At 49.3% G+C, this 72,089-nt stretch overlaps 1 pseudogene; it reads right to left on the minus strand.

Annotated features, from left to right (window-relative positions):
* Positions 1-3,607: 3,607 nt before the first annotated feature.
* Positions 3,608-46,288, minus strand: LOC147116819 (zona pellucida sperm-binding protein 4-like; annotated as a pseudogene).
* Between the last annotated feature and the right edge of the window lie 25,801 nt (positions 46,289-72,089).

A 72,089-nucleotide genomic window follows, 5' to 3' on the forward strand; every position in this document is an offset into this window, starting at 1 on the left:
GACCTTTCCCGAGTCCAGGGAGTTCTGGAAAATAATCACCAATGCATCCACAATCCCTACCGCCACTTCTCTCAAAACCCTAGGATGTAAGCCATCAGGTCCGGGGGATTTATCCGCCTTAAGTCCCATTATTTTACTGAGATCATCTCCTTAGTGATTTTAATCGTCTTTAGCTCCTCTCTCCCCCCTCATTGCCCCCTGTTTGTCCAGTGTTGGGATATTTAGTGCCCTCTACCATAAAGACTGATACAAAATATTTGTTCAGCATCTTTGCCATCTCCATGTTCCCCACCAGTAGTGTCGCGGTCCCATCCTCTAAGGGACCAACGTTCACTTTAGCCACCCTTTTTCTTTTCCTAAATATAGCCGTAGAATCTCTTGCTATGTTTTTATATTTTTTGCTAGTTTACTTTCATAATCTATCTTCCCTTTCTTAATTAATCTTTTAGTTATTGTTTGCTGGCTTTTAAATGCTTCCCAATCTTCTATCCTCCCACTAGATTTGGCTACTTTATATGCCCTTGTTTTCAGTTGGATACTATCCTTTATTACTTTACCAAGCCACAGATGGCTGTCTTTTCTTTTACTCCCTTTTTCCTCAGTGGAATATATTTATCTTGAAAGATGTGAAATATCTCCTTGAATGCAGACCACTGCTCTTGTACCGTCTTACACTTTAATCTGTTTTCCCTGTTTTCCCAGTCCACTTTAGTCAATTCTACTCATACCTTCATAGTCTCCTTTATTTAAGCTCAGTATGCTGGTTTGAGATCCAACTCACCCTCAAACAGAATTTGGAATTCAACCATATTATGGTCACGCATTCCAAGGGGATCCTTTACTAGGACATTTTTTATTAATCCGGTCTCATTACACAGGACCAGATCTAAGATTGCCTGCCCCCTGGTTGGTTCAGTTACATACTGCTCAAGGAACCCATCCCTAATACACTCTATGAACTCTTCCTCAAGGCTGCCATGCCCAATTTGATTAGTCCAGTCAATATGAAAGTTAAAATCCCCCATGATTATAGCTGTTCCCTTATTACAAGCCCCAACTATTTCCGGATTTATAATCCGACCCAGAGAGTTACAACTGTTAGGAGGCCTATAGACTACGCCCACTAGTGACTTTCCCCCCCCCCTTCTTAATCCTCATCTCCACCCAAACTATTTCACTACCCTGATCCTTTGACCCAATATCATTTCTGACTATTGCAGTGATTCCATCCTTGATTAACATAGCAACCCCACCTCCCTTTCCTTCCTGTCTGTCCTTCCTAATAGTTAAATACCCTTGTATGTTTAGTTCCCAGTCATGATTATCTTGCAGCCATGTTTCCGTAATGGCCACCAGATCATACCCATGTGTAGTTATTTGTACCGTCAACTCGTCAATTTTGTTACGAATGCTGCGTGCATTCAGATAAAGAACTTTCAAATATTTTTGGGCAATTTATTCCTGCTTTTACTACTTTACCTTTATTATACATTCTGTCCCTTCCTGACACGCTCTGGTTTTTAATTCCCCCACTGCTACCTTACTCTATTGCCTTCTCTGCTGTCATTTTTAGCTCTTAAAACCTCCCCCCCCCCCACTAATTAGTTTAAAGCCCTCTCTACAGCCCTAGTTATTCGATTCGCCAGCACTCGTCCCAGCACTGGCCAAGTGAAGTGCATCCCAACAGAACAGCTCTCTCTTGTCCCAGTACTGATGCCAGTGTCCAAGGAAGCAAAACCCATTTCTCCCACACCAGGCTTTGAGCCACATATTTAACTAATTTTATTTACCCTAGCCAAATTTGCACGTGGCTCAGGTAGTAATCCAGAGATTATTACCCTTGTGGTTCTGCTTTTTAATTTGACCCCTAGCTGCTCAAACTCACTCAGCAGAACCTCGGTCTTCTGACAAGGGCATTGGTCACCTGCTAGATGCAGCAATGTACCGCGAACTGGGAGATATTGGCAATGTCCCCAATAGCAGATTGGAAGGAGCCAGTGGCATAGAAGTTGAGCCACCATCACCTTCACTGCCACCGACAGACATCCTGCTCCTCATCTGTGGCTGCAGATCTCTGCGAAGCAGGTGGCAGATCTCAGTGACCACCTCCCTTCTGCATCACAGCCTCCAAACACTACTCCTCAGACATGTTCAGATATGAGAACTGCTGGCGGTATAGCCTGGGTGGGTAAGGCCTCCTGTGCCAACACCTGTTGGCCCTGCTGTCTGGCCACGATTGGCACTCACGGCATCCAAGTCGTTTGAATGCAATGCAGAAAGCCAACGTTTCCACCCATTGCAGCCCCTATTAGATGTGGTGACTCTAGGCTGTGGCACTGAAAGTTAAATCCAAGTACAAAGCTCTGGCCTAAAGCCAGAAGTACCTGTGCGAGCACTGAGTCAAAGCAGAAAGCTCTCCCCTTGTCTCTCCCAGAAGGATTGGCACAAAATGGCTGCCACTTATAATGCAGGAGGAGTCCCCTTTAAATAGCACCCCCCCGCAGCAACTGGGAACCGTTCCCCCTACCAGTCGCTGGGGCGCCAGGCGCACAGAGGGGGTGCCACTGAAGTTCCAGATCAGGGAACACCAAGGGCGTTGCACCATGAAATGACTTCAGGATCTGTGCGCGCTTCTGAGTGGGCACTGCAGTTTTGCGCTGCCGCTAAATCTTGACTGAAGTTCACGAGAGGCGCAGATCGCGCCATGCCTGGGTGCTAGCTGCTTTGCGCCCCACTTCTCCGGCGCTAACAACTGAATTTCTAGCCCAATGTTTCCACTGCCGCTTTAGTGAGGCCCAACCCAACCATTTATTGTAGTTTATCTGTAGAGAATGCCAGTCACATGTACCCACATCACCCCTGAAACAACGGGAGCCTGGAGACCTGTATCTCTGCCAGGCTCCAGTCACAGATCCAGTAATCTCCAAGCATCTGGACTTCAAGACTAAGTGTGATGGAATACTCTCCACTTGCCTGGATGAGTACAGATCCAACACCACTTGAAGCGCTACTCCATCCAGGACAAAGCAGCCCACTTGATTGGCACCCCATCCACCATCTTACACAATCACTGCCCCACCGGTGCACTGTGGACCATCTACAAGATGCACTGCAGCAACTCGCCAAGGCTGCTCCAGCAGCACCTCCCAAACCGGTGACCTCTTCCACCTAGAATGACAAGGGCAGCAAGTGCATGGGAACACCACCACCTACAAATCACAACATCCTGACTTGGTAATACAGTATCGCTATTCCTTCATCACTGGGTCAAAATCCTGAAACTCCCTCCCTAACAGCACTGGGAGTGTATCTTCACCACAGACTGTAGCAGTTCAAGAAGGCACCTCACCACCACCACAAGGGCAATAAACGCTGCCCTTGCAGTGACACCCACATCCCAGGAACGAATAGAAAACTGCTCTGGAACTCAAATTTGGCTGATTTCTTTTTGGGAGGCACAATTGTTAAGGCAGCTGAGAGAAGCGGCCCAATAGATTCCCAAAACAGGCTACCAATTAACACAAGGACAGTAAAATCCAGCCAGAACTTTGAATATAACGAGATCAGGTTTCATGTATAACAGGGGTTTATTATCCAACAGACACATCTACAGTTCCACGGAGCTGCACTCGGAGCCCACCCTGCGGCGATGGTCCATTTTCCACATGGCAACAGTCCCGACCAACAGGGCCACGGAGAGCAGAGCTACCCCAACCGCGACTCCAGGAAGAACACGGGAGGGGGAATCAGCAGCAGCATCTGTGGGGAGAAGGGAGGGTTAGATGGGCACTAGTTACTCCATCACTAGAGTGTAGCAGGGGCCTCCTTTACCTTTCTCTTCCTGGTGGATCCCAGCAGCCAATCTCTCATCTTCCAGGAAAATGATGGCTCCATCAGCAGTCACCAAGGACCCAGCCCGGTCATCGGCGCTTCTTCGCCTCTCTGGGGGAGACAAGAGGCAGAGACAAGAGTTCAAGGCGGGCGATTCAATGTGCAGCTGTCTGAAGCCCCAAATCAGATGGTCAATCCGATGGCCCAATGCAAAAACCCTCGGGCAGTGAGTACCGGAGTGAGATTGTACTAGTTAAATACGGTTCCCTCACTGTCAGACTAAGATTCACTCCCTATTCTCAGAAAGACCCGCTTCAACCCATCAAAGTTTGCAGTCGTTGACGGGTCCAATGGCCAGTCTGGTCTCCTGGGGGCGGGGGAGGGAAAGTGACCCGTTTTAAGCACTAGTTTGACCAGCGGTTACACTGGACATACACACATTGCCCAAGTCTCCCCCAGATATCGGTTCGGTTCCACCCTGGAACTCCCGGTGACAGCAGGATGCTAGATCAATGTTTAAGGCCAGAGGTGGATTCCATTCAGAACCAGTGCAAGATGTGCTCAGAGCCGCTGAGCCAGATTGCCATCCTGCTGTAGACTAACTGGGATAGAGTTGAGCGGGCAGATTGAGGACACTGCTCCTGTGCCCAGTGTCCAGATGCCCCACACCCACCCCTCCCCATCAGGGTTCAGTTTCTAGTCAGATCCCAGCTACTTACTGGGGCTGCAGGGAGCCGTGCAGTTCTCTCGGGTGGAAGGGAAGCAAACCTCAGCACTGCAGTGGAAGTGAACCTGGAAAGAGACAGTGCGGTGTGGTCAGTGCCACAGCTCCCAGTCAGGAGATTCATGCTTCTACAGTCAAAGGGTCAACAGGGGCCTCCTCACTGTGAGCAAGACCCAGGGAACAAGTTCAACCAAGAGAGCAAGACTGAAGGAAACTCACCTCCCCGCTCAGAGCCCGGCCCGAAACTCGGTCCCAGAAAGCGAAAGTGCTGACTACAAACCGATTCTGGTGAGTTGGGAACGGCGAATGGGAAGCGGCGTCTACCGGGAGGAGGCGGGTTTTGTAATTGTCTCCAGTAAAGGGGCACCTGGAACAGAGAAAGAGCGGGTTATATGGAGAGGGCACCTGGAACTCCCAACTACAGAGTTACAGCAGCACATCAAAGCAAAGTCCCGAGATTAGACGAGATAAAGAAACCAGGCCATTCAAGTCATCAATCGTCAACCTGGAGCTCAGATTGGTTTGATTATTGGCCGTTCCTTCACCCAGTCCATGTCGCCCCCCTCCCCGATCACCAGCCTGCCCCAAGGTCCCTCACTCGCTGCCTTACCTGCCCACCAGGAGGTCCCATCGGAGCCCCGAATGCGGCTCGGGGGTGGGGGTCGCCCAGCAGTCATTGAGCACCAGCACAAGGGACGGATCGTTCCGGTTCAGGACTCGAACCTCCACAAACACGGGGTCCCGGAGCACACTCAGGATCGGGTAGTCACTGGCCACGTACCAGCTCCAGTAGCCACCATCTGGAAAGAGAAGACGTTGAAGGACGGCCACTATTTGGAGAGAGAGCCTGAAGTTGGACACTAACCATCAGCAGCACTCGCTACCTCTCGCTATTCTCAGCTCCAGAACCAGGATCCCGGCCTCAGTGGCAGGCAGTGGCGGAGAAAGGCTGTAAACTCTGGGCTTCACCTGCAATTCAGACTCCTGGCTCCCCTTGTAACTGCACTGGACATGGAGCCTGCAAGAGAACGGACACGGCTGGAGAATTCAGCTCCTCACCTTCTCTACCCGCTCCATGTGCTCCCAGTCTCACCTGAAGGGGCTGTCCCGGGTCACCGATCCCAAAGCTCCATCCAAGATCTCAAACTGACCCAACACATCCGTTTCATAGACGGCGTTCACCCCGTCCAGCTACAAGAGACAGAAGACCATCATTACAGAGAAATTGAGCAAGTCTGCCATTGCCTTATCACATGTAGTGTCTTTAAGGGCCCCCATTGCCCTTTAGACCCCCTCTTTCCCACCCGACTGACAGCCATTGATGGGGCTCCCAGCCCACAATACCTACCCGCTGAGTAGTGCCACACTCAGTGACTGCGAACTGAAAGAGCACAGTGTCTGCAGAGGCCACGGTCGGACTGCACTCCGCTCCGTGTCCATCCTTCAGATGGACCGTTGTCAGGTTTACAGGAGGCAGCGTCAAATCCTTGGAGATGGCGATCAGGACCCGCCCATCCTTGGTGCACACTGCAGGAGAGAGTCAATGAAAGGCGGTTAGTTGCTGCACGGGGAATGGCAAGGGAACCGTTACCGGGAGGGGGAGAAACTCCGCCCAGCGCAGCACCAGCTTCTAGTTTCCTTCTCTCCCCGTCCACACCGCAATTCTCCATCGAATGGAGACGGGTCACCAACTCCATCCCTACTGGACTGGTTACACAAGACCGGCATCAAATCCACAGCCTGTCCGGTCAGTGCCAGCCAGGGACTGATCTTCACTCTGCCCTCCTATCCTGGGGCGCAATTCAACCATCAGAAGTCCCAAGTCGCATAGCGAAGGAAGGAGATCCTGGGTCAGGATCTCAATGATCAGACTTTCAAACTGTAGAACTGAACACACTTCCTAAACCCGCCAGCTCCCGGACTGGAGAGGTTGGAGACTCCAGCTGATGTTTCAGGACAGGAGGAGAGAGAGGATACTGTCCAGGGAATCCCCAGTGCAGTTGGATTGCGACTGGTCCTGGGAAGCCCTGGCCCAGAATATAGGCGAGCCGAGAATACACCCACCTGGCAGATTGTGGAGTGAATAGAAACACGACGGCACATCCCGGCTCCCGGCATCAAAGCAGCAGCCTCTCCGCACACACTCACTGCCTTCAATTCCCCCAAACCCGCAGTCTTGGCGGAATTTGGGAGACAGCCAACATTGATCGGCGGGGAGAAGGAGAGAGGGCGGCTGAGATGAACAGATTGTAAGAAAGAACAAGCCCAGAACCCGCAGCCCCTCCATTCTAACAAGCAAGGCTCCCAGGTAAGTGAGGCTGTAGAGCCGACTCCCCCTTTTTATCCCCTGTTTAACCGGCAGTAAATGAATGGTCTCATTGGCCCACGGGCTCCCCATGTGAACCCGCATTCCCACGGGGCACACGGAGATATTGGGGCCTTGTTTAAACTTATTTTTTTCTTTTTTTGTGTCGAACATATTTATTTAAATATGGTAGTACTAATCTTTTATTTAAATCTGGTAATACTTATTACAATACATCAACTTCATAATAAATCCATTACATTCAGTAACCACAATAAGGCTAATTTTAACAAAAAATCAACTTTAAGATTAACAATACAAATAAAATAATACATTTTTTCAATATGGTAGTACTAATCTTTTATTTAAATCTGGTAATACTTATTACAATACATCAACTTCATAATAAATCCATTACATTCATTAACCACAATAAGGCTAATTTTAACAAAAAATCAACTTTAAGATTAACAATACAAATAAAATAATACATTTTTTCAATATGGTAGTACTAATCTTTTACTTAAATCTGGTAATACTTATTACAATACATCAACTTCATAATAAATCCATTACATTCAGTAACCACAATAAGGCTAATTTTAACAAAAAAGCAACTTTAAGATTAACAATACAAATAAAATAATAAATTTTTTCAATATGGTAGTACTAATCTTTTATTTAAATCTGGTAATACTTATTACAATACATCAACTTCATAATAAATCCATTACATTCATTAACCACAGTAAGGCTAATTTTAACAAAAAATCAACTTTAAGATTAACAATACAAATAAAATAATACATTTTTTCAATATGGTAGTACTAATCTTTTATTTAAATCTGGTAATACTTATTACAATACATCAACTTCATAATAAATCCATTACATTCATTAACCACAATAAGGCTAATTTTAACAAAAAATCAACTTTAAGATTAACAATACAAATAAAATAATACATTTTTTCAATATGGTAGTACTTGTCACAACTCATCAATTACATAGTAAATCCATTACATTCATTAGCCGCAATAAAACAAAGCCTTAAAAACAGCTTTAGGACTAACAGTACAAATGCAGTGGTAAATTTTACAGACAAATCAACAATATTAACAGTACAGGTACCCATAGTGAAAAACAATTTTACGCCAGTCCTATTGGCAATGTAGTAACTCTTCATTTTTGCTTGGTATTACCTGCTGTCCTGTTTTAAAATTTTAATATTCATGTACAACATTACTTATGCAACTCATCAGTTACATAGTAAATCCATTACATTCATTGACCACAATAAAAAGGATAAAGCCTCGAAAACAGCTTAATGGTCAACAATATTGATACGCTTATCAATTACTCCATAAAAGACGATGAATCAGGAAGGTGATGAAAAGGCTTTTATTAACTAGAGAACAGAGCATGCCTCTCGTGGGTGGCTGGTTCCAAGAAGGAAGTGAGTCGGCGAAACCCCCACCTTTATACCTGGTCATGTGGGCGGAGTCAGCTGAGGCATGCCTTGGTACACAGTGCCACCCAGAGGTAACAATATACAATAACAGTGGTTTACCACAAATATAAATACAATAATACATTTTTACAGGTAAATCAATAATGTTTACAGTACAAACTGCCACTGTTTAATAAACCAAGAAAAGAAAGAACCCGCATTCGCCAGTCCTACTGGCATCGCTGAATCATTCAGTCATTCATTCCTCTGTTCGTTCGCTCAAGTGTAAATTCCATCGTGAATGTCTGCGTGCGTGCGTGTCATTTGTCTCCCTGCGTGCATGCGTGCGTTCGTTCATCTGTCCAGACAGGCCTCACGCTCACCCAATAGGATGCCGACCTCCATCCTGGGGAGCGAATTTGAAGGGGCTGCTCCTCGATTATTGGCTGCACTTCAGTCCCACGCTCCTGATCTTCGGTCACCCGGTGCGGAATGGAGCGGGCAGGTCGGCGGACCTCCTCGTGGGACTGCTCCTGGGCGCCAAAGTGGCCATTAACTGGTCCAGGCAGCGGGCGGTCCAGGGGGTCGTTCGGCCCGACTGCCTGCCTCCCTTCCGCGGCCATGTTCACCCCTGGCTGGCCCTGGAGATGGAGCACGCGGTGTCCGCCGGCACGCGCGAGGCCTTCCGAGACCGGTGGGCACCGCAGGGACTGGAGTGCTGCATCACCATAAGGAACAGTACTTTAATTTAATTTGTTCAATTTCCTTTTAACCTTTTTCAAAGTTACAGCACATGGTCATAGAACCATCGAATCATAGAATGGTTACAGCGGGGAAGGAGGCCACTCGGCCCGTCGAGCCCGTGCCGGCTCTCTGCAAGAGCACTTCAGCCAGTCCCACTCCCCCGCCCTTTCCCCGTAGCCCTGCACATTTCTTCCCTTCAGATACTTATCCAACTCCCTTTTGAAAGCTGTGATTGCATCTGCCTCCACCACCCTTTCAGGGAGAACATTCCAAATCCTAACCACTCGCTGTATAAAAAAGTCTTTCTTACGTGGCCTTTGGTTCTTTTGCCAATCACCTTAAATCTGTGTCCTCCGGTTCTCCACCCTTCTGCCAATGGGAACAGTTTCTCTCTATCTACTCTGTCCACACCCCTCATGGATTTGAACACCTCTATCAAATCTCCTCTCAATTCTCTCTGCTCCAAGGAGAACAACGCCAGCTTCTTCAGTCTTTCAACGTAACTGTACTCCAGACTGGGGAATGAGGTTGGTCAGGTGGAGCAAGTTTCAATAGGTGAACATTTAGGGAACAGTGATCATAATATCAGAAGGTTTTGGTTAGCTATGAAAAAGGACAGGGAGCAATCTAGAGTAAAAATGTTTAACAGGGGGAAATGCAATTTCAGTGGGATGAGAATGGATCTGGCCCTCGTCAACTGGAATCAAAGATTGGCAGGCAAAACTGTAATAAACAAAAGGCTGCCTTTAAAGAGGAAATAGTTCAGGTGCAGTTGAGGAACTTTCCAACGAGGGGGAAAGGCAGGGCAACTAAAGTCAGGGCTCGCTGGATGATGAAAGAGATAGAGAATATGATGAAGCAGAAAAAAGAGTGTGTATGACAGATGTCAAGTTGCAAATGCATCTGAGAATCTGGCTATATATTGAAAGGTCAGAGGAGAAGTGAAAAATCAAATAAGACGGGAAAAGAGAGGGTATGAGAATAGAATGGCAGCCAACATAAAAGGTAATCCAAAAGTCTTCTATAGGCATATAAGTAGTAAAAGGGTAGTAAGAGGAGTGATGGGGCCGATTAGGGACCAAAAAGGAGACCTATTCATGGAGACAGAAGGTATGGCTGAGGTACTAAATGAATACTTTGCATCTGTCTTCACCAAGGAAGAGGATGCTGCCACAGGCATAGTAAAGGAGGAGGTAGTGGAGATAGTTGATAGGATAAAAATTAATAAAAAAGTGGTATTAGAAAGGCTGGCTGTATTTAAAGTAGATAAATCACCAGGAGTGGATGGGATGCATCCTAGGATGCTGCGGGAATTTAGGGAGGAAATCGCGGTGGTACTGGCCATAATCGTCAAATCCTCCTTAGATACGGTGGTGGTGCCAAAGGACTGGAGAACTGCAAATTTTATTCCCTTGTTCAAAAACGTGTGTAAAGATAAACCCAGCAACTACAGGCCATTCAGTTTGATCTCGGTAGTGGGGAAGCTTTTAGAAACGGTAATCAGGGACAAAATTAACAGTCACTTGGACAAGTGTGGTTTAATTAAGGAAAGCCAGCACGGATTTGTTAAAGGCAAATCGTGTTTAACTAACTTCACGAGTTCTTTGATGAGGCAACAGCGAGGATTGATGAGGGTAATACAGTTGACGTAGTGAACATGGATTTCAAAAAGGCGTTCGACAAAGTGCCACATAATAGGCTTGCCAGCAAAGTTGAAGCCCATGGTATAAAAGGGACAGTGGACATGGATACAGAATTGGCTGAGTGACAGGAAACAGAGGGTAGTGGTGAACGGTTATTTTTTGGACTGGAGGAAGGTATACAGTGGTGATCCTAAGGGGTCGGTTCTAGGACCACTGCTTTTCTTGATACATATTAATGACTTGGACGTGGGTGTACAGAGCACAATTTCAAAATATGCAGATGAGACTAAACTTGGAAGTATAGTGAACAGTGAGGAGGAGAGTGATAGAAGTCAGGAAGACATAGACAGGCAGGTGAAATGGGCGGACACGTGGCAGATTAAATTTAACGCAGAAAAGTGTGAAGTGATACATTTTGTTAGAAAGAATGAGGAGAGGACATATAAACTAACTGGTACAATCCTGAAGGGGGTGCAGGAACAGAGAGACCTGGGGGTATGTGTGCACAAATCGTTGAAGGTGGAAGGACAGGTTGAGAAAGCAGTTAAAAAGGCTTACGGGATTCTGGGCTTCATAAATAGAGGTGTAGAGTACAAAAGTGTGGAAATTGTAGTTGACTTTAAATTGGCAATTGCCAGTAATAAGAAGAGTCAGCTCCACAAGTGTCCCTCTTAAGGAGGCAGCACCAATAGAATTTAGACACCAAGGCCTAGAAATTCAGTATAGCCACGTTTGGGGCGCTACGGCATGGCGTTCGCTAACTTTTGCGCCCGGCGCAACTTAGCACCACCTTCGCCGATATTCAGTTGCATCGCCCCAAGAGGTTGCTGCTGCGCTAAAGCAGGCGATGCACGACTATCATTAGGCGCTAAGCCGGCGATCCAGGGCGCAAACACCGAGGGTGGGCGCAGCGCAGGTGTGGCGAGTTGCTCATCGAGGGCAGACAGTCAGGCGCCGGTCAGCACTTAAAGGGGGAGGGTGGAATTGCTTGGCTGCCACGCCCTGCACACTGCAGCCCTAAGGCAAGGCCTGAACACTGCTTCTGGAACAGCTCCATGCCCAGGAGAATGGAGAAGGCCAGGGAGAGAGTGCAGCGCTTCGGCGAGGGTGACCTGAGGCTGCTGGTTGGTGCAGTGGACCGCAGGTGCCATATCCTCTTCCCTGAGGGTGGCAGGAGGCCGCTGCCCTCCGAATATTGGAAAGCATGGAGGGATGTGGCAAACAAGGTCATGTCCAACAGCGTGGTTGGCAGGACACCAACCCAGTGTCGGAAAAAATTCAACGTCCTCACGCGGGTTGTCAGGGTGAGTACCCTTTCCAGTATTCTCCTCATCCCTGCATGTGCACCTCACTTTATGGCCAAACGAGTCTGAAAGCTCTAATGGCCAGCCCTCATCCAGCAGCTATGGGACTGTCATGAAAAGCACTTGCACATTCAGGACTTTAGACACTGTCAGGGCTATTCGACCATGGGAGGCAGTGCGGGAAATATCAGGGCTTGACACTGCACTTAGAGGCGGTCCTTTCTCTTGCAGTCCAAGCTGGCGCATAACAGAAGACAGCAGCGACAGACCGGGGGAGGCCGTCCTGACCTGAAACAGCTGAGCGACCTCGAGCAGAGAGTGGAGCAGATCATGGCAGGCCGGCTGAGTGGCCCCGTCGCCACTGGAGATGCTGACCCTGTTCTGGGCACCAATGGTAAGGTCATCACCTTTTTGACCTCTCCCTTTCCACTTGCGCCTCACACCAGCATCCTTTGCCACTATCGAACCAATGCAGTGCACAGCAGCTCTCATGCCTCCCTCGCTGCCGCCCTGTCCTCACTCTAAAGCAACTCTTGTGCCTCCCTGCTTTCAGATGGTGACTCGCCAGGTGAGCAGGCGGCCCCTCAAGCTGACACTGTGTCCGAGTCAGACATAGAGGAGGAGGAAGAGGTGATTGGGCAAAAGATCCATCTGTGTGGAGTTTGCACATTCTCCCCGTGTTTGCGTGGGTTTCCTCCGGGTGCTCCGGTTTCCTCCCACAGTCCAAAGATGTGCGGGTTAGGTTGATTGGCTATGATAAATTGACCCTTATTGTTAGGGGGATTAAATACGTGGGGTTACAAGGATAGGGTGGGATATGTGTTGGTGTAGGGGTTACGGGGATCGGGTGGGATATGTGTTGGTGTAGGGGTTACGGGGATCGGGTGGGATATGTGTCGGTGCAGGCTCGATGGGCCGAAATGGCCTCTATCTGCACTGTGGTGTTTCTGTGATTCTGTGATTCTGTGAAAAGCATGGCAGATGCAGTATAATGTGGATAAATGCGAGGTTATCCACTTTGGTGGCAAAAACAGGAAGGCAGATTATTATCTGAACGGCAATAGATTGGGAGAAGGGGAAGTGCAACGAGACCTGGGTGCCCCTGTGCACCAGTCGCTGGAGGTAAGCATGCAGGTGCAGCAGGCGGTTAAGAAGGCAAATGGTATGTTGGCCTTCATAGCGAGAGGGTTCGAGTACAGGAACAAGGATGTCTTGCTGCAGTTGTACAGGGCCTTGGTGAGACCACACCTTGAGTATTGTGTGCAGTTTTGGTCGCCTTATCTGAGGGAGGATGTTCTTGCCATGGAGGGAGTGCAGTGAATATTCACCAGACTGATACCTGGGATGGCAGGAATGACATATGAGGAGAGATTGGGTCGATTGGGCTTATACTCGCTGGAGTTTAGAAGAATGAGAGGGGATCTCATTGAAACTTATAGAATTATGACAGGACTAGACAGACTAGATGCAGGAAGGATGTTCCCGATGGCCAGGGAGTCCAGAACCAGGGGTCTCAGTCTAAGGATAAGGGGTAAGCCATTTAGGACAGAGATGAGGAGGAATTTCGTCACCCAGAGAGTGGTGAACCTGTGGAATTCTCTACCAGAGAAGGCAGTGGAGGCCAATTCATTAAATATATTCAAGAAGGATTTAGATATATTTCTTAAGGCTAAAGGGATCAAGGGATATGGGGAGAAGGAAGGGACAGGGTACTGAATTTGGATGATTAGCCATGATCTCATTGAATGGCGGAGAAGGCTCGAGGGGCCGAATGGCCTACTCCTGCTCCTATCTTCTATGTTTCTATGACTGTCTGCGAGGGGCGCTGCTGTAGATGAGGCTGCAGTACCGGCGACTGTCGGCGAGGGGGCGCTGCTGAAGATCAGGCTGCAGTACCGGTGACTGTCTGCGAGGGGGGCGCTGCTGTAGATGAGGCTGCGGTACCGGCGACTATCTTTTTTTTTATTCATTGATGGGATGTGGGCGTTGTTGTGTCGGTACCTTTCTACCTAGACACAATTTAGGACTCAGAGATTCAAACATGAAGTGCTTTATTGGAAGGAAAGGAAGTTCTGGAAAGTTCCAAACAAAGAGAGCTAAACTTAACAGAGAACACCCAACCATTTATCTCCTGTGACAGCGGCACCACAGGTGGGAGGAGAACACAAAATACATAACATTTCCTCCCCTCTTAAATGGAAGGTCCACATTATTCCTCAACAGGTAAGTTACTTTCATTGCACTCAACGAACCTAGGGTAGAGGTAGACTGCCTCAACCACTGACTTTACCCTGGGGTTTATTCTGCCCCAGTCTTGTGGGTAAGTCACTAAGCCTACAGATCCAAGCGTCTTGGAGGCCGCCGCTCTCTGACAGGATACCGACGGTCATCGCTGGCTTCCACAGCAGTAGGCATTGACACAGGCCTGGATGGAGAAGGTGCCTGTGTCAGTCGAAAGTCAGGAGTTTGCACAGGTGGAACAGTCTCTTTGACTTCCTGTGTTGGAGAAGAGCACTGTGGCAAAGGATGCTGGTTTGCGGTATCATCTGGAAACAGTTCAGGCCAAACAGCCGTTGGAGCCTCTGTGGCTGTCTCTGCTCCTACCAACAGTTGATCTGTGTGTCTTCTCCAGACGACATCCTCAGCAGTCTCAACCGTGTAAGACACAGGGCCCGTCTGCACGATCACTGTAGCAGGAACCCATTTCGGTCCAGTGTTGTAGTTTCGAGCTAGGACGTGCTCTCCCGGATGAAACCGTCTCTCCTTGGCTCTTTTCTCTCTCTTTTCAACTTGAGCTTGTTGTTGACGATGGACAACCTGCTCTGCCCTTGGAGGTTTGAGTAAGTCAAAACTTGTCCGCAACTGCCTCTTCATCATGAGCGAAGCGGGGGAAGTTTTGGTTGTGGCATGCGGCTCGTTCCTGTAGGACAACAGGAAGCTGTTCAGACGTTGGTGGATTGTGTCCTGACCTTGCGATGCCTTCAAGGCGTGCTTCAAAGTTTGCATGAACCTTTCTGCCTGGCCGTTAGTAGAGGGATGATAGGGCGCAGACCCGATGTGTTGGACACCATTCACATGCAGGAAGGTTGCAAACTCCTGTGATACAAATTGTGGACCGTTGTCACTTACGAGTTGTTCCAGTGAGCCATAACGGCTGAACATCTCACCAAGTTTCTCAATTGTTTTCTCTGCCATGGTAGACCTCATTACAGCGACCTCCGGCCACTTGCTACGAGCATCTACAACCACCATAAACATCTTCTCTTCGAAAGGACCGGCGAAGTCCACATGTACTCGCTGCCACACTTCTGCAGGCCAATCCCAGGGGTGTAGGGTTGCCAGCTGTGGAACATTCTGGACCCTTTGACATGGGGAACATGTTTTGGCTTTCTCCTCAATATTCCCATTGAGACCTGGCCACCAGAAGTAGCTTCTTGCCATTTCCTTCATCCGAACCATCCCACTGTGGCCTGTATGAAGTTGTTGCAGTATAGATTCCCTCAGAGGTGGCGGAATGATGACACGGCGTCCCCAAAGAAGACAACCTGCCTGGATGGAGAGCTCATTTCTTTTTGAAACGTAAGGTTTCAAACTAGGAGAATCTCCTATAGCTCTCCCTCGAATGACATCGTCCATTACCTCAGACAGGACTGGATCGTTGCGGGTGTACCTTCGCACCTGAACTGCAGTGACAGGTGCTCCCTCCACTTGTCTAAAGTAGAAGATGTCTATCTGACGAGGCTCTGGGGGAGTAACAGGCAAGGGTAGCCTCGAGAGACCGCCTGCGTTGCCGTGCAAGTCTGATTTGCGATATTTGATGTCGTATGTGTGTCCTGACAACAGTAAAGCCCACCTTTGCATCCTGCTTGCAGCGAGAGATGGAATTCCGGTGTGGGGCCCGAAGATTGAAGTCAATGGACGGTGGTCTGTCAGGAGTGTGAACCTTCTCCCAAACAGGTACTGATGAAATTTTCGAATTCCAAAAACGATTCCCAAGGCCTCGCGCTCGATCTGCGCATAGTTACTCTCGGCCTTGTTCAAGGTGCTTGATGCAGAGGCGATAGATTTTTCTTCACCCAAAGGCATGATGTGGGATTTGACTGCTCCCACACCATCTGGTGATGCATCACATGCTAGCTGCATGGGTAGCTTTGGGTCGAAGTGTGTCAGGACCTCCGATTTCAGCAATGCTTTCTTTGCTTGGGCGAAAGCTTCGTTGCACAGTTCAGTCCATTTCCATGTTTTGCCTTGACATAGCAACTGATGTAACGGCTTCAGCAATGTTGCTAAGTCTGGAATAAACTTCCCATAGTAGTTAAGTAGCCCCAGAAATGAACGTAACTGGCTCGCATTCTGGGGTGCTGGGGCCTCCACGATCGCCTTGACCTTTGACGGCGCCTTATGCAGGCCAGTAGCGTCAATCACATGCCCCAGGTACTCAACTGAAGACTGAAAGAATTCACATTTGTCTTTACGAACTCTGAGTCCGTACTCTTTCAGTCGTTGTAGTGTCGCATCCAAGTTTAGAAGATGATCCTCCTCATTTGTCCCAGTGACAAGGATGTCGTCCAGGTAGCACTGGACTCCTGGCAGTCCACTCAAAATCTGATCCATTGCCCTTTGGAATAGAGCAGGGGCCGACGTAATTCCAAACGGAAGACGGCAGTACCTGTATAGCCCTTTGTGTGTCACAATTGTCAGCAGCTCCTATGATTTGTCATCGACATGCATTTGTAGATAAGCCTGGCATAAGTCTATTTTGCTGAACTTTGGCCCTCCGGCCAGGCCCGTAAAAAGATCATCAATGAGGGGAAGAGGGTACTGTTCCGCAAACAGCACCGGGTTAATAGTCACTTTAAAATCCCCGCAGATTCGAACAGATCCATCCTTTTTCAGGACAGGAACAATGGGTGTGGCCCATTTGCTCATGCTCACAGGCTCCAGGTCTCCATTCTCGACTAAGGCCTCCAAGTTAGCCTCAACTTTTGGCCTAATTGCATAGGGTACAGGTCGGGCTTTGTGAAACTTCGGCTTGCTGTCAGGTTTAAAGTCCAGCCTCGCGCTGATCTTTTTCATGCTCCCAAGTTCCCCATTGAAGAGTTCTGCATGTTTGTTTAACACTGCAGTCAGACCTGACTCCCCTTTTGACATCATGCGGACTGCAGGCCAGTCCAGCGTGATTTTCTCTAGCCACGCACATCCCAGTAGCGATGGGTAATTTCCCTTTACCACATGTAGTGGCAGTTTTGCAGTCTGTCCGTTCAATTTAACTGTCACCTCAATGACGCCTCTCATGGCCACAGGTTCGCCGGTATACGTCTTTAGCACAATGTTTGTCGGCTGAAGGGTAAGATGCTTTAGCACTTTGTTGTAGACAGTTTCTGAAACAAGGGACACAGCCGCGCCTGTGTCCACCTCCATCCGCACTGATTGTCCCTCCACCAGTGGTGACACTGATATACCTATCAATTCCTCCAATAAAAGGCGAAGAGTTACGAAGGTGACTAAAGGTTTTTATTGACTAAATAACAGAGCCCACTCTCGTGGGTGATCCGATCCAAGCAGGAGGAATACCAGCCAGTCGCTCACCTTTATACCTGGCCTGGTGGGTGGAGCCAAGGCGGAGTCGGCAGTGGTCATCCCAGGTATAGCAGTGTGGCAAGAGGCGACCTCGTACCGTGATACAATAGTGGTCAGTGATACAGTTATAACGAACAGTGGTGAACAGTGCTAACTACTAACAGTGATACGATAGTGAACGTGGTTTACCACATTCACCCCTTGTTTAGAATTAAGTCCGGCGGGGTGAAGTGTACTACCAATTCTGGTAGGTCAGTCTGTCCGGAGGCTTCGTGAGCCTCTCCGATCGCTGCAGCGGTGGTGTTGCCTTATCCGGTGTTGATGCTGGTGTTTGCATGGTCGGCGAGGGCTCGTGGGGTTCCGGCATGCCGTCTACCTGGACTGAGGTTGGGGGGGGTGGTGGCGGTGTTTCCGGATCGGCTGAGGGTGCGAGGTCTCGTAGGGAGACAGTGTCCTCCCGCCCGTCTGGGTACGCCACGTAGGCATACTGGGGGTTGGCGTGCAGGAGGTTCACCCTCTCGACCAGGGGGTTCGTTTTATGGGTCCTCACGTGTTTCCGCAGCCAGACCGGCCCCGGGGCGGTCAGCCAGGTTGGTAGAGTGGTTCCCGTAGTCGACTTCCTGGGGAAAACGAACATTCGTTCATGGGGGGTGGTGTTAGTGGCCGTGCAAAGTAATGACCGGATGGAGTGCAGCGCTGTCGGGAGGACTTCTTGCCAGCGGGAGGTTGGGAGGCCCTTAGACTTTAAGGCTAAGAGGACGGCCTTCCATACCGTCGCGTTCTCTCTTTCCACCTGACCGTTACCTCTGGGGTTGTAGCTGGTGGTCCTGCTTGCTGCAATACCTCTCTCTAGGAGGAATTGCCGGAGTTCCTCGCTCATGAAGGAGGAGCCCCGGTCGCTGTGTATATAGTTCGGGTACCCGAACAAGGCGAAGAGGGCATTCAGGCACTTAATGACCGTGCTACTGGTCATGTCGGGGCAGGGGAAGGCAAAGGGGAAACGGGAGTACTCATCAACGATGTTGAGGAAGTACACATTACGGTCAGAGGACGGGAGGGGCCCCTTAAAGTCGATGCTCAGGCGCTCGAAGGGGCGGGTGGCCTTGATCAGGCTTGCTCGGTCCGGCCTATAGAAGTGCGGTTTGCACTCCGCACAGGTCTGGCAGTTCCTGGTCATGGTCCTGACCTCCTCGATGGAGTAGGTCAGGTTGCGGGCCTTAATGAAATGGTAGAGTCTGGTGACTCCGGGGTGGCAGAGCTGGTCGTGGAGGGTCTGAAGCCTATCGATATGCGCGCTGGCGCATGTCATTCGTGAAAGGGCATCAGGGGATTCGTTCAGCTTGCCTGGCCGGTACAAGATCTCATAATCGTAGGTGGAGAGCTCGATTCTCCATCTCAAAATCTTGTCATTCTTGATTTTGCCCTTCAGCTTGTTATTAAACATGAAAGCCACCGAACGCTGGTCGGTGAGGAGGGTAAATCGTTTGCCTGCCAGGTAGTGCCTCCAGCGCCGTACTGCCTCCACGATCGCCTGGGCCTCTTTCTCGACCGACGAATGTCGGATCTCGGGGCCCTGTAGGGTCCTTGAGAAGAAGGCCACTGGCCTCCCCTCCTGGTTTAGGGTGGCGGCTAAGGCGAATTCGGATGCGTCGCTCTCCACCTGAAAGGGGATGGATTCGTCCACTGCATGCATCGTGGCCTTGGCTATGTCTCCCTTAATGAGGGAGAAGGCCGCGCACGCCTCCTCCATGAGGGGGAAGGAAGTGGCTTTCAGGAGGGGTCTGGCTTTGTCCGCGTAATTGGGTACCCATTGGGCATAGTAGGCGAAAAGCCCCAGGGTTCTCCTAAGTGCTTTAGGGCAGTGGGGGAGGGGTAGCTCCATGAGGGGGCGCATTCTTTCTGGGTCGGGGCCGATGATTCCGTTCTCCACTACGCAGCCGAGGATGGCAAGGCGCGTGGTGTTAAACACGCATTTCTCCTTATTGTAGGTGAGGTTCAGCCGTTGGGCCGTACGGAGGAATTTCTCCAGATTCGCATCATGTTCCTGCCGGTCACGGCCGCAGATAGTGACGTTATCTAGGTAGGGGAATGTAGCCTGCAGTTCGTTCTGGTCAACCATCTGGTCCATCTCCCTTTGGAAGACCGAGACCCCATTAGTGACACCGAAGGGGACCCTAAGGAAGTGGTATAGGCGCCCATTCGCCTCGAAGGCGGTATACTGGCGGTCCTCAGGGTGGATAGGGAGTTGGTGGTAGGCCGACTTCAAGTCGATGGTCGAGAATACTTTATACTGTGCAATCTGATTGACCATGTCAGATATGCGGGGGAGGGGGTATGCGTCCAGCTGGGTATATCTGTTTATGGTCTGGCTGTAGTCGATGACCAGGCGGTTTTTATCGCCGGTCTTTACGACTACGACCTGGGCACGCCAGGGGCTGCTGCTCCCCTCGATAATGCCCTCTTTCAGGAGGCGCCGCACCTCAGAGCTAATGAAGGCTCTGTCCCCGGCGCTATACCGCCTGCTCTTGGTAGCGACGGGTTTGCAGTCAGGGGTAAGGTTAGCAAACAGAGAGGGTGGCGGGACCTTGAGGGTGGAGAGGCTGCAGGTGTTACGCGGTGGGCGGTTTAACGTTTGCTGGTTGTTGACTGTGAGTGGGGGGAGGGGTCCACCGTATGCTAGGGTTACGCTTTGGAGGTGGGATTGGAAGTCCAGCCCTAGTAGGACGGCAGCGCAGAGATGGGGGAGGACGAGGAGTTGAAAGTTTTTATACTCCGTGCCCTTAACCGACAGGGTCACGACACAGTAGCCGCTGATGTCCGTGGCGTGGGACCTCGATGCCATCGAGATTCGGCTGCACGTTGGTAGGACAGAGAGGGAGTAGTGGCTCACCGTGTCTGGGTGGATGAAGCTCTCCGTGCTTCCGCTGTCGAACAGGCAGGTTGTGGCGTGGCCGTTCACTTTGATGTCCATCATTGACTTGGACAGATGGTGCGGGCGGGCTTGGTCCAGGGTGACGGAAGCTAGTGCGTAGCTGAGCGAGTCGTTGTCATCTGCGGGCGAGGTGGTCGGGCGTGGTGAGTAAAATGGCGTCTCCCACGAGGTAGGGCCCCATGAGGCACTATTGGGGTCGGTTGCCTTAATCAAAGATGGCCGCCCCCATGACTCATGTGTGGGGATGCTGGCCTCAGTTGCCCTAAACAAAGATGGCCGCCCCATGACTCATGTGTGGGGATGCTGGCCTCAGTTGCCCTAAACGAAGATGGCCGCCCCCATAGTTCGCATGCGGCACTGCTGGCCTCTGAGGATCCGCTCCTGCAGGCCTTGGAGAAGTGGCCTTTCTTCAGGCAGGTTTTGCATATGGAGTTCTTGGCTGGGCAGCGCGACCTCGGGTGCTTCTCCTGGCCACAAAAAAAACAGCCGGCGGCCCGATCGCGGATGCCCGATGTCGGGGCCGGTGCCGGGGGTGGCGGGGCCGGTCGGGTCCGGGACGCCGACGCAGAGGTAGGTCCCGGGGGCGGCGCTGGGAAGGGTGCTGTGGTAGGGGTCGGGCCCGAGTCCCAGGGTCGCGAGCAGTACCTGGTGAATGCTTCCTGATCTTGGTGGGCCACTTCCAGGGAGATAGCGAGGGCTTCAGCTTTTTCCATGCTGAGGTCTTTAGCTTCCAGCAGTCTTTGCCGTGAGTACTCGGACCGTAGGCCTTTCAGGAATGCGTCGCGGATATTATCTTCAGTATTTTCGGCTGCCGACACCGATTTAAAGTCACAGTTCCTGGCGAGTGCATATAGCGCCTGTGAGAATTCGGCTACTGATTCTCCTGGCTGTTGCGGCCGTGATCTTAGGAGGTGCCTAGCGTACATGTAGTTTACCGGGGTCCGGTACTTCTGTTTCAGCAGGTTGATGGCGGTCTCGTAGGTAGTCATGTCCTCGATGAGAGTGTATACTCTCGGGCTCAGTTGTGCCTGCAGGACACTTAGTTTGGATGCCTGAGGGACGCTGGATTCTCTCAGGTATGATTCGAAGCAGACCAGCCAGTGTTTAAAGTCTGCGGCTGAGTTTGCTGCTCGTGGGTTCAGGTCCAGGTACGGCGGTCTGAGGGCTCGCAGCCAAGCTGGCTGGTGTGGCTGTGCTCCTGGGAGCTGCGCTGGTGGCTCCTCCGCCGGTTGTGACTCGTTGTCGGACATCATTAAATTTAGTCAATAAAATTGATATACCTATCAATTCCTCCAATAAAAGGCGAAGAGTTACGAAGGTGACTAAAGGTTTTTATTGACTAAATAACAGAGCCCACTCTCGTGGGTGATCCGATCGAAGCAGGAGGAATACCAGCCAGTCGCTCACCTTTATACCTGGCCTGGTGGGTGGAGCCAAGGCGGAGTCGGCAGTGGTCATCCCAGGTATAGCAGTGTGGCAAGAGGCGACCTCGTACCGTGATACAATAGTGGTCAGTGATACAGTTATAACGAACAGTGGTGAACAGTGCTAACTATTAACAGTGATACGATAGTGAACGTGGTTTACCACAGACACCCAGTAGCCATTTGAATCACCTGCAACCATCAGTATGTGCACCTCTTCCTCCTCAGAGGTGTCGCTCCCCTCTGTTTTGCTTGTTCCATCATACTGCACTGAATGAACACTCTTTTTCCTCTCTTGTACAAATACAGACATTTTGCTTCCATGCTTCCCAGCTCTGTCTGTTCTTTTTTTACCTCTACAGGCGCGTTCAATATGACCCTTTTTGCCACAATTTTGGCATTCCAGGTCCGTACACCAGCAGTCATTAGCGTGATGGCCCATTTTCCCACAACGGCAACATGTGCCGTTCCGCGCACCTTTAGGCTCAGACGACACCTTGTGAACTCTCCCTGTTGAACTCGACTGGTGAGCCTCCTTTTCTGCCATCTCCATGGAGACACTAACTTCAATGGCCTTTTCAAGAGTAAGGTTGTCCTCAGTAAGAAGGCGCTTCTGTGTGGCTGCATTTTGCAGACCACACACGAGTCTGTCTCTAATGGTGTCCTTCAGCACCTCCTTGAACTCGCAGTGTTCTGATAACCTTTTTAAAGCAGCAATAAATATCGTCACTGATTCCCCCTCCTCTTGATTCCGTTTGTGAAATCTAAATCTCTCAGCAATAACCAGAGGTTTTGGTGAAAAATGTGCTCCAAGAATTTCCACTAGTTGCTTATATGTTTTAGTTCCTGGCTTATCTGGCTGCACGAGGCTGCGAAGTAAATTGAATGTCTTCGGCCCGATTACTCTCAAAAAGGTAGGCACGACCTTTTCATTTGCCACCGCATTCGCCAATACAAAATAGTCAAAACGTTCCGTATATGCGCTCCATTGCTCCACATTTTCATCAAAATCACTGATGTTTCCTAATATAGTTGCCATCTCCCGTTTCAAATTAAAATTTCTGTTTACTCGCTGCACCCGTAACGTACACAGATTCATCCGCTCCTTGTTGCCACTTGTTGTGTCGGTACCTTTCTACCAAGACACAATTTAGGACTCAGAGCTCAGAGATTCAAACATGAAGTGCTTTATTGGAAGGAAAGGAAGTTCTGGAAAGTTCCGAACAAAGAGAGCTAAACTTAACAGAGAACACCCAACCATTTATCTCCTGTGACAGCGCCACCACAGGTGGGAGGAGAACACAAAACACATAACAGGCGTCGCTGGCTGGCTTGGCCTGCATTTAGTGCCCATCCCTAATTGCCCTTAAGAAGATGGTGGTGAGCCACCTTCTTGAACCGCTGCAGTCCATATGGTGTAGGTACACCCACAATGCTGTTAGGAAGGGAGTTCCAGGATTTTGGCCCAGTGACAGTGAAGGAACGGCGATACAGGTCCAAGTCAGGGTGGTGTGTGGCTTGGAGGGGAACTTGTAGGTGGTGATGTTCCCATGCGTCTGCTGCCCTTGTCCTTCTAAGTGGTAGAGGTCGCGGGTTTGGAAGGTGCTGTTGAAGGAGCTTTGGCGAGTTGCTGCAGTGCATCTTATACATGGTACACACTGCAGCCACAGTGTGCCGGTGGTGGAGGGAGTGAATGTTGAAGGTGGATGGAGTGCCAATCAAGCAGGCTGCTTTATCCTGAATGGTGTCGAGCTTCTTGAGTGTTGTTGGAGCTGCACTCATCCAGGCAAGTGGAGAGTATTCCATCACACTCCTGACTTGTGCCTTGTAGATGGTGGAAAGGCTTTGGGGAGTCAGGAGGTGAGACATTCGCCGCAGATTTCCCAGCCTCTGGCCTGCTCTTGTAGCCACAGTATTTATATGGCTGGTCCAGTTCAGTTTCTGATCAATGGTAACCCCCAGGATGTTGATAGTGGGGGATTCAGCGATGGTAATGCCATTGAATGTCAAGGGGAGATGGTTAAAGTCTCGCTTGTTGGAGATGGTCATTGCCTGGCACTTGTGTGATGCGAATGTTACTTGCCACTTGTCAGCCCAAGTCTGAATGTTGTTCAGGTCTTGCTGCATATGGACACGGACTGCGTCAGTATCTGACGAGTCTCGAATGGTGCTGCACAGTGTGCAATCATCAGCGAACATCCCCACTTCTGACCTTATGATGGTGTCGAAGTCTCGACTCCCGAGTAAGACTCTTAAACACAAAGTATCGTTAAAGACAGGCTTTATTTGCTTGCAAGGGAAGAGTTGTGTAGACAAGGGCTACATCAGACCTCTTCAAAGTAATACAGGAGTTGTAGTATATTTATACAGTACAGAAGCAAAACAGGCTTTCTATGCCACATGACATAGTATTGAATCATAACTGATTACAAAGGCACAGACCTTGCGAATTATTGAAACAACGTATTCCGGGCTGCGTTAGAATAACGAACGGAAATACCTTGGGATAAGATTAACTAATCCTTTATTATGGCATCTCTCTGTTCCCTCTGTTCTCTCACTGTACCAACTGGGCCTGTGGGCCGATGTTTACCTTATCATGTCCTTGGCTGTTTGTTTGGTAAATGAGGCTCCTTGTTAAGCTTATCACAAACAAGGAGTACGTATATAGCATTCCTAAATTATCTCGTTCCCTTGAAACATGATTAGTGAATCATGCTGTTGGCCATTTTAAAGTTTAAATGGATTTCATTCTATGCCCAGGAAGCCATTTTATGTCTAAATGAGAAACTGTACTTCCACATTGGAGGGAAGGTCATTGATGAAACAGCTGAAGATGGTTGGGCCTAGGACACTGCCCTGAGCAACTCCTGCAGTGATGTCATGTGATTGGGATGAATGACCTCCAACAACCACAGCCAACTTCCTTTGTGCTAGGTATGATTCCAACCAATGGAGAGTTTTCCCCTTGATTCCCATTGACTTCAGTTTTGCTAGAGCTCCTTGATGCCACACTCGATCAAATGCTGCCTTGATGTCAAGGGCAGTCACTGTCACCTCACCTCTTGAGTTCAGCTCTTTTGTCCATGTTTGGACCAAGGCTGAAATGAGGTCAGGAGCTGAGTGGCCCTGGCGGAACCCAAACTGGGCGTCAGTTAGCAGGTTATTGCTGAGTATGTGCCGCTTGATAGCACTGTCGACGACACCTTCCATCACTTTGCTGATGATTGAGAGTAGACTGATGGGACGGTAATTGGCCAGGTTGGATTTGTCCTGCTTTTTGTAAACAGGACATACTTGGGCAATTTTCCACATTGCCGGGTAGCTGCCAGTGTTGTAGCTGTACTGGAACAGCTTGGCTAGGGGCGCAGCTAGTTCTGAAGCACAAGTCTTCAGTACTATTGCCGGAATGTTGTCAGGGCCCATAGCCTTTGCAGTATCCAGTGTCTTCAGCCGTTTCTTGACATCACGTGGAGTGAATTGAATGGGCTGAAGACCGCCATCTGTGATGCTGGGGACCTGAGGAGGAGGCCGAGATGGATCATCCACTCGGCAATTCTGGCTGAAGGTAGTTGCAAATGCTTCAGCCTTGTCTTTTGCACTCACATGCTGGGCTCCACCATCAATGAGGATGGGGATATTTTTGGAGCCGCCTCCTCCTGTTAACTGCGAGGGGCGCTGCTGTAGATGAAGCTGCAGTACCGACGACTATCTGCGAGGGGTGCTGCTGTAGATGAGGCTGCGGTACCGGCTACTGTCTGCGAGGAGCGCCGCTGTAGATGAGGTTGCAGTACCGGCGACTGTCTGTGAGGGGCGCTGCTGTAGATGTGGCTGCGGTACCGGTGACTGCCTGCGAGGGGCGCTGCTGTAGATGAGGATGCGGTACCGGCGTCTGTCTGCGAGGGGCGCTGCTGTAGATGAGGCTGCAGTACCGGCTACTGTATGCGAGGGGCGCTGCTGTAGGTGAGGCTGCAGTACCGGCTACTGTCTGCGAGGGGCGCTGCTGTAGATGAGGTTGCGGTACCGGCGACTGCCTGCGAGGGGCGCTGCTGTAGAAGAAGCTGCAGTACCGGCGACTGTCTGCGAGGGGCGCTGCTGTAGATGAGGCTGCGGTACCGGCGACTGTCTGCGAGGGGCGCTGCTGTAGATGAGGCTGCGGTATCGGCGACTGTCTGCGAGGGGCGCTGCTGTCGATGAGGCTGCGGTACCGGCGACTGTCTGCGAGGGGCGCTGCCGTAGATGAGGCTGCAGTACCGGTGACTGTCTGCGAGGGGCGCTGCTGTAGATGAGGCTGCGGTACCGGTGACTGTCTGCGAGGGGCGCTGCCGTAGATGAGGCTGCTGTACCGGCGACTGTCTGCGAGGGGCGCTGCCGTAGATGAGGCTGCGGCACCGGCGACTGTCTGCGAGGGGCGCTGCTGTAGATGAGGCTGCGGTACCGGCGACTGTCTGCGAGGGAAGCTGCCGTAGAAGAGGCTGCAGTACCGGCGACTGTCTGCGAGGGGCGCTGCTGTAGTTGAGGCTGCGGCACCGGCGACTGTCTGCGAGGGGCGCTGCTGTAGGTGAGGCTGCGGTACCGGTGACTGTCTGCGAGGGGCGCTGCTGCAGATGAGACTGCGGTACCGGCTACTGTCTGCGAGGGGCGCTGCTGTAGATGAGGCTGCGGCACCGGCGACTGTCTGCGAGGGGCGCTGCTGTAGATGAGGCTGCGGTACCGGCGACTGTCTGCGAGGGAAGCTGCTGCAGAAGAGGCTGCAGTACCGGCGACTGTCTGCGAGGGGCGCTGCTGTAGTTGAGGCTGCAGTACCGGTGACTGTCTACGAGGGGCGCTGCTGTAGATGAGGCTGCGGTACCGGTGACTGTCTGCGAGGGGCGCTGCTGTAGATGAGGCTGCGGTACCAGTGACTGTCTGCGAGGGGCGCTGCTGTAGATGAGGCTGCGGTACCGGTGACTGTCTGCGAGGGGCGCTGCTGTAGATGAGGTTGCGGTACCGGCGACTGTCTGCGAGGGGCGCTGCTGTAGATGAGGCTGCAGTACCAGTGACTGTCTGCGAGGGGCGCTGCTGTAGATGAGGCTGCTGTACCGGCGACTGTCTGCGAGGGGCGCTGCTGTAGATGAGGCTGCGGTACCGGTGACTGTCTGCGAGGGGCGCTGCTGTAGATGAGGCTGCGGTACCGGCGACTGTCTGCGAGGGGCGCTGCTGTAGATGCGGCTGCGGTACCGGCGACTGTCTGCGAGGGGCGCTGCTGTAGATGAGGCTGCGGTACCGGCGACTGTCTGCGAGGGGCGCTGCTGTAGATGAGGCTGCGGTACCGGCGACTGTCTGCGAGGGGCGCTGCTGTAGATGAGGCTGCGGTACCGGCGACTGTCTGCGAGGGGCGCTGCTGTAGAAGAGGCTTCGGTACCAGTGACTGCCTGCGAGGGGCGCTGCTGTAGGTGAGGCTGCAGTACCGGTGACTGTCTGCGAGGGGCGCTGCTGTAGAAGAGGCTGCGGTACTGGTTTATTTCTGATAGCAAAATACTGCGGATGCTGGAAATCCGAAATAACAACAGAAACTGGTGGAAAAACTCAGCAGGCCAGGCATCATCCATAGAGAGAGAAACAGAGTCAACGTTTCAGATCAAAACCCTTCGACAGGACTCAGAAAAAACACAGGAAATGAAACAGATTAAAAGGCCAGTTTGGAGGCTGGGAAATGGGGATAAAGAACAAAAGAGAAGTGAAGAGACATTAAGAGATATTCAAAACCAGACGAGATGGTGATGGGACCAGTAAAGAGACAAAAGACGGCTCTAGATTAAGACATGTCGGAAGCACTGGTGTGGAAGGTGGCATCGTCGGAGCAGATGCGGCGGAGACGGAGAAACTGGGAGAATGGAATAGAGTCCTTACAGGAGGCGGGGTGGGTGGAAGTGTAGTCCAGGTAGCTGTGGGAGTCAATGGGCTTATAGTGAATGTTGGTCAGTAACCTATCCCCAGAGATGGAGACGGAGATGTCGAGGAAGGGAAGGGAAGAGTCAGAGATGGACCATGTGAAGGTGAGGGAAGGGTGCAAATTGGGGACAAAGTGAATGAAATTGTCTAGTTCAGGGCGAGAGCAGGAAACGGCACCAATACAGTCATCAATGTACCGGAAAAAGAGGTGAGGGAGGGGACCCGAGTAGGACTGGAACAAAGAGTGTTCCACATATCCCAGGAAAAGGCAGGCATAGCTAGGACCCATGCTGGTACCCATGGCAACACCTTTGATTTGGAGGAAATGAGTGGAGTCAAAGGAGAAGTTGTTCAATGTGAGAACAAGTTCAGCCAGGCAGAGGAAGGTGGTGGTGGATGGGGACTGGTTGGGCCTCTGTTCAAGGAAGGAGCGGAGCGCCCTCAGGCCATCCTGGTGGGGGATGGAGGTGTAGAGGGATTGTACGTCCATGGTGAAAAGGAAGCGGTTGGGGCCAGGAAAGTGGAAACTGTTAAAGTGGCGGAGGGTGTCAGAAGAGTCGCGGATGTAGGTGGGAAGAGACTGGACAAGGGGAGAAAAGATAGAGTCGAGATAGGAAGAGATAAGTTCCGTGGGGCAAAAACAGGCTGAAACGATGGGTCTACCGGGGCAGTCCTGTTTGTGGATCTTGGGAAGGAGGTAGAAGCGGGTTGTGTGGGGTTGGGGAACTATGAGGTTGGTGGCCACGGGGGGAAGATCTGAGGGAGTGCTGCACTGTCGGAGGATCTGTACTGAGGGAGTGCTGCACTGTCGGCAGGTCAGTACTGAGGGAGCGCTGCACTGTCGACGGGTCAGTACTGAGGGAGCGCTGCACTGTCGAAGGGGCAGTACTGAGGGAGCGCCACACTGTCAGCGGGTCAGTACTGAGGGAGCACTGCACTGTCGGCGGGGCAGTACTGAGGGAGCGCCGCACTGTCGGAGGGACAGTACTGAGGGAGCGCCACACTGTCGGCGGGTCAGTACTGAGGGAGCACTGCACTGTCGGAGGGGCAGTACTGAGGGAGCACTGCACTGTCAGAGGGGCAGTACTGAGGGAGCGCCGCACTGTCGGAGGGACAGTACTGAGGGAGCGCTGCATTGTCGGAGGGTCATTACTGAGGGAGCGCTGCACTGTTGACGGGTCATTACTGAGGGAGCGCTGCACTGTCGACGGGTCAGTACCGAGGGAGTGCTGCATTGTCAGAGCTGCTATCTCTTTGATGAGACCGTAGCCGAAGGTTCCATTTATGGGTCAGGTAAAGGACACTATTGGAGGGATAGGGAACATTCTGCTCTCCACTACCACCAAACAAATACAGACCAACTGGTTTTACATCCCATTGTTGTCTGTGGGATCTTGCTGTACACCAATGACTGCCATGTTTAACTGCACCAGTGTCAATACTTCAAAAGTGAGCCAGTGGTTGCGATGTTGGGCTATGCTGGTGAAATCCTGGATCACTGCACATCTGTTCTTTCTTCTGGAATTGAGGAAGCCAATTCTAACGCTCTTTATTTGTTCATTTCAGATCTCGGGGTGCGATTTCTCAAGGGCAGCTGATTGGCTTGTGTTGGAAAGACCATTAACAGCAGCTGCATTTACTGATGCATCGCAATGATTTAGTGTAACACTGACTAACTCTAAACTAATCCAAAATAAACTTCTTGAATGTGCTGTACGCAGACCAATCGTGTCCTAATAGTTTTATCATTAAGTCTATAATGGTTCAAAACCGCAAACAAAGGAACACTTTTCCCTGGTATAATCCCATGGAGTCCCAAGTACCCCTATTGTCAGCCTTGGTTCAGTGAGTAGCTCTCTCACCCCTGAGTCAGAGTGTTGTGGGTTCAAGCCCCGCTCCAGAGACTGAAGCCTATAATCCAGACTAACACTTCAGGGCAGTACTGAGGGGGTGCTGCACTGTGGGAGGGGCCATCTCTCTAATGGTGCCCTCTCAGGTGGGCATACAAGATCCCAGGGCACTGTCAACCAAAAGCAGGGGAGTTCACCCAGGTGTGCTGGCCACACATTTACCCCCTCGACCTACATTGTGAAAGCAGATTCTCTCATTGCTGTGTGTGGCAGCTTGCTGTGCACAAATTGGCAGCTGTGTTACCTACACTTCAACAGTGACAACACTTGAAAAATAAAAGTACTTCTCTTGGCTGTAAATCACTTGGGACATTGTGAAAGGTGCTACAGAAATGCAAGTCTGCCCCTTTCCTGCAAGGACCCTTATTGTTTGCCAGTCAGTGAGACCAGCATCAGTCCTTCACCCTGCAGCCACAGGTAGCCCCAGTCTGGGGGTTCCAGCAGTAACTTGGATGGTCAGCAGACTTTGTGGGGGGGTGGTTAGGGAGCAGCGGGCAGGGCGGGGGTCAATGAGTTTGCGCACCTAGCTTTCTCTTGGGGGCCCAGGACACTCAGCACCAGAGCTCTGAGGGAATTGGTTCCAGAATTATACAGCAGTGAGGCTGAAGCCCCTTCACATGGGCAAACACTGAAGGTCAAATTCTCAGCTTGAACTTTTAAATTTCATACAGACATTCTGTGCATTAACAGCATTCTCTCTGCGCTTCTCACAAGAGCTCCCCCTTGCCCACGTGTAGGGGCGTGTAGCTTCTCTCCACTACTTACACAGGTCCCATGAGAAAGATCAGGGATTTTGAGCCTGTCCCAATGGGTGCAGCAAAAACCTGGTGGCACTACAATCCTCCCTTAGGGAGACCACTAGGAACGCTGGTGTGGGAAATGGAAAGGAGGGTAGATGATGCTGAAGAGGGAGCATTAAATCAGATTTCCCATCCACTGGACATGAAATGGACAGCAAGTCCAAGTTACAAAGCCCTGTGCCATACTTGACCTGGAAGAGACTGATGGGACAGTGTAGAGAGGTTATTGGGCTGAAAGTGGCGTACTGTGGCTGCAGTGTGTACCATCTACAAGATGCACTGCAGCAACTCGCCAAGGCTTCTTTGACAGCACCTCCCAAACCCACGACCTCTTCCACCTAGAAGGACAAGGGCAGCAGGCGCATGGGAACACCACCACCTCCAAATTCCCCTCCAAGTTACACTATCCTGACTTGGAAATATATTGTCGATCCTTCATCGTCACTGGATCAAAGTCCTGGAACTCCCTAATAGCACTGTGGGAGCACTTTCACCACACGGACTGCAGTGGTTCAAGACGGCAGCTCACCACCTCCTCAAGGGCAATTAGGGATGGGCAATAAATGCCAGCCTTGCCAGTGACACCCACATCTCAAACACAATTTTAAAAACTGACCCGAGAATGCTGGCCATCAGTGTCATTTGCCATCGTCTCTCCGGCCCGTGTTCCAGTGCACCATCAGGAACCAATTAGAAATTAGTTTGCATTCCATTCCTGGGTCCCTCTCAAGTTAGATATTTCATCAGTTTTGCACCAAAAGAGCAAATTGTATCAGTGAGTGAACACTGAACCGAGCCCATTCGATTTATATCCCTCGTTACCAGAGTTAAACCTGAAGCTCAACCTTGGCCATTCCAATTGTCCTAACATTCGCAGCCCTGGGGGCATTGGAGGAAAGAAAGTTCAATGGCCTAGAAATTCAGTATCGCCACGTTTGGGGCGCTACAGCCGGGCGTTCGCTAAATTTAGCGTCCGGCGCAACTTAGCGCCACCTTCGCCGAAATTGAGTTGCATCGCCCCAAGAGGTTGCTGCTGCGCTAAAGCAGGCGATGCACGCCTATCATAAGGCGCTAAGCCGGCGAGCCAAGGTGCTAACACCGAGGGCGGGCGCAGCGCAGGTGCGGCAAGTTGCTGATTGAAGGCAGACACGCTGGCGCCGGTCAGCTCTTAAAGGGGGAGGGTCGATTTGTTTGGCTGCCACACCCTGCACACTGCAGCCCTGAAGCAAGGCCTGACCATTGCTGGTTCAACAGTTCAATGCCCAGGACAATGGAGATGGCTAGGAAGCGAGCGGAGCGCTTCAGCGAGGGTGCCGAGGCTACCGGTTGGCGCAGTGGAGCGCAGGCGACCTGTCCTCTTCCCTGACAGTGGGAGGAGGCTGCTTCCCAGCAAGTACCGAAAAGCCTGGAGGAAGGTGGCAAACAGGGTGACCACCAACAGCATGGTTGCCAGGACTCCAGTTCAATGCAGAAAAAATTTCAACGACCTCACTCGGGTTATCAGGGTGAGTACCCTTTCCACTATCCTCTTCATCCCGGCATGTGCACCTAAGTTTCTGGCCAAAGGGACCTGAAAACCCCAATGCCCAGCCCTCATCCAAGAGCTATGGGACTCTCATGAAAACCACTTGCACATTCAGCACTTTACACACTGTCAGGGCTATTCCACCATGGGAGGCAGTGCAGGCAAGATGAGGGCTTGACACTGTCAGGGCTATTCCACCATGGGAGGCAGTGCAGGCAAGATCAGGGCTTGACACTGTCAGGGCTATTCCACCATGGGAGGCAGTGCAGGCAAGATGAGGGCTTGACACTGTCAGGGCTATTCCACCATGGGAAGCAGTGCAGGCAAGATCAGGGCTTGACATTGTACTCAGAGGCCGTCCTTTCTCTTGCAGGGCAAGCTGGCCCACAATCCCAGGCAGCAGCTACGGACTGGGGGAGGCCATCCTGACCTCAAACAACTCAGCGACCTGGAGCAGCGTGTGGAGCGCATTATGGCAGGCCGGCTGATTGGCCCCGTCGCCAGTGGAGATGCTGACCCTGTTCTGGACAGCAATGGCAGGGTCATCACCTTTTTGACCTCTCTCTTTCCACTTGTGCCTCACACCAGCATCCTTTGCCACTATCGAACCAATGCAGTGCATAGCAGCACTCATGCCTCCCTCGCTGCCGCCCTGTCCTCACTCTAAAGCAACTCTTGTGCCTCCCTGCTTTCAGATGTTGATTCGCCAGGTGAGGAGGCGGCCCCTCAAGCTGCCACTGTCAGTGATTCTGAATTCAAGGAGGAGGAAGAGGAAGCTGGCCCATCAGTGACACCCTCAGCCGAGGCAGCCCATGGCCATGATGGGGACACGTCTTCCCTGGAGGGGAGCAGGGGGGAAGGGTCTGAGGAGAGTGAAGCTCCTGGGCCCAGCGGGCAGCAGCAACGTGGGAGCGGTGGGGAAGCTCGGCGGCCTTCTCCCCGGAGGGTGAGTGCGGCCTCCAGTCCTGCTACGGTGAGCGCAGAGGAGTTGCGGCTCCTTGGTGAAATGGGCATCCAGGCTGAGCGCAGGCACACTGAGCTCATGGCTACAGTGGCAAGGATGCCTGACTCCATAGAGTCACTGGCAAGGAGTGTTCAGGAATTCGGGGCAGCACAGGCCAGGAGTCTGCAGGAATTCAGGGCAGCACAGGCCAGGGGTCTGCAGAAATTCAGTGCAGCACAGGCAAGGAGTCTGCAGGACTTCGCGGCAGCACAGGCTAGGAGTCAGCAGGACTTCGCTGCATCACAGGCGGCTTCCAGCCAAGTGCTCAGTCGTGCCGTGCATTCAATGGCTGGTCTGATGCAGACACAGATCAGGGCCACACGGGCACTAACTGCTGACACCCTCGCTGGATCGGCGAGGCATCGCCGAGGTCTCGCCGTGCCGCAGAAGCCCAGCAGTCTGTGCTTCAGCAGATTGCTGCGCATGCTGCAGTGCTGGCCCGTGCGAATGCCAGTGTATCAGCCGACCAGGGAGTGCCTGTGCTCTGTCAGGTTGGCAGCATTCCTCCTCCACTGCAGCTGCCATCACCCGTAGGACAGACTGCTGCCGCCCAAGCAGAGTTGGAGCAGACAGCAGCCAGGCCCTCCAAGCCCAGAGCTGGTCCAGGCCGTCCCCAAAGGGCATCTGCCGTCTCACCATCTGACCCTCAGCAGCCTTCCCCCAGCCTTGCTGCAGCCACTGGGGTCCCATTGAGGAGGAGCTGCAGGGCGGGAAGGGGCCACTCGCGGAAGTGAGGCAGATCACCCTCGCAGGGAAAAAAGTAGGTGTGGCCAAATGTTGTGTTTACATATGAAGGCCGAGAATGTTCTTTTTATATATGAAGGCTGAGACTGTTGGGTTTGTTTTTTATATGAGGGCCAGGAATGTTGTGTTTGTTTTTTATATGCGGGGCAGGAATGTTTGTTTTTTATATGAAGGCCAAGGGTCATGGTCATTTTTGTTTAACTGTTTTTTTGATTTTCTGAAGGTTGTGAGAGCCAGTTATGTCTCTGACTGTTTTTTGGGGGGTTTATCTGAATTAGTTTGTCATGCGGGAAGGGCACAGAGTTTACACAATAAAAAATTCCCTTTATTCACATTGTCCATGTTTGCACTTTGAACTAGTTGTTGCCTTAACCGGCTGAGGGCTTGCGGAGCAGCTCCATTCATGTTCTTTCATTGGCACAAGCCATTCCCGGAAAGGGGGCCTAGAACTGAGTTGCAATAAGCCACCGACGGACGGCCCTTGCACTTTGTGCCTCCCTGCCGTCTTGGTTCTCCTCCTCTGGTGGTCCTCCAATGTCTGCTGGCAGTGGCTGAGTCCTGAGGATAGCCAGGTTGTGCAGCATGCATCACACTACAATGAAATGGGAGACTCACTCAGGCGAGTATGGTAGGGCTCCTGTGGCACATAGAAGATAGGAGCAGGCCATTCGGCCCTTTGAGCCTGCTCCACCATTCAATGAGATCATGGCTGATCATCCAAATTCAGTACCCTGTCCCGGCCTTCTCCCCATATCCCTTTAGCCTGAATATATCCAACTACTTCTTGAATATATTTAATGAACTGGCCTCCACCACCCTCTGTGGCAGAGAATTCCACAGGTTCACCACTCTCTGGGTGAAGAAATTCCTCCTCATTTCAGTCCTAAATGGCTTACCCCTTATCCTTAGACTATGACCCCTGGTTCTGGACTCCCCGGCCATCGGGAGCATCCTTCCTGCATCTAGTCTATCCAGGCCTGACAGAATTTATAGGTTTCAATGAGATCCCCTCTCAATCTTCTAAACTCCAGTGAGTATAAGCCCAATCGACACAATCTCTCCTCATAAGTCATCCCTGCCACCCCAGGTATCATCCTGATGAATCTTTGCTGCACTCCTTCCATGGCAGGAACAGTCTAGACAGTGGAACCGTTACTTGAGCATAGCAATTGTGTGCTCAATGATGTTCCTGGTAGCTTGATGGCTGTCATTGTATCGCTCTTCAGCAGGGGTGCTAGGCGCAGGGAGCGGGGTCATCAGGCAGGTGCACAAAGGATAGCCCTTGTCCCCGAGAAGCCATCCTCATGGGTGAGCCTGGGCTTCGAAAATGTATGCCACAGAAGTCTGGCGCAGGATGAAGGCATCGTGGCTTCTGCCTGGAAAGCAGGCATTAACAGCCAGTATGAGCTGCCTGTGGTCACACACCAACTGGACGTTGAGTGAATGGTAGCCCTTGTGGTTGTGGTAATCCTCAGCATGCTGTAAAGGTGCCCGTCAAGCCACATGCGTGCAGTCAATGGCGCCCTGCACCACGGGGAATCCCGCTATTCTCCCAAATCCCATTGCACGCTCTTGCTGCTTGTCCAGGGTCATGGGGAAGGACATAAGAAGTAGGAGCAGGAGTAGGGCATACGGCCCTTCAGGCCTGCTCCGCCATTCAATAGGATCATGGCTGATCCGAATCTAGATTCACGTCCACTTCCCTGGCCTCTCCCCGTAACCCCTAATTCCCTTATCTGCTAGGAAATTGTCTATCTCCATTTTTAATTTATTTAATGTTGCAGCTTCCACAGCTCTCTGGGGTAGCAAATTCCATAGATTTCCTACCCTGAGTGAAGAAGTTTCTCCTGATCTCAGTTTTGAAAGCGCAGCCCCTTATTCTTAGATTATGCCCCCTAGTTCTAGTCTCACCCATCAGTGGAAACATCCTCCCCGCATCCACCCGATCAAGCCCCCTCACAATCTTATATGTTTCGATAAGATCGCCTCTCATTCTTCTGAACTCCAATGAGTAGAGTCCCAACCTACTCAACCTTTCCTCATACGTCAACCCCCTCATCTCCGGAATCAACCGAATGAACCTTCTCTGAACCGCCTCGAGAGCAAGTATATCTTTTCTTAAATATGGAAACCAAAACTGCACGCAGTATTCCAGGTGTGGCCTCAACAATACCCTGTATAACTGCAGCAAGACTTCCCTGTTTTTATACTCCATCCCCCTTGCAATAAAAGCCAAGATTCCATTGGCCTTCTTGATCACTTGCATACTAACTTTTTGTGTTTCATGCACCAGGACCCCCAGATCCCTTTGTACTGTAGCACTTTGCAGTTTCTCTCCATTTAGATAATAACTTGCTCTTTGATTTTTTCTGCCAAAGTGCATAACCTCACACTTTCCAACATTATATTGCATCTGCCAAATCTCTGCCCACTCACTTAGCCTGTCTATGTCCTTTTGCAGGTTTTTTATGTCCTCCTCACTCATTGCTTTCCCTCACATCTTTGTACCGTCGGCAAACTTGGATATGTTGCACTCGGTCCCTTCCTCCAAATCGTTAATATAGATTGTAAAGAGTTGGGGTCCCAGCACTGACCCCTGCGGAACACCACTAGTTACCGATTGCCAGCCCGAGAATGAACCATTTATCCCAACTCTTTGTTTTCTGTTAGATAGCCAATCTTCCACCTATGCCAGTATATTACCCCCAATCCCATGATTTCTTATCTTGATCAGTAATCTAGTGTGGAACCTTGTCAAATGCCTTTTGGAAGTCCAAATGGACTACATCCACTGGTTCCCCTTTATCCAACCTGTATGTTACATCCTCAAAGAATACGAGCAAATTTGTCAAACATGACTTCTGTAATGAAATGTGTTTGGCTTGCCTGTATTCGTTTTGCACTCATGTATATTACCCTCCCCCACACGGTGTATAGTTTCACTTCCTCTTTCCTGACTAACCTGTAATGTTCCAGGTCTTGGCTCTTGGCTCCGCCCCTGACTTCTCTTACATAAAGATCCCAGGATCTGTATGACTCATTCCTGCGAGCCAGTCAGTGTGTTGAGATGTTAGCTTTGATCTTAGTGATTAAAAGCCAACTTGTTAAAGTCTAAAACTTCTAGTTTTGTGGTTATTGAAGGCACATCAATTTTAATCACTGAAGAATTCTAGGGTGGATCGACTCCTAAAACCAGAGCGTCTGGACTTGGATCCATATTCTGCTGAAGCATCAAATCAATTTGGACACTGGCTCAAATGCTTCGAACTCTTCGCGAGGGCCTCATCCGCTAGCAAGGTAGATAAACTGAGTCTACTGACTACTCACGTTAATCATCGGATTTATTCGTCCATCCGGGACGCCACCTCTTACATGGAGGCCATCACTATCCTGAAGGCCCAATACCAGAGGCCAGTAAATGAAGTGTACGCCAGACACCTGCTGGCTACACGCAAGCAGCAACCTGAGGAATCAATGGACGATTTCTTACAGGGCCTAAAGGACTTGGTCCGGGACTGTAACTGCAAGGCCGTGATGGCCAACGCGTACTCTGACGAATTGGTCCGCGATTCCACACCCGTTGACAAAATCCATGATGGACATACAGGTAAACGGGAATTTAACGAAATGTTTAATTGACTGTGGGAGTACCGAGAGTTTTATCCACCCTAGCCTGGTACGGCAGCACTCATTAACGGTAACCCCTACACGGAGCAGAATTGCTATGGCTGCTAAGCCCCACATTTCGGACATTTTGGGCTACTGTGTGGTAACACTGACTGTAAAAGGCACGGACGACAAGGATTTTAAACTCCTCGTGATGCCAGAACTCTGTGTTAATGTAATCTTGGGCCTGGACTTCCAGTGCCACCACGAAAGTGTCACGCTAGCATATGGCGGGTCCCAGCCGCCGCTCACAGTCTGTGGCCTATCAACCTTAAAAATCAGCCCGCCCTCTTTATTCGCTAATCTCGCTCCGAACTGTAGGCCCATAGCGACCAAAAGTAGACGGTACAGTCTGGAAGACAGACACTTTATCAAGGCGGAAGTGGACAGACTCCTGCGGGAAGGCATTATTGAATGCAGTACCAGTCCGTGGCGTGCCCAAGTAGTCATAGTTAAAAATAGCGAAAAGAAACGGATGGTAATTGACTACAGCCAGACTGTTAATATTTATACCCAGCTCGATGCCTACCCTTTACCCCGCATATCAGAAATGGTCAACCAGATCGCGCAATACCGAGTCTTCTCGACTATCGACCTCAAATCCGCGTATCACCAGCTCCCCATTAGAACGGAGGACCGCCCATACACCGCCTTCGAGGCGAACGGATGCCTCTACCATTTTCTCAGAGTGCCCTTCGGGGTAACAAATGGGGTCTCGGTCTTCCAACGTGAGATGGACCGCATGGTTGACGAGAATAAACTACAAGCTACCTACCCCTATCTGGAGAATGTCTCTATCTGCGGGCACAACCAGCAAGACCACGATCTAAATCTTGCGAGATTTTTAAAAACTGCCCTAAAGCTGAATCTAACCTACAACGAAGACAAATGTGTCTTCAACACAACCTGTCTCTGTATCCTCGGCTGTGTGGTGGAAGATGGTGTAATTGGACCGGACCCTGACCGATTACGCCCCCTAAAAAGAACTGCCCCTGCCACACAATCCCAAAGCTTTAAAAAGGTGCCTGGGATTTTTTTCGTATTATGCCCAATGGGTGCCCAATTACTCTGATAAGGCCCGACCCCTCATTAAATCGACGTCCTTCCCACTATCAGCTGAAGCTCGGGAGGCTTTCACCAGTATCAAACAGGACATTGAAAGGGCTGCACTGTGTGCAGTGGACGAAAGCATTCCCTTTCAAGTCGAAAGCGACGCGCCAGGCTTTGCTTTAGCTGCGACCCTCAATCAGGCTGGGAGACCTGTGGCCTTCTTCTCCCGAACCCTTCAGGGACCTGAAATCAGGCACTCTTCTGTCGAGAAGGAGGCACAGGCTATCGTGGAGGCAGTGCGGCACTGGAGACACTACCTAGCCGGCAAACGTTTCACCCTGCTCACCGACCAGCGGTCGGTGGCTTTCATGTTTAATAACAAACAAAAGGGGCAAAATCAAGAATGACAAAATACTCAGGTGGAGGATCGAACTATCCACGTTCGACTATGATATTATGTACAGGCCGGGAGCCCTTAATGAATCCCCAGACGCCCTATCACGGGGAATGTGTGCCAGCATTCATACGGAGAAATTACAGGGTCTCCACAACGACCTCTGTCACCCAGGGGGTCACCCGACTATACCATTTTATAAAGTCCCGCAATCTACCCCACTCCATCGAGGTGGTCAGGGCAATGACCAGAGCCTGCCGCATCTGTGCGGAATGCAAGCCTCGTTTCTACAGGCCTGACCGTGCACACCTTATCAAAGCCACACGGCCATTCGAGCGCCTAAGTCTGGACTTCAAGGGACCCCTTCCCTCTGCCGACCGTAACGTATACTTCCTCAATATCATCGATGAATATTCCCGCTTCCCCTTCGCCATTCCCTGCCCAGACATGACCAGTGCCACGGTCATCAAGTGTCTCTGTAATCTATTCTGCATGTTTGGCATGCCGAACTACATACACAGCGATAGGGGGACGTCATTTATGAGTGACGAACTGCGCCAGTTCTTGCTCTCAAAGGGGATAGCCACTAGCAGAACCACTAGCTACAACCCCCGGGGTAATGGGCAAGTGGAAAGGGAGAATGCTACTGTTTGGAAGGCTGTCACGTTAGCCTTAAAGTCAAAAGGCCTTCCGACCTCCCGCTGGCAGGAAGTCCTCCCAGACGTGCTCCACTCCATAAGGTCTCTGTTATGTACAGCCACTAACGCTACCCCTCACGAAAAGATGTTCGTTTTCCCCCGGAAATCTACCTCGGGCATATCTCTACCCGTGTGGCTGATGTCTCCGGGGACAGTACTATTGCGGAAGCACGCGAGAGGCCATAAAACGGACCCCCTTGTGGAAAAGGTACAGCTCCTCCATGCAAACCCTCAGTACGCCTATATCGAATACTCTGACGGGTGAGAGGACACTGTTTCCATAAAAGACCTCGCTCCCTCGGGGAGCGGAGAGAACGATGAGAGACTACCCGAGGAAGACTACACCAAAAAGAGACAGGACGCCCAGAGGTATCAATACCCAACTTTAACCTGGAAGACACTGCGGAGGCCCGGACAGCGGAGGAACCAGAATCCACTCCCCTAGAGGCACCCCAACCGGCTTTGCGCCAATCACCGAGAACCGCAAAACCTCCTGACAGACTCACTTATACCAACTTTGAAGAAACATCACCCCAATGGGCTAAATCTAAAGAAGGGGTGAATGTAATGAAATGTGTTTGGCTTGCCTGTATTCGTTTTTGCACTCATGTATATTACCCTCCCCCACAGTGTATAGTTTCACTTCCTCTTTCCTGACTAACCTGGAATGTTCCAGGTCTTGGCTCCGCCCCTGACTTCTCTTACATAAAGATCCCAGGATCTGTATGACTCATTCCTGCGAGCCAGTCAGTGTGTTGAGATGTTAGCTCTGATCTTAGTGATTAATAGCCAACTTGTTAAAGTCTAAAATTTCTAGTTTTGTGGTTATTGAAGGCACATCAACTTCCCCTTCATAAAACCATGCTGACTCTGTCCTATTAAATTATGTTTATCCAAATGCTCTGTTACTGTTTCCTTAATAATGGACTGCAACATTTTGCCAACCACAGATGTTAGGCTAACTGGTCTATAGTTTCCAGCTTTTTGGTCTACTTCCCTTCTTAAATAAGGGTGTTACATTAGCAGTTTTCCAATCTGCCAGGACCTTTCCCGAGTCCAGGGAGTTCTGGAAAATAATCACCAATGCATCCACAATCCCTACCGCCACTTCTCTCAAAACCCTAGGATGCAAGCCATCAGGTCCGGGGGATTTATCCGCCTTAAGTCCCATTATTTTACTGAGATCATCTCCTTAGTGATTTTAATCGTCTTTAGCTCCTCTCTCCCCCCTCATTGCCCCCTGTTTGTCCAGTGTTGGGATATTTAGTGCCCTCTACCATAAAGACTGATACAAAATATTTGTTCAGCATCTTTGCCATCTCCATGTTCCCCACCAGTAGTGTCGCGGTCCCATCCTCTAAGGGACCAACGTTCACTTTAGCCACCCTTTTTCTTTTCCTAAATATAGCCGTAGAATCTCTTGCTATGTTTTTATATTTTTTGCTAGTTTACTTTCATAATCTATCTTCCCTTTCTTAATTAATCTTTTAGTTATTGTTTGCTGGCTTTTAAATGCTTCCCAATCTTCTATCCTCCCACTAGATTTGGCTACTTTATATGCCCTTGTTTTCAGTTGGATACTATCCTTTATTACTTTACCAAGCCACAGATGGCTGTCTTTTCTTTTACTCCCTTTTTCCTCAGTGGAATATATTTATCTTGAAAGATGTGAAATGTCTCCTTGAATGCAGACCACTGCTCTTGTACCGTCTTACACTTTAATCTGTTTTCCCTGTTTTCCCAGTCCACTTTAGTCAATTCTACTCATACCTTCATAGTCTCCTTTATTTAAGCTCAGTATGCTGGTTTGAGATCCAACTCACCCTCAAACAGAATTTGGAATTCAACCATATTATGGTCACGCATTCCAAGGGGATCCTTTACTAGGACATTTTTTATTAATCCGGTCTCATTACACAGGACCAGATCTAAGATTGCCTGCCCCCTGGTTGGTTCAGTTACATACTGCTCAAGGAACCCATCCCTAATACACTCTATGAACTCTTCCTCAAGGCTGCCATGCCCAATTTGATTAGTCCAGTCAATATGAAAGTTAAAATCCCCCATGATTATAGCTGTTCCCTTATTACAAGCCCCAACTATTTCCGGATTTATAATCCGACCCAGAGAGTTACAACTGTTAGGAGGCCTATAGACTACGCCCACTAGTGACTTTCCCCCCCCCCTTCTTATTCCTCATCTCCACCCAAACTATTTCACTACCCTGATCCTTTGACCCAATATCATTTCTGACTATTGCAGTGATTCCATCCTTGATTAACATAGCAACCCCACCTCCCTTTCCTTCCGGTCTGTCCTTCCTAATAGTTAAATACCCTTGTATGTTTAGTTCCCAGTCATGATTATCTTGCAGCCATGTTTCCGTAATGGCCACCAGATCATACCCATGTGTAGTTATTTGTACCGTCAACTCGTCAATTTTGTTACGAATGCTGCGTGCATTCAGATAAAGAACTTTCAAATATTTTTTGGCAATTTATTCCTGCTTTTACTACTTTACCTTTATTATACATTCTGTCCCTTCCTGACACGCTCTGGTTTTTAATTCCCCCACTGCTACCTTACTCTATTGCCTTCTCTGCTGTCATTTTTAGCTCTTAAAACCTCCCCCCCCCCCCCACTAATTAGTTTAAAGCCCTCTCTACAGCCCTAGTTATTCGATTCGCCAGCACTCGTCCCAGCACTGGCCAAGTGAAGTGCATCCCAACAGAACAGCTCTCTCTTGTCCCAGTACTGATGCCAGTGTCCAAGGAAGCAAAACCCATTTCTCCCACACCAGGCTTTGAGCCACATATTTAACTAATTTTATTTACCCTAGCCAAATTTGCACGTGGCTCAGGTAGTAATCCAGAGATTATTACCCTTGTGGTTCTGCTTTTTAATTTGACCCCTAGCTGCTCAAACTCACTCAGCAGAACCTCGGTCTTCTGACAAGGGCATTGGTCACCTGCTAGATGCAGCAATGTACCGCGAACTGGGAGATATTGGCAATGTCCCCAATAGCAGATTGGAAGGAGCCAGTGGCATAGAAGTTGAGCCACCATCACCTTCACTGCCACCGACAGACATCCTGCGCCTCATCTGTGGCTGCAGATCTCTGCGAAGCAGGTGGCAGATCTCAGTGACCACCTCCCTTCTGCATCACAGCCTCCAAACACTACTCCTCAGAAATGTTCAGATATGAGAACTGCTGGCGGTATAGCCTGGGTGGGTAAGGCCTCCTGTGCCAACACCTGTTGGCCCTGCTGTCTGGCCACGATTGGCACTCACGGCATCCAAGTCGTTTGAATGCAATGCAGAAAGCCAACGTTTCCACCCATTGCAGCCCCTATTAGATGTGGTGACTCTAGGCTGTGGCACTGAAAGTTAAATCCAAGTACAAAGCTCTGGCCTAAAGCCAGAAGTACCTGTGCGAGCACTGAGTCAAAGCAGAAAGCTCTCCCCTTGTCTCTCCCAGAAGGATTGGCACAAAATGGCTGCCACTTATAATGCAGGAGGAGTCCCCTTTAAATAGCACCCCCCCGCAGCAACTGGGAACCGTTCCCCCTACCAGTCGCTGGGGCGCCAGGCGCACAGAGGGGGTGCCACTGAAGTTCCAGATCAGGGAACACCAAGGGCGTTGCACCATGAAATGACTTCAGGATCTGTGCGCGCTTCTGAGTGGGCACTGCAGTTTTGCGCTGCCGCTAAATCTTGACTGAAGTTCACGAGAGGCGCAGATCGCGCCATGCCTGGGTGCTAGCTGCTTTGCGCCCCACTTCTCCGGCGCTAACAACTGAATTTCTAGCCCAATGTTTCCACTGCCGCTTTAGTGAGGCCCAACCCAACCATTTATTGTAGTTTATCTGTAGAGAATGCCAGTCACATGTACCCACATCACCCCTGAAACAACGGGAGCCTGGAGACCTGTATCTCTGCCAGGCTCCAGTCACAGATCCAGTAATCTCCAAGCATCTGGACTTCAAGACTAAGTGTGATGGAATACTCTCCACTTGCCTGGATGAGTACAGATCCAACACCACTTGAAGCGCTACTCCATCCAGGACAAAGCAGCCCACTTGATTGGCACCCCATCCACCATCTTACACAATCACTGCCCCACCGGTGCACTGTGGACCATCTACAAGATGCACTGCAGCAACTCGCCAAGGCTGCTCCAGCAGCACCTCCCAAACCGGTGACCTCTTCCACCTAGAATGACAAGGGCAGCAAGTGCATGGGAACACCACCACCTACAAATCACAACATCCTGACTTGGTAATACAGTATCGCTATTCCTTCATCACTGGGTCAAAATCCTGAAACTCCCTCCCTAACAGCACTGGGAGTGTATCTTCACCACAGACTGTAGCAGTTCAAGAAGGCACCTCACCACCACCACAAGGGCAATAAACGCTGCCCTTGCAGTGACACCCACATCCCAGGAACGAATAGAAAACTGCTCTGGAACTCAAATTTGGCTGATTTCTTTTTGGGAGGCACAATTGTTAAGGCAGCTGAGAGAAGCGGCCCAATAGATTCCCAAAACAGGCTACCAATTAACACAAGGACAGTAAAATCCAGCCAGAACTTTGAATATAACGAGATCAGGTTTCATGTATAACAGGGGTTTATTATCCAACAGACACATCTACAGTTCCACGGAGCTGCACTCGGAGCCCACCCTGCGGCGATGGTCCATTTTCCACATGGCAACAGTCCCGACCAACAGGGCCACGGAGAGCAGAGCTACCCCAACCGCGACTCCAGGAAGAACACGGGAGGGGGAATCAGCAGCAGCATCTGTGGGGAGAAGGGAGGGTTAGATGGGCACTAGTTACTCCATCACTAGAGTGTAGCAGGGGCCTCCTTTACCTTTCTCTTCCTGGTGGATCCCAGCAGCCAATCTCTCCTCATCTTCCAGGAAAATGATGGCTCCATCAGCAGTCACCAAGGACCCAGCCCGGTCATCGGCGCTTCTTCACCTCTCTGGGGGAGACAAGAGGCAGAGACAAGAGTTCAAGGTGGGCGATTCAATGTGCAGCTGTCTGAAGCCCCAAATCAGATGGTCAATCCGATGGCCCAATGCAAAAACCCTCGGGCAGTGAGTACCGGAGTGAGATTGTACTAGTTAAATACGGTTCCCTCACTGTCAGACTAAGATTCACTCCCTATTCTCAGAAAGACCCGCTTCAACCCAGCAAAGTTTGCAGTCGTTGACGGGTCCAATGGCCAGTCTGGTCTCCTGGGGGCGGGGGAGGGAAAGTGACCCGTTTTAAGCACTAGTTTGACCAGCGGTTACACTGGACATACACACATTGCCCAAGTCTCCCCCAGATATCGGTTCGGTTCCACCCTGGAACTCCCGGTGACAGCAGGATGCTAGATCAATGTTTAAGGCCAGAGGTGGATTCCATTCAGAACCAGTGCAAGATGTGCTCAGAGCCGCGGAGCCAGATTGCCATCCTGCTGTAGACTAACTGGGATAGAGTTGAGCGGGCAGATTGAGGACACTGCTCCTGTGCCCACTGTTGGGCCCAGTGTCCAGATGCCCCACACCCACCCTTCCCCATCAGGGTTCAGTTTCTAGTCAGATCCCAGCTACTTACTGGGGCTGCAGGGAGCCGTGCAGTTCTCTCGGGTGGAAGGGAAGCAAACCTCAGCACTGCAGTGGAAGTGAACCTGGAAAGAGACAGTGCGGTGTGGTCAGTGCCACAGCTCCCAGTCAGGAGATTCATGCTTCTACAGTCAAAGGGTCAACAGGGGCCTCCTCACTGTGAGCAAGACCCAGGGAACAAGTTCAACCAAGAGAGCAAGACTGAAGGAAACTCACCTCCCCGCTCAGAGCCCGGCCCGAAACTCGGTCCCAGAAAGCGAAAGTGCTGACTACAAACCGATTCTGGTGAGTTGGGAACGGCGAATGGGAAGCGGCGTCTACCGGGAGGAGGCGGGTTTTGTAATTGTCTCCAGTAAAGGGGCACCTGGAACAGAGAAAGAGCGGGTTATATGGAGAGGGCACCTGGAACTCCCAACTACAGAGTTACAGCGGCACATCAAAGCAAAGTCCCGAGATTAGACGAGATAAAGAAACCAGGCCATTCAAGTCATCAATCGTCAACCTGGAGCTCAGATTGGTTTGATTATTGGCCGTTCCTTCACCCAGTCCATGTCGCCCCCCTCCCCGATCACCAGCCTGCCCCAAGGTCCCTCACTCGCTGCCTTACCTGCCCACCAGGAGGTCCCATCGGAGCCCCGAATGCGGCTCGGGGGTGGGGGTCGCCCAGCAGTCATTGAGCACCAGCACAAGGGACGGATCGTTCCGGTTCAGGACTCGAACCTCCACAAACACGGGGTCCCGGAGCACACTCAGGATCGGGTAGTCACTGGCCACGTACCAGCTCCGGTAGCCACCATCTGGAAAGAGAAGACGATGAAGGACGGCCACTATTTGGAGAGAGAGCCTGAAGTTGGACACTAACCATCAGCAGCACTCGCTACCTCTCGCTATTCTCAGCTCCAGAACCAGGATCCCGGCCTCAGTGGCAGGCAGTGGCGGAGAAAGGCTGTAAACTCTGGGCTTCACCTGCAATTCAGACTCCTGGCTCCCCTTGTAACTGCACTGGACATGGAGCCTGCAAGAGAACGGACACGGCTGGAGAATTCAGCTCCTCACCTTCTCTACCCGCTCCATGTGCTCCCAGTCTCACCTGAAGGGGCTGTCCCGGGTCACCGATCCCAAAGCTCCATCCAAGATCTCAAACTGACCCAACACATCCGTTTCATAGACGGCGTTCACCCCGTCCAGCTACAAGAGACAGAAGACCATCATTACAGAGAAATTGAGCAAGTCTGCCATTGCCTTATCACATGTAGTGTCTTTAAGGGCCCCCATTGCCCTTTAGACCCCCTCTTTCCCACCCGACTGACAGCCATTGATGGGGCTCCCAGCCCACAATACCTACCCGCTGAGTAGTGCCACACTCAGTGACTGCGAACTGAAAGAGCACAGTGTCTGCAGAGGCCACGGTCGGACTGCACTCCGCTCCGTGTCCATCCTTCAGATGGACCGTTGTCAGGTTTACAGGAGGCAGCGTCAAATCCTTGGAGATGGCGATCAGGACCCGCCCATCCTTGGTGCACACTGCAGGAGAGAGTCAATGAAAGGCGGTTAGTTGCTGCAGGGGGAATGGCAAGGGAACCGTTACCGGGAGGGGGAGAAACTCCGCCCAGCGCAGCACCAGCTTCTAGTTTCCTTCTCTCCCCGTCCACACCCCAATTCTCCATCTAATGGAGACGGGTCACCAACTCCATCCCTACTGGACTGGTTACACAAGACCGGCATCAAATCCACAGCCTGTCCGGTCAGTGCCAGCCAGGGACTGATCTTCACTCTGCCCTCCTATCCTGGGGCGCAATTCAACCATCAGAAGTCCCAAGTCGCATAGAGAAGGAAGGAGAGATCCTGGGTCAGGATCTCAATGATCAGACTTTCAAACTGTAGAACTGAACACGGTTCCTAAACCCGCCAGCTCCCGGACTGGAGAGGTTGGAGACTCCAGCTGATGTTTCAGGACAGGAGGAGAGAGGATACTGTCCAGGGAATCCCCAATGCAGTTGGATTGCGGCTGGTCCTGGGAAGCCCTGGCCCAGAATATAGGCGAGCCGAGAATACACCCACCTGGCAGATAGTGGAGTGAATAGAAACACGGCGGCACATCCCGGCTCCCGGCATCAAAGCAGCAGCCTCTCCGCACACACTCACTGCCTTCAATTCCCCCAAACCCGCAGTCTTGGCGGAATTTGGGAGACAGCCAACATTGATCGGCGGGGAGAAGGAGAGAGGGCGGCTGAGATGAACAGATTGTAAGAAAGAACAAGCCCAGAACCCGCAGCCCCTCCATTCTAACAAGCAAGGCTCCCAGATAAGTGAGGCTGCAGAGCCGACTCCCCCTTTTTATCCCCTGTTTAACCGGCAGTAAATGAATGGTCTCATTGGCCCACGGGCTCCCCATGTGAACCCGCATTCCCACGGGGCACACGGAGATATTAGGGCCTTGTGTTTTCTGCTCCTTGAGTTGAGGGAACTGTGTTTTTTAACAAAATATAGATGTGTATTTATTTGAAGTTGTAAAGTATGATTAAATTTACATCGGTTGAATACAATGTCTGTTCTTTAAGAGGCGGTACATGTTTCTTTCCTTATATTCTGTTTCAGTTCATCAATAAAGAAAGGCTGAACTTGTCTCGTTCCCATAGACCCAGATTGTCCATGTTTATACGGAGTGTGAGAGGTTGCAGTCCCTCTTCCATTATTTGAAGGGGCTGATCCTCGATTTTTGTCTGCACTTCAGTCCCACTCTCCTGATCTACGGCCACCCAGTGCGGAGGGGAGCGGGCGGGTCAGGGACCTCCTCGTGGGACTGCTCCTGGGCCTGGCCAAAGTGGCCATTAACTGGTCCAGGCAGCAGGCGGTCCAGGGGGTCATTCGGCCCACCTGTCTTCCACGGCCACGTTCACCCCTGGGTGGCCCTGGAGATGGAGCACGCGGTGTCTGCCGGCACGCTCGAGGCCTTCCGAGACCGGTGGGCACCGCAGGCACTGGAGTGCTGCATCACCATAAGGAACAGTACTTTAATTTAATTTGTTCAATTTCCTTTTAACCTTTTTTAAAGTTACAGCACATGGTCATAGAATCATCGAATCATAGAATGGTTACAGCAGGAAAGGAGGCCATTCGGCCCGTCGAGCCCGTGCCGGCTCTCTGCAAGAGCACTTCAGCCAGTCCCACTCCCCCGCCCTTTCCCCGTAGCCCTGCACATTTCTTCCCTTCAGATACTTATCCAACTCCCTTTTCAAAGCTGTGATTGAATCTGCCTCCACCACCCTTTCAGGGAGAACATTCCAAATCTTAACCACTCGCTGCGTAAAAAAGTCTTTCTTACGTGGCCTTTGGTTCTTTTGCCAATCACCTTAAATCTCTGTCCTCCGGTTCTCCACCCTTCTGCCAATGGGAACAGTTTCTCTCTATCTACTCTGTCCACACCCCTCATGGATTTGAACACCTCTATCAAATCTCCTCTCAATTTTCTCTGCTCCAAGGAGAACAACGCCAGCTTCTTCAGTCTTTCAACATAACTGTACTCCAGACTGGGGAATGAGTTTGGTCAGGTGGAGCAAGTTTCAATAGGTGAACATTTAGGGAACAGTAATCATAGTATCAGAAGGTTTTGGTTAGCTATGAAAAAGGACAGGGAGCAATCTAGAGTAAAAATGTTTAACAGGGGGAAATGCAATTTCAGTGGGATGAGAACGGATCTGGCCCGGGTAAACTGGAATCAAAGATTGGCAGGCAAAACTGTAATGAACAATAGGCTGCCTTTAAAGAGGAAATAGTTCAGGTGCAGTTGAGGTACTTTCCAACGAGGGGGAAAGGCAGGACAACTAAAGTCAGGGCTCGCTGGATGATGAAAGAGATAGAGAATATGATGAAGCAGAAAAAGAGCGAATATGACAGATGTCAAGTTGCAAATGCATCTGAGAATCAGGCTCTATATAGAAAGTTCAGAGGAGAAGTGAAAAATCAAATAAGACGGGCAAAGAGAGGGTATGAGAATAGAATTGCAACCAACATAAAAGGTAATCCAAAAGTCTTCTATAGGCATATAAATAGTAAAAGGGTAGTAAGAGGAGGGATGGGGATGATTAGGGACCAAAAAGGAGACCTATTCATGGAGGCAGAGGGTATGGTTGAGGTACTAAATGAGTACTATGCATCAGTCTTCACCAAGGAAGAGGATGCTGCCATAGACATTGTAAAGGAGGAGGCAGTGGAGATACTTGATAGGATATAAATTGATAAAAAGTGGCATTAGAAAGGCTGGCTGTATTTTAAGTAGATAAATCACCAGGAGCGGATGGGATGCCTCCTAGGATGCTGCGGGAATTTAGGGAAGAAATCGCGGCGATACTGGCCATAATCTTCCAATCCTCCTTAGATACGGGGGCGGTGCCAGAGGACTGGAGAACTGCAAATATTATTCCCTTGTTCAAAAAAGTGTGTAAAGATAAACCCAGCAACTACAGCCCATTCAGTTTGACCTCGGTAGTGGGGAAGCTTTTAGAAACAGTAATCAGGGACAAAATTAACAGTCGCTTGGAAAGTGTGGTTTAATTAAGGAAAGCCAGCATGGATTTGTTAAAGGCAAATCATGTTTAACTAACTTGTTTGAGTTTTTTGATGAGGTAACAGGGAGGATTGATGAGGATAATGCAGTTGACGTAGTGAACATGGATTTCAAAAAGTCGTTCGAAAAAGTGCCACATAATATGCTTGCCAGCAAAGTTGAAGCCCATGGAATAAAAGGGACAGTGGACATGGATATGGAATTGGCTGAGTGACAGGAAACAGAGATTACAGGGATTACAGCAACAACTAGACCTACTCGACAAATACTGCCAAAATTGGGCTCTAACAGTAAATCTAAAGAAAACCAACATCATGATTTTTCAAAAAAGGCCCAGATGTCAGGAAAACAAATACCAGTTTACCCTCAGTGATACCACTATAGGACACACTATGAGCTACACCTACCTTGGTCTAACTATTACAGCATCAGGGAGCTTCAGCATAGCAGTGAATGCACTAAAAGAAAAAGCCCGAAGAGCCCTATATGCAATAAAAAGAAAATTCTACAACATCCAAATCCCAATCAAAATCTGGCTCAAAATATTTGACAGCATAATCCTGCCCATTGCACTGTACGGTAGTGAAGTATGGGGCCCGCTAAATCACCAAAGCTACACTAAATGGGAAAAACACACAATAGAAGCCCTACATGCAGAATTCTGCCGAAGCATCCTTCGCACCCAAAGAAAAACGCCAACAAATGCATGCAGAGCCGAACTAGGCAGATACCCACTGATAATAAACATCCAAAAACGAGCACTAAACTTCCTAAATCACCTCAAATCTAGCTCCCCAGACACCCTTCATCACAAAGCCTTTCAGACCCAAGAGCTAAACCCAGAAAAGAGTCCCCTGAGTCAGCTGCTACTGAAACTAAGTACTCAGCCGGACCCTGACCAGCCCCAGACCAACACAGCCGTCCAAACACCAATCCGAGTGAACCAAATCATTAAACAATGCAAAGAAACCTACCTGGAACATTGGAACAAAATAACCGAAAGCCAAAGCAGATTAGAATGTTACCGGGCCCTAAAAAGAGAATGTAAACTGGCAGACTACCTCACGACCATCAGAGACACAAAACAGAGACAGACCCTCACCAGGTACAGACTAAGCGACCACCAACTGGAAATTGAAAAAGGCAGATACAAGAAATCCTGGCAGCCTAGAGAGAATAGAATATGCGATCAATGTCTGGCCGGCGAGGTTGAAACAGAAATGCATTTCCTCCTAAAATGCGAAAAATTCAACACATCAAGAAACATATTATTCAACAAGCTAAGCCAAACAACCCCAGATTTCAAGGAATTGGATGACCTGTCAAAATTGAGATTAGTCCTGGGAGAAGGAGACAGACCATACCTTGGGGCCAAATATGTAACAACATGTCACAACCTGAGGACTGTTTAAAATTAAGACTGTTTAAAATTAATATTGAACGTACCAAATGAAGTAGAAAGACTGTTTAAAATTAATATTGTTTAAAAGTAATATTGTATGTACCCAACAAATGTCAAATCGATTGACACCTACAGAATGTTGGAAAACTGTACCTTTTTGCTATGTAAGCTTTGGCAATATGGTTCTCTGTAAACTTTCATGCCAATAAAGCATTTGAATTGGAATTGGAATTGGAATTGGAGTAGTGGTGAACGGTTGTTTTTTGGACTGGAACAAGGTATACAGTGGTGTTCCTAAGGGGTCGGTTCTAGGACCACTGCTTTTCTTGATACATATTAATGACTTGGACATGGGTGTACAGGGCACAATTTCAAAATTTGCAGATGAGACTAAACTTGGAAGTATAGTGAACAGTGAGGAGGAGAGTGACAGAAGTCAGGAAGACAGACAGGCAGGTGAAATGGGCGGACACGTGACAGATGAAATTTAGAACGGAAAATTGTGAAGTGATAGATTTTGGTAGAAAGAATGAGGAGAGGACATATAAACTAAATGGTCCAATCCTGAAGGGGGTGCAGGAACAGAGATACCTGGGGGTATGTGTGCACAAATCGTTGAAGGTGGAAGGACAGGTTGAGAAAGCAGTTAAAAAGGCTTACGGGATTCTGGGCTTCATAAATAGCGGTATAGAGTACAAAAGTGTGGAAATTGTAGTTGACTTGAAATTGGCAATTGCCGGTAATAAAAAGAGTCAGCTCCACAAGTGTCCCTCTTAAGGAGGCAGCAATAATAGAATTTAGACACCGAGTCTCATTAACTCGAGAAACCTATAATTCTAAATGATAATCGTGTTGTTTGTGTCAATGAGACACTCGGTACCTTGCGGTGCAGAGAGGCAGCTTCCATCCCGTGGACATTGGGGAACATTGATTCAGCACCACACCTAACCCCTCTCAGAGACCCCATCTCCTGGAATCAGAGTGATACAGCACCGAAGGAGGCTGTTCGGCCCATCGTGTTTGTGTCGGCCTTTGAAAGAGCTATCCAATAAATCCCAGTCCCTGCTCTGTCCCCATGGCCCTGCTAATTGCTCCTGTTCAAGCACATATCCAATTACCTTGGGAGTGGTATTTCTGAATCTGCTTCCGTCATCCTTTCAGGCAGCGCATTCCAGATCACAACAACTCGCTGCGTAAACAAATTCTCCTCATCTCCCCCCTGGTCTTTGGCAATTGTTTGAAATCAGCGTCCTCTTGTTGCTGACCCTACTGCCAGTGGGAACAGTCTCTTCATATAATCTCTATGAAAACCCCTCATAATTTTGAACATCTATATTAAATGTTCCATTAACCTTCTCTGCTCTAAGGAGAAAAACCCTCAGTTTCTGCAGTCTCTCCACATAACGGAAGACTTTCATCCCTGGAACCATTCCAGTAAATCTCCTCTGCACCCTCTCGAAGGCCTGGACATCCTTCCTAAAGTGCGGTGCCCATTACTGGATGCAATACTACAGCTAAGGCCTAACCAGTGATTTTTGAAGCTTTACCATTACTTCCTTTACTTTGTCCCTTTATTTATAAAGCAAAGGATTTTTAAGAGCCATATGAACTTCAAAGATTCGTGTACGTACACCCCCAGATTGCTCTGTTCCTGCATTCCTTTAAAACGATACCATTTAGTCCATATTGCCTCTGCTCATTTTTCCTCCTAAAATGAAACACTTCACACTTCTCTGCATTAAATGTCATCTGCCATGTGTCTGCCCATTTCACCAATCTCTCTCTGTCCTCCTGAAATCTGTTACTATCCTCCTCACTGTTTACTACATTTCTGAGTTTGGTGTCATCTGCAAACTCTGAAATGATGCCTCCTTTACCCAAGTCCAGGTCAGTAATAGATCTCAAGAAGAGCAGTGGTCCCAATACCGCCCCCTGGGGGACACCACTGTAAACCTCCCTCCAGTCTGATAAATATCCCTTCACCACTACTCTCTGCTTTCTGTCTCATAGCCAATTTAGTTTCCAAGCTGTCACTGCCCCTTTAATCCTGCTGTCTCCTTATAACCCCAGTGTAGTGGAAGGATATCTTTTCAAACTCCCCCAGAGATCCCATCTCCTGGAATGGTCTCGGTGTGATCCCTGTAGTGGACACATCCCTGTTCAAACTCCTCCAATGTCAGCAACACCTGCCATGGTACAAGCCCTGGCCCGTGGCTGAATGGAATTCCAGCCGTGGCCAGAATCTGGTTGATGCAATGTTCATTCTGAAATGTAGGACTGAAACTTGTAGACCCCGGAAAATGTAACAGAGCACGGCGGGGCCCCTGGGTTTACTGCCACCTCCCAATAACCTATTATACGGTTTACAGTCATTTGTGTCCGTAGATTGTGAGTGATGTCCACTGTACAAGAGACATGGTTCGGAGAAATTTACAGAACACAATATCCACTTTACAACAACAACTTGCATTTATATAGCGCCTTAACGCAGCAACACGTCCCAAGGCCCTTCCCAAAGTTATCACACAGCAGGCCTTTGACCGTGTGTGGCGAGAAGGTCTCTGGCATGCCTTGTGGATGTTCGGTGTTCCTGAGAAACTTGTCAGACTGCGAGAGAACATCTCCCAGAAGTCCTTGTGTGCGCTGGAGTGGACAGGGAACTAGCGGAATGGTTTGGATCAACAGTTGGGGTGAGATAAGGGTGCTCATTGTCACCTGATAGATTTAGGGGGAGAAATTCGGTGTCGCCCCGTTAGCGGCTCAATTATCGGCCGGGCCCAAAGTTCAGCGCCTGGCGCTAATTATCGCCTCCGACTGGAAACTTGGTGTTTATCACCCCTGGAGGTGATTGTAGCGCTAAATCAGGAGCTACACACCTGTCTTAAGGCGCAAAGGCCGAGGAGCGAGGCGCTAACTCAGAGCGCGGGTGAAGCGCAGGTGATGTCAGGTAGCAATGGAACACAGACACACTGGCACCGGCCAGTTCTTAAAGGGGAGGGTGGATCTTGCTCTCTGTAGTGTCCGTGTGTAGATGAAGACAGGAGTTGTTTCATAGGTATTTACTAAGCAAGTCTGGGGGGGGGGTTCTAAAGGATATACACAATACACAGGCTTATATAGCCCAAGTGGCAATTACCGGCATTACGCACACCTGGGGCTCTTGAAGGCACATACACCATAATTGCTCTTAAAGGCACATACACCACAATTCCTCCCCTTCTAGCTAACTAGTACATCATATTTTAAGCAATTATTAATTACATGTTATATGCAAAATAATATACATTGCTGTATTAATTAATTATAAGTTTGTCTCTCAGGAGGCTTCCTGACTCGGTCCGGATAACGCCTCGGGGGTGTAGTAGTTTCTGGTGGTGTAGTAGGTTCTTCTGGCAAGGCTGATTCGGCTTGAAGGCCAGTGTCGGGTTCATCGGGCTCCAGTATCACCAGATCGGAGGTAGATATGGGTATCTCTACTTCATCGTTAGATGTATAGAGTGGTGGTGTAGGTTGTCCCTTTTCGGATGACTTGATGATTTGGTCAGCATGGCGCCTTATTATGCTGTCTCCGATGTCCACGGTATACATCAGTGGTCCTAGTCGTGTGCAGATAGTTCCAGGCTGCCATTTCTCGGTACGGTAGTCCCGGGCCAAAACCGGTTGGCCTATCTGGAAGGCCCTAGTTGGCCTTTCATTCATGCCCTGAAACTGCCGGTTCTCCACGTCCCTTCGGATGTTGGGCTTGACCAAATCCAGCCGGCATCTTAGGTTTCTATTGTAGAACATCATGGCGGGAGTTTGGTTAGTAACCATATGTGTTGCATTCCTATATGCAAATAAGAAGTTATCCACCTTGTGCTGAAGTTTTATATCTTCATTACCCATGGCCTTGATGGCCTTCTTGATGGTCTGGACAAACCTTTCAGCCAATCCATTGGTGGCGGGATGGTATGGGGCGGACGTGTAGTGCTTTACCCCATTGTTCTTTAAGAACTTTCTGAATTCTTCGGACACAAATTGCGGTCCATTATCCGAACATATCTGCTCCGGCAGCCCATTCCTGGCAAATATGGTCCTTAATACTGTGATGGTTTTTTCCGTGGTGGTGGAGGACATCTTTATTACCTCCGGCCACTTGGAGTGTGCATCAACTGCGATTAAGAACATTGAGTCCATAAATGGACCAGCAAAGTCGATGTGCACCCTTTGCCAGGGGGATGAGGGCCACTCCCATGGATGTAGAGGGGCCTGTGGCGGAGCATTTTGGACCTTCTGGCATCCTAGGCAGCTCTTGGTCATGTCTTCGATGTCTCCATCGATACCTGGCCACCATACAAACGCCCTAGCTAGGTTCTTCATTTTCACTCCACCCAGATGCCCCTCGTGAAGCTCCTTTAGCACTTTATCCTGGAGTTTGGGTGGAATCACCACTCTGGATCCACACATCAAGGTTCCTCGGCACACTGACAGCTGTTCTCTTCTTTGTGAGAATGCTGGCAACAGTGGTTCGCCATGTGCTGGCCATCCCTTCACTGTTAAATCGTAGACCCGTGAGAGAGTAGGGTCATTTCTTGTCTCCCTTTCAATGGCAAAATTTGTCACCGGTAGACATTCCACTATGGTAGAGTGGAATATCTCTACTGGGTCTACTGTAGGTGCCTCTTCTATCGTTGGCAACGGTAGGCGTGATAAACCGTCAGCATTCCCATGCTTTTTTGACCCTTTGTATTCAATGTTGTATTGGTGTGCCCCTAGAAAAAGGGACCACCTCTGTAGTCTTTGTGCCGTCATAATGGGGACACCTTTTTTAGGGTTGAATATGGAGATGAGGGGTTGATGGTCAGTCAGCAAGGTAAATTTTTGTCCGTGTAGGTAATGGTTGAATTTCTTCACTCCCCATACCAGGCTGAGTGCTTCCCTGTCTATCTGGGCATAGTTACGCTCAGCTGAGTTCAATGAGCGTGACGCAAAAGCTATCGGCCGTTCCGAGCCATCAGGGAATCTATGGGACAATACCGCTCCTATGCCGTAAGGGGATGCATCGCACGCCAGTCTGATTGGTAGTGATGGGTTGTAATGAGCCAAACTTTTCTCGGATGTGATTAAGTCTTTACATTTATGGAAGGCACGTTTACAGTCTTCGTTCCATTTCCAAATCACTCCTGTCTGTAGAAGATCATTAAGAGGGTGTAGAATAGTTGATAAGTTCGGTAAAAATTTATGATAGTAATTTATTAATCCCAGGAATGACCTTAATTGTGAAACATTTTCAGGTGCTGGGGCTTTTATAACTGCTTCAATTTTTTCAGGTGACTTATGCAACCCTTCCTTATTAATTATGTGGCCACAATATGATATCTGATTTTGGAAAAATTCACACTTGGGGCGATTTGCTCGTAGGCCCCGTTCTTTCAGCCTAGTGAGCACCTGCTCCAAATTGGCAAGGTGCTCGTTGTCATTTTCTCCTGTTATAAGGATGTCGTCTAGGTAGCATTGAGTCCCCGGAATCCCTTGCAGGACTTGCTCCATAGCTCTTTGCCAGATAGCTGGAGCTGATGCTATTCCAAAAACCAGTCGATTGTACTGGTACAGGCCTTTGTGTGTGTTTATTGTGAGATACTTTTTAGAGGTCTCCTCAACCTCCATCTGTAGATATGCCTGTGCCAAGTCAATTTTTGTGAAACGTTTCCCTCCGGATAGTGAGGCGAAAATATCTTCTATCCTCGGAAGAGGATACTGTACCGTGTGAAGGATCGGGTTTACAGTCACCTTAAAGTCCCCACAGATGCGAATTTTTTTCTGTTCCTCAGAGTTATTTTTCAATGTTTTTTTCATGACTGGAACAATGGGTGTTGCCCATTCGCTCCAATCTATTTTGGATAATACGCCTGCCTTTTCCAAATTCTTCAGCTCTGCCTCGACCGCCGGACGTATTGCGTATGGCACCGGTGTTGCCTTAAAAAATTTTGGAATTGCTGTATCTTCCACTTTTATTGAGGCGGTGATGCCTTTCAAGGTTCCTAGTTTCTCTTGAAACACTTCTTTGGCGTTGGCCAAGATGTCTTTTAATCGTTCAGGTATGATGTCATCATTGTTTTTTTCCTTACTGGTCACCGTCAGTGCCTGAATGGAGTGCCAGTCTAAACGTATCTTCCTTATCCATTCACGTCCCAACAACGGTGGACCACCGTCTTGTAGAATGTATAAATACAACTTTTGTATTTCTTTGCCGTTGTATACCACAGGCACCCTTATTTTTCCTTTGGGGTAGACTTTCTGCCCCGTATATGTTTTTAAGATAATGGATGTGTCTTTTAGAGGTATATGCGAAAATAGCCTCTCGTAATCTCGTCGATTTATTACGGTTAGAGCCGATCCTGTATCTAGCTCCATTTTAACTGGGGACCCTGCTATTGTGAGGGTAACCCAAATGGTTTGGTAATCCTCTTTGGCAAACACATTATGTAATTTGAGACAGCTTAGTCTCTTGTTTCCGGAGTCGCTATCGCTATTCTGGTCTTCGGAGCTATTGTCCGTCATCATTTGCACCTTCCTGTACTTTTCTTTATTGATTTTTTGTTTTCTGTCAGTGGATTTATTTTGTCCAGATTGGCATACCCGTGCAATGTGTCCAATCTTACCACATCGCCTGCATGCTTTGCCCTTGAACCAGCAGTCCCTCTGGTTATGGGTGGATCTGCCACAGCGATAACATCTTCCGAACTCCTGTGTCATTTTATGGGTGCCGAAGTCCTGTGTCTCTTGTTGTATCTCTGCAGCTCCTTTTGCTGCCGCTTCGTATGATACAGCCATACTGAAAGCTTTGTCCAATGTTAAATCTTTTTCAGAAAGCAGTCTTTTTTGTGTTCCTTCACTTAAGAGACCGCAAACAAATTTGTCTCGAAGTTAATCCGATAGTCCTGCTCCGAATTGGCAGTACTTTGATAGCTTTCTTAATTCGTTTAGGTAATCAGCGTTACTTTCATTCTTGTGTTGATTTCTCTTGAAGAACTTGAATCGTTCCGCTATCAGCAGCGGTGTTGGGTTTACATGCTCCTGCAGGGTATCAACAATTTCTTTAAAAGTCTTGTCCTTTGGTTTGGCTGGAGTGATTAAATTTCGTAACAGTCCGTATGTCTTCGCGCCCATTAAGTTCAGAAGTACTGAAGCTTTTTTTTCATCTGTTATTCCATTTGCAGTGCAATAAACCTCTACTCTTTCCACGTATGTGGTCCAATCTTCTATTTCGCCATCAAAAGCCTCAATATTACCAGATTTAGGCATTTCAGAAAAGATATGGTGCTTCCCGCGCTTTTTTTTTCTTCTCTCTGTAGCAACGATATGGCGCTTCCCGTGCTTTCCCGCCGCTGCTACCGATAAAAACGCTGTTTTACTGTGGTTTCCGTTTATTCACTGTTGGAGACTCGTTCCCGACGGAGGTCTAAACGCTGACCTGCTTGCCGCGCCGGCCGTCTCTCGAGTGCACCCTCCCAGTCCGTTATTGCTTGCCTCTGATTTCGCTGCCTGTCTCAGCTGTAGAGCCCGCCGCTGGAGCTCCAGCCTGACGCCCAGGAAGGATTAGCGCAGTACCTGTCACCAGCTTGGCCAGCTGGTGAAACCACAGTTTCTTTTACTTCCTTGAGTCTTCTGGACGCTGGAGGAATCGATGTCCTTGAGGTGCTGCCGAATTGCAGGTAAGTCCGTTTCCACTTCGTCGCCACTGTAGTGTCCGTGTGTAGATAAAGACACTGAAGACAGGAGTTGGTTCATAGGTATTTACTAAGCAAGTCTGGGGGGGGGTTTCTAAAGGATATACACAATACACAGGCTTATATAGCCCAAGTGGCAATTACCGGCATTACCCACACCTGGCGCTCTTAAAGGCACATACACCATAATTGCTCTTAAAGGCACATACACCACACTCTCCAGCCACACCCTGCTCATTGCAGGCTTGAATCTCGGCCTGGACAGACCTGTGCCTAAATTTTTCAGCCAAGGACTATGGAGAGGGTAAGAGAACGAGCTCAGCGCTTCAGTGATTGGAGGCTCTGATTGGTGCGGTGGAGTGCAGAAGAGCTATACTGCAGCCTGAGAGTGGGAGGAGGCTATTGCCGCGTGACTACAGAAGAGTCTGGAGGGAGGTGACTCATCACGTCTCCTCCAGGAGCATGGTGACCAGGACCCACATCCAATGTCGCAAAAAGTTCAACGACCTCACTCGGGTGTTCAGGGTGAGTGGCTGTTGTTCAATACCTCTCCATCCCTCCATCTCAACCTCACTCTATGGCCAGAGGGTCTTAAAACCCCAATGTCCAACACTCAACCAAGACCTATGGCCATTTCATAAAACACACACGCACATTCCACACCTTGCACACATTGAGGGCTATTCAACTATGGGAGGCACAACAGGCAAGACCATGGCTGCACATTTACTCAGACACAGTCATTTTTCTTGCAGGCCAAGCTATGTCCTAACAGGCCACAGCAGCAACAGACGGGTGGAAGGCCACCTCAGCTGCAACCCCTCAGCGATCTTGAGGCGCACGTCCACAGGATTGTGGCAATCCAGGTGATCAGTCCCATCGCCCCTGGAGAGGTCGACCACGTTCGGGACAGCAATGGTATGGTCATCAGCTTTCTCTCCTCTCTCATTCCACTTGTCCCTCACAACACCAGCCTTTGACACTTTCAATCCAACTTACTAAATTGCTACACTCCTTCCTCCCTTACTGCCCCCCTGTCCTCACGCTAAAGCCACTCTTGTACCTCCCTGCTTTCAGCTGCTGATTCACCAGCTGAGGAGACGAACCCTCAATCTGCCAGTGGGAGTGAAGCCACAGGCGAGGAGGAAGAGGAAGCCGGAGCTTCAGCGAACCCTCTCCCGAGGAAGCCCATGTCCACACTGGGGCCACATCTTCCCTGGAGGGTAGCAGGGGGGAATGGCCTGATGAAGGTGAAGCTCCGGGACCCAGCGGGTTGCAGCAACGCGATGGGGGTAGGGAAGCTCGCGGGCCCCCTCCCCAGAGGGAGAGTAGGCCAGTGAGTCCTGCTGCACTGGACACAGAGGAGGAGCGGCTCATCTCTGAAATGAACACCCAGGCGGTGGACAGGCACACTCAGCTCATGGGTGCTGTGGGAAGGGTGCCCGAAAGCATTGATGCACTGGCAAGGAGTGTGGAGCACAAAGCTGCAGCACAGGTGGACACCACGTAAATGCTCAGTGCTGCAATTCAGTCACTGGCTGCCGTGATCCAATCTCGGACTGCTCTCGTGCAGTCCCAGATTGAGGCAACGCAAGCACTGACTGCTGCCATCATCACTGCTTTGGCCACATTGCCCCGGGGCTCTCACGGTACCCAGGCCAGCAATCTGTGCTCCAGCAGATTGCTCCAGAAGCTGAGGTACTGCCCCGTGGGAGTGCCAGTGTGTCGGCCGAGCAGAGAGGTGCTTTCCACTCTCAAGATGACAGCATTCCTGCTCTCACCACTGGCACTTCCCCATTGCACTTGCCACCACCTGTAGCCCAGACTGCTGCTGCCCATGCAGAGTTGGTGCAGTCTGCAGCCGGGCCCTCCAGGCCCAGAGCTGGTCAAGGGCGTCCTTCAAGGGCGTCTGTAGTCACAGAATCTGACATTCAGCAGCCTTCCACCAGCGTGCTGCAGCCACTGGGGCCCCATTATGGAGGAGCAGTAGAGTGGGAAGGGGGCAAGTGGCCAAGGGAAGGAGATCACCCTCGAAGGGCAAAAGGTAGGAGGTCTGACAAAATGTTGGGAATGTTTTTATTAAAGGCCGAGGTTTGTGTAATTCCTTTTGTTTAGTGTTTTGGCCATTATCTCCAGGTTGTGAGAACCAGTTATGTTAATTGATGATTTGTTGTGTTTGTTTCTATTAGTTTGTCATGAATAAATGACACACACAGAGTTTGTAAAATAAAAAAGTTGTTGTATTCAAAATGTACATGTTTGGCCTTTGGAATCATTGCTGCCTCTTCTTCCTCCTCTTCCTCCTCCTCATCTGCTGGTGCACCAAGTCCCGGTGGCATTGGCTGGGTCCTGAGGATTGCCAGGTTATGAAGAATGCAGCACACAACTATGAAGAGGGAGACTCACTCAGGCGAGTACTGCAGGGCTCCTCCTGTGTGCTCCAGACAGTGGAACCGTTGCTTAAGGATGCCGATCGTCTGCTCAATGATGTTCCTGGTGGCGAGATGGCTCTCATTGTACTGCAGCTCAGTAAGGGTGTTGTGGTAATGGAGCCGTGTCATCAGCCAGGTGCAGAGTGGATAACCCTTGTCCCCGAGGAGCCAACCAGCTGGCTGTTGCATTGCCTGGAAAAGCTCTGGCACACCAGTCTGGCGCAGGATGGAAGCATCGTGGCTGCTGCCAGGATAGCGGGCATTGACAGCGAGTATCAGCTTACTGTGGTCACACACCAACTGGACATTTAAGGAGTTGAACCCCTTGCGGTTTCAGAAAACCTCTGCATTTTCATGCGGTGCCCCCAATGCCATATGCGTGCAGTCAATCGCGCCCTGCACCATGGGGAAGCCCGCTATCCTCGCAAAGCACAATGCGGGTTCATGCTGTTTCACCTGGTTCATCGGGAAAGAGATGTACTGGCGTCTCCTTTTATAGATGGTATTTCTGATCTGCCGGATACAGCAATGGACCGCGAACTGGGAGATATTGGCAATGTCCCCAGTAGCAGCTTCAAAGAAGCCGGTGGCATAAAAATTCCGAGCCACTGAGACCTTCACTGCCACCGACAGAGACGTCCTGGTCCTCAGTTGAGGCTGCAGATCTGGCTGCAGCAGGTGGCAGAGCTCAGTGACCACCTCCTTGCTGAAGCGCAGCCTGCACATGCACTGCTCCTCAGACAAATGAATGTAGGAGAATTGTTCCCGGAATATCCTGGGAGGGTAAGGTCTCCTGTGCACAGGCCTGTTGGCCCTCCTCCCTCTGGCCATGATTGCCACCCTCTCTCTGTGTCTCTGATGCCTCCGAATCTGCAGGTGCAGGACGACGCCCCGAATCAGTGCAGCCCCCAAAGTCTCTTGACAGTTGAAGTAATGAAGGTCAAATTCAAAAGAACCTGTAAAGTGCTGCTCAGTAGCCGAAACTATTTCACCCAGCGTTGACTCTCTGCAGAAGTTTCTCTCTCTCTCAGAATCTCTCTCTCTCTGTCAGAAGGAGTGGTGCAAAAATGTCTCCCACAAAAAAGGCAGGAAGAGGGTGCTTTTAAATACTGCTCCCCCAGTCCCTTACCGACTGGAAAACGTTCCAGTCTCCCTGTCGATGCTTGCAGCAGGCGGAAAGGAGGGGGGAGCCACGCAATATCCGGTCCGGGGCACCACCGGGGCGTTGCACGCTGGACTGACGTCAGGATCTGCGGGCGCAGGAGATCGGGGCGGTAGAGTTTAGCGCTGCCGCAAAAACTCAGGTCAATTTCGCGAGCGGCGCAAACATCGCCGTGCCCGAGCACCAGTTGCGTTGTGCCCCATTTGTGCACTCTTAGGGTGCTAACGGGAGGCGCTAAGCAACTGAATTGTTCCCCCTTTATCTATTACTGGAAGCAGTAATGACACTTTCACTAAAAGATAATATTGGAGGAGGCTCATTATGGGGCAAGATTTTAAACAATCTCAAATTCGCTAATCATTGACTTGATGCAACATCTAAGACAGATTAGCAGAGATTGACTGATAAGGTGTTTGTGGAGAGTAGAATATATGGATTACCGATTCACAAAAAGACAAAGGTGATGTCATTTGGGAGGCATCGGGAAGATACTGAGATTACAATTGGAGGGGGAGCCGTTGAACAGGTGGAAAAGGTTGTACACCTTGGTGGGTTAGTGTGCTCCTCTAATTCTGGTGCACCCTCGGAGGTCAAACTCCAAACCATCGTCAACTAAGGGAGTTAGGAGGTAAATTAAAAAATAGGACCTCAAAGGTAGTAATCTCAGGATTGTTACCAGTGCCACGTGCTGGTCAGAGTAGAAATAGAAGGATATTTCAGATGAATACGTGGCTAGCGGAATGGTGCAAGGGGGAGGCATTCCAATTCCTGGGACATTGGAATCGGTTCTGGGGGAGGTGGGACCAGAACAAAATGGACGGTTTGCACCTGGGCAGGACTGGGACCGATGTCCTAGGGGGAGTGTTTGCTAGTGCTGTGGGGGAGGGTTTACGCTAAAATGGCAGGGGGTTCGGAACCTGTGCAGGGAGACAGAAGAAAGGGATACAAGGATAGAAGCAAAAGACAGGAAGGAGAAAAGCAAAAGTGGCAGTCAGAATAATCAAGGGTTTAAATCTAACATGGCCAGAGTAAATAATAATTCTAAAATGTCTAAGAGTGTTAAAAAAACAAGCCTGAAGGCTTTGTGTCTTAATGCGAGGAGCATTCATAATAAGGTGGATGAATTAGTTGTGCAAATAGATGTAAACAGATATGTTATGATTGGGATTACAGAAACATGGCTCCAGGCTGACCAAGGCTGGGAACTCAACATCCAGGAGTATTCAATATTCAGGAAAAATAGGCAAAAAGGAAAAGGAGGTGGGGTAGCATTTCTGGTTAAAGAGGAGATTAACACAATTGTAAGGAAGGATATTAGCTCTGATGATGTAGAATCTGTATGGGTAGAGCTGAGGAATACCAAGGGATAGAAAACGTTACTAGGAGATGTATACAGACCCCAAGACAGTAATGCGGAGGTTGGGGATGGCAACAAATGGGAAAATAGAGACATGTGCAATAAGGGCACAGCAGTTATCATGGGTGACTATAATCTACATATAGATTGGGCTAACCAAATTAGTAACAATACTGTGGAGGAGGAATTCCTGGAGTGTATACGGGATGGTTTCCTGGACCAATATGTCGAGGAACCAATTAGAGATCAGGCCACCTTAGGCTGGGTATTAAGTAATGAGAAAGGATTTATTAGCAATCTTTTTGTGCGAGGCCCCTTAGGGCGGAGCGATCATAATATGATTGAATTCTTTATTAAGATGGAGAGTGAAGAATTTGACTCAGAGACTAGGGTCCTGAAATTAAACAAAGGAAACTACGATGGTATGAGGCGTGAGTTGGGTAGGATCGATTGGGGAATGTTACTCAAAGGGTTGACAGTGGATAGGCAATGGCAAACATTTAAAGATCACATGGATGAACTACAGAATTTGTTCATCCCTGTTTGGCATAAAAATAAAACAAAAAAGGTGACTCAACCGTGGCTAACAAGGGAAATTAGGGATAGCATAAGATCCAAGGAGAGGACATATAAATTGGCCAGAAAAAGCAGTAAACCTGAGGATTGGGAGCAGTTTAGGATTCAACAAAAGAGGACAAAGGGATTAATTAAGAGGGGGGAAATAGAGTATGAGAGTAAGCTTGCTTGGAACATAAAAGCTGACAGGAACAGCTTCTATAGATATGTGAAGAGAAAAAGATTGGTGAAGTCAAGCATAGGTCCCTTGCAGGCAGAATCAGGGGAATTTATAATGGGGAACAAAGAAATGGCAGACCAATTAAATACATACTTTGGTCTGTCTTCACAAAGGAGGACACAAATAACCTCCCAGAGTTGTCGGGGAACATAGGGTCTAATGAGAGTGAGGAACTGAAAGAAATCAGTATTTGTAGGGAAATGGTGATAGGGAAATTGATGGGATTGAAGGCCGATAAATCCCCAGGGCCTGATAATCTACATCCTAGGGTACTTAAGGAAGTGGCCCTAGAAATAGTAGATGCATTGCTGGTCATCTTCCAATATTCAATAGACTCTGGCACAGTTCCCATGGATTGGAGGGTAGCTAATATTACCCCACGGTTCAAAAAAGTTGGTAGAGAGAAAACAGGGAATTATAGACCGGTAAGCCTGACATCGGAAGTGGGGAAAATGCTAGAGTCCATTATAAAAGATGTAATAGCAGAGCACGTGGAAAACAGTGACAGGATCGGACAAAGTCAACATGGATTTACAAAAGGTAAATCGTGCTTGCCTAATCTATTGGAATTTTTTGAGGATATTACTGGTAAAATAGATAAGGGAGAACCAGTGGATGTGGTGTATTTGGACTTTCAGAAGGCTTTTGATAAAGTCCCGCATAAGAGATTACCATGTAAAGTTATGGCACAGGGGATTGGGGGCAAGCTACTGACTTGGATAGAGAACTGCGTTCCTTTAATTCTGACCATGGCACATCCCCGATTTTAATCCTTCCACCACTGCTGGCCGTGCTTTCAGCTGTCTGGGCCCTAAGCTCTGGAATTCCCTTCCTAAACCTCTCCGCCTCTCTACCTCGCCCCTCCTTTAAGACGCTCCTTAAATCTACCTCTTTCACCAAGCCTTTGGTCATCTGCCCCAATATGTGGCTGGGTGGCAAATCTTGTTTGCTAACACTCCTCTGAGGCGCTCTGGGACGATTTACTACATTAAAGGTGCTATATAAATACAAGTTGTTGGCTTTGTTGTTGTGAAAAAGACAACAAAGAAGGATTGGACTTGGATCAGCAGCTTTTGGCAGACGTAGTGGGATACGGAAGGCTGAAGATATTTTGGTGAAACAAAGACGAGAGTTTATGAAGCAATATTATCCCCATATTATTATTCAGATCAGAGAGCTGGAACATGAGAAAAGTTGATGAGCAAAAGACACCAGGAGCAGAGATGAATAGTTGGAGAGGAATAACGGGAGTTTCCGGGATGCAAAAATCAGAATGTTGCACACAGAGGCACCTGGAACAAGAAGCCGAGGAAGACCAAGGAAGACCAAGGAGGTGCTGGATAGACAATGTCAGGAGTGACTTATCACAGAAAGGGATACAGGTGAGTGGAGTGGTCAGTCTAATTTAGAACCCACAACATTGGTGTCAATAAATTCAGCCCCATTGTCGCTACTGAGCTGATGGACGAGGATTTAGTAATAATATTAAACTTGTACAGCAACAATGTTATAAACGCAGAGCAGGACTGAGCCCTTGGGCATGGTGGCAACTCCCAGTAACCTTTTATAAGGTTTAGATTCATTTGGTGCCCCGTAGTTTCTCAATTATATCCTGTGTGTGAGGAATAAACTGAACTTTTTCAGGTTGGCAGGCTGTAACAAGTGGGGTGCCGCAAGGATCAGCGTTGGGGCCTCAGCTATTTACAATATATATTAATGACCTAGATGAAGGGACCGAGTGTAATATACCCAAGTTTGCTGATGATACCAAGCTATGTGGGACAGTAAGCTGTGAGGAGAACACAAAGAGTCTGCAAAGGGATATAGGTAGACTGAGTGACTGGGTAGTAAGGCGGCAGATGAAGTATAATGTAGGGAAATGTGAGGTTATTCACTTTGGTAGGAAGAATAGAGAAACTGAATATGTTTTTAAATGGTGAGAAACTTTCAAATGTTGGTGCTCAGAGAGATTTGAATATCCTCGTGCAAGAAACACAGAAAGCTGGCATGCAGGTACAGCAAGCAATAAGGAAGGCAAATGGCATGTTGGCCTTTATTTCAAGGGGATTGGAATATAAGAGTAAGGAGGTATTGCTACAATTGTACAGGGCATTGGTGAGACCACACCTGGAGTACTGTGCACAGGTTTGGTCTCCTTATCTAAGGAAGGATATACTTGCCTTGGAGGCAACAACGTTTCACTAGATTGATTCCTGGGATGAGAGGGCTGTCCTATGATGAGAGATTGTGTAGAATGGGCCGATACTCTCTGGAGTTTAGAAGAATGAGAGGTGATCTCATTGAAACATACAAGATTCTGACAGGGATGGACAGGGTAAATGCTGAGAGGTTGGTTCCCCTGGCTGGAGTGTCTAGAACTAGGGGGCATAGTCTCAGGATAAGAGGTAGGCCATTTTAAACTGAGATGAGGAGGAATTTCTTCACTCAGAGGGTTGTGAATCTTTGGAATTCTCTGCCCCAGAGGGCTGTACATGCTGAGTCTTTGAGTGTATTCAGATTTTGGACCCATGGGGAAGCAAGGGATATGGAGATCGGGCGGGAAAGTGGAGTTGAGGTCGATGATCAGCTGTGATCTTATTGAATGGCGGAGCAGGCTCGAGGGGCTGTGTGGTCTACTCCTGCTCTTATTTCTTATGTTCATATGAATGGGGCGGATGTCAGCTGCTGTTAGATCATTTGAGTTTTTACAAATCTATCTGGAACCATATGTCCTTCTTAGCGATCGGTACCTGTGGAGTGGCTCAGTGTAGTACGGCCCAGATAGTGCCTGCTCCAGCGTATCCTGCCCTTCTCTGGAGATTGCTGTGGTCTCAGCATTGATTGATGAAGCAGTTACATTTATTGTCCATCCCTCGTTGCCCTGAGACGGTGGTGGTGATGGGTCTTCTCCTTGACCCACTGCAGTCCTTGTGGTGATGGTGCTGCCGTATTGAAGCTCAGCAGAGAATTCCAATACTTTGACCCAGGGACAATGAAGGAACTGTTCTATATAGTTTAGGCGGGGTGGTGTGTGACATGGCGTGGAACACGGAGGTGATGATGTTCCCACACCGTTGCTGCTCTTGTCCTTTCCAACGATGGAGGTAGCAGTGGAGGGAGGTGCTGTTGAAGTAACATTGGCGAGTTGCTGCAGTGCATTGTATGGGCCATGGATACTGCAGCCACAGTGCATTGGTAATGGAGGGCTGAAGATTAAACCCAGTGGCTGTGAAGCAAACCGACCTGTGCTGGATGGTGTGGAACTGGATAATGGTTTTTAGCTGCAGCTTTATCAACCCAGGCGAGTGTTCCATCACACTCCTGCTGTGAGCGTTGTACCTGGAGAGACTTTGATCGGTCAGTAGGTCAGCCAATCGTCAGAGTAGCCAGCCTCGGCCCTGCAATCCAGAGTTACTATGATTGGCCCAGTAACAATACTGGAAGAATTCCTGCTGGCTGGGGTCCTACTGTTTACAACACAGCACCTTGACAAGCTATCCAGGCACTTGAAACAGCAATATGTAGGGGGAAGCAGACAACAAAGGGATTGGTAGCTTGATCAGAATATTAATCAAGGATAGACAGATCCTAATCAACTTTCACCCCCGTCCCCCACTACAGGCAGTGCCTGGGGGGGGGGGGGGGGGGGAAAGAACGATGGTTATTTGGTTTGCCAAACTGTCCCACATTAACTGGCTTAGATTAATTGAGTATTTCCACTGCCACCCCCTCATTACGATACACTGACTGACTGGATTTACTCTTGCACAAGAAACCACACAACTGAGGAATTGTTTATTAATTACATAAGCAGCATTTAATTAAATCCAGAGAGCAAAGCCATTCGACTACAGCACAGTAATTCATCAGAATCCAGTTTGATTATCAATTTCCAGTTGGGATGAGTAATTTCATCTTAATAAATTGGGACAAATAGTTTACTATCAGACTCCTCAGATAGCTGACACGTTAACATCCTTTGATATTGGAGAGCTAGTCTATTGGATAGAATCGAGATTATAAAGCCACACTTGTGATCTCAGGTGAAGTGTGAGGATGGTGTAGCCTCGACAGGTCAGTGATGGACATTCAGCTGAAGGCTCGGTCTATTCTTCTTCAATGCTCTGCTGCTGGGACCATTCACTATCTACACCATTACCTGGATAAGCGGTCTTCAATCTCACTTCACTTGCTCTTCAGGAAACTCACTGACTAACTGGTGTCGTTATAAAGATTTAGCTAACGGAAGCTCTCACAGCACAAGGGACGATTTGCCTGGAAATAAACACCACTCTCTACCTACTCTAAAGGACCCCTACAGGTAACAGGTTCATGTCACTACAATACACCCATGCACCTGCTGTAAACATACTGTAGTGTGAAAACACCAACTCACATTTGGAAATGTCCTGCTCCATTTCACCAATAACCAATCGGAGCCACCTGCTTCAGGTGTCCCTCACTGAAGCAGTTATGTTGGTACTACAGAAGACCTCAAGCTAATGAAGAATTACAGTCCAGAATGCTCAGGTTATGTGTGCAGCCTTGGTGGCTTGAGCCGGCCAGTAGCAAGGAATACTTTGCATACACGGGCCTGCACTAAAATTATCATCTTAACTTCCCTGAATGCTGGTGGATTTAATTCATTGCGATGACCTGTCCTGCAATGCTTGGGGCATTTTCCTCACAGAAACTATGAACAGAGATTAAGGCAGTGATCAAAACCATGGTCAAAATCAGTTGAGTGAGAAACAGAATCACCAGGGGAGCACCTCAGTGCTTTAGGGCAAGAGTTACATAAGAATTAGGAGCAAGAGTCGTCCATGTGGCCCCTCGAGCCCACTCCGCCATTCACCAAGATCATGGCTGCTCTGATCTTGGCCTCAACTCCATTTTCCTGCCTGTTCCCATAACCCTCGACTCCCCTGTAGCTCAAATATCTGTATCTCCACCTTGAATATATTCACTGACTCAGCCTCCACAGCACTCGGATACAGAATTACAAAGATTCACAACTCCGGAAATTCCTCCTCATCAGACTTAATGGGCGACCCCTTATCCTAAAACTATGCCCCCTAGTTCTGAATTCCCCATGAGGGGAAACATCCTCTCAGCATCTACCCTGTCAAGCCCCCTCAGAATCTTATGTTTCAATAAGATGACGTCTCATTCTTCTAAACTCCAATGAATATAGGCCCAACCTACTCAACCTTCCCTCATAAGGCAACCCTTTCATCTCAGGAATCAACCTAGTGAACCTTCTCTGAACAGCCTCCAATGCAAGCATGTCCCTCCTTAAATAAGCTGATCAAAACTGTATGCAGTGCCCTAGGTGTGGTCTCACCAGTGCCCTGTACAGTTGTAGCAAGACTTCCCTACTTGTATACTCCATCCCCTTCAAATAAAGGCCAACATTCCATTTGCCTTCCTATTTACTTGCTGTACCTGCTGGCTAACTTTCATGTACGAGGACTCCCAGATCCTTCTGTAATGCAGCATGATGCAGTCTATCTCCATTTAAATAATATTTTACTTTTCTATTCTTCCTACTAAAGTGGATAACCTCAGTTTCCCACATTATACTCCAGCTGCCAAATCTTTGCCCACTCACTTACCTATCTATATCCCTTTGCAGACTGTCATCCTCAACTTGCTTTCCCACCTATCTTTATAGCATTACAAAGTTGACTACAGTACTGTCCCTCATCCAAGTCATTAATATAGATTGTAAATAGTTGAGACCCCAGCACTGATGCTGTGGCACCCCACCAGTTACAGTTTGCCAATTGCCAAATGACCCATAGAAACAGAGAAGATAGGAGCAGGAGTAGGCCATTCGGCCCCTCGAGCCTGCTCCACCACTCAATGCGATCATGGCTGATCATTCAAATTCAGTACTGGTCCCTGCTTTCTCCCCATATCCCTTTAGCCATAAGAAATATATCCAACTCCTTGAATATATTTAGTGTATTGGCGTCTACTGCCTTCTGTGGTAGAGAATTCCACAGGTTCACCACTCTCGGTGAAGAAATTCCTCCTCATTTCCGTCCTAAATGGCCTACCCCTTATCCTTAGACTGTGACCCCTGGTTCTGGTCTCCCTGACCATCAGGAACATCCTGCCTGCATCTAGTCTGTCCAGTCCTGTCAGAATTTTATAAGTTTCAATGAGATCCCCTCTCATTCTTCTAAATTCCAGTGAGTACAAGCCCAATCTCTCCTCAGAAGTCATTCCTGCCATCCCAGGTATCAGCCTGGTGACTCTTTGCTGAACTCCTTGCATGGCAAGATCATCCTTCCTCAGATAAGGCAACCAAAGCTGCACACAATAGTCAAGGTGTGGTCTCACCAAGGCCCTGTACAACTGCAGTAAGACGTCCTTGTTCCTGTACTCATACCCTCTTGCTACGAAGGCCAACATACCATTTGCCTTCTTAACCACCTGCTGCACCTGCATGCTTACCTTCAGCAACTGGTGCACAAGGACACCCAGGTCTTGTTGCACTTCCCCATCTATTGCCATTCAGATTATAATCTGCCTTTGTTTTTGCCACCAAAGTGGATAACCTCACATTTATCCACGTTATATTGCATCTGCCATGCACTTGCCCAATCATCCAACCAGATATTTCTCAGCATCCTCCTCAGCACACACCCAGCTTTGTGGCATCTGCAAATTTGGAGATATTACATCTAGTTCCCTTGTCTAGATTAATATATGTCTAGATCATTAATAGATAGTGAATAGCTGGGGTCCAAGGACCGATCCCTCCAGTACCCCACTAGTCACTGCCTGCCACTCAGAAAAAGAGCCGTTTATTCCAACTCTTTGCTTTCTGTCTGCCAACCAGTTTGCTATCCAAGTCAATACCTTGCCCCCAATCCCATGTGCCTTAACTGTATACACTAATCTTATGCAGGACCTTATTAAAAGCCTCCTGAAAGTCCATTTATCCCAACTCTTTTCTGTTAGCCAATCCTCTATCCATGCTAATATTACCATCAACACTGAGCTCTTATTTTGTGCAGTAACCTTTAACGTGGCACCTTAGCGAATGACTTTTGGAAATCCAAATCACCCTGCTCGTTACATACGCAAAGAATTCATATACATTTGTCAAACACTATTTCCCTTTCATAAAACAGAACATAATAGGAGCAGGAGCAAGCCATTTGGCCCTTTGGCCTGCTTTGCCATTCAATAAGATCATGGCTGATCTTCTACCTCATCTCCACTATCCCCATATCCCTTGATTCCATTGATAGTCAAAAATCCATCGATCTCAGTCTTGAATACACTGACCGACAGCCTCCACAGCCCACTGGGGTGGAGAATGCCAAAGATTCACCACCCTCAGTGAAGACATTTCTCCTCCTCAGTCCTAAA

Source organism: Somniosus microcephalus, chromosome 5 (assembly GCF_052327205.1).
Source record: "Somniosus microcephalus isolate GS21.2 chromosome 5, FLI_Smic_1.0, whole genome shotgun sequence".
Lineage (NCBI taxonomy): Eukaryota > Metazoa > Chordata > Chondrichthyes > Squaliformes > Somniosidae > Somniosus > Somniosus microcephalus.